General features: G+C 44.4%; 1 protein-coding gene and 1 long non-coding RNA gene across 2 annotated transcripts; both read left to right on the forward strand.

Moving 5' to 3' along the window:
* Window positions 1-39272: 39272 nt before the first annotated feature.
* On the forward strand, window positions 39273-40421 carry LOC109734588 (prohibitin-3, mitochondrial). Its single transcript, XM_020293798.4, has one exon. The coding sequence runs from the start codon at window positions 39347-39349 to the stop codon at window positions 40193-40195; it is 849 nt and encodes a 282-aa protein (XP_020149387.1). The 5' UTR covers window positions 39273-39346; the 3' UTR covers window positions 40196-40421.
* A 785-nt stretch (window positions 40422-41206) lies between these two features.
* On the forward strand, window positions 41207-44069 carry LOC141025618 (uncharacterized). Its single transcript, XR_012187719.1, has 3 exons — window positions 41207-42151; window positions 42891-43055; window positions 43439-44069. It is a non-coding gene; the product is annotated as an uncharacterized lncRNA (long non-coding RNA).
* Window positions 44070-72089: the final 28020 nt, after the last annotated feature.

Genomic DNA, 72089 nt, shown 5'->3' on the forward strand with positions numbered 1-72089 from the left:
CAGGCTGATCCATATAGATCTCCTCTTCCAACTCTCCATTGAGAAAAGCTGTCTTTACATCCATTTGATGAATGATAAGACCATAAGAGGCAGCCAAGGAAAGTAACACTCGAATGGTGGTCATTCTAGCAACGGGTGAATAGGTGTCAAAGTAATCTTCGCCTTCTTTCTGAGTGTAGCCCTTGGCCACTAGCCGCGCCTTGTACTTATCAATAGTACCATCAGGCTTCAGCTTCTTTTTGAACACCCACTTACAGCCCACAGGTTTACAACCATATGGTCTATCAGTTAGTTCCCAAGTTCCATTAGAAAGAATTGAGTCCATCTCATTATGAACAGCTTCTTTCCAATCATCTACATCCGGAGATGCATATGCTTCTGCAATCGTCTTGGGTGTGTCGTCCACAAGGTATACAATGAAATCATCACCAAAGGATTTTGCAATCCTTTGTCTCTTGTTCCTTCTAGGAACTTCATTGTTATCCTTCTCAAGGACTTCCTCATGTGATTGTTCGAAATATTCATCAGTTGTACTAGATTCAGGAATTATCTCAGAAGAAAATCTAGCAATGCTATGCATATCTTTCATAGGAAATATGTTCTCAAAAAATGTTGCATCACGAGATTCCATTATAGTATCAACATCCATATCAGGTACTTCAGATTTTACCACTAAAAACCTATAAGCAATGCTCCGTTGAGCATACCCTAGAAAGACACAATCCACTGTCTTTGGTCCAAGTTTGCGTTTCTTAGGAATAGGAATATTGACCTTTGCCAAACATCCCCAAGTGCGCAAATAAGAAAGTGATGGTTTTCTCCCAACCCACTCCTCATAAGGGGTTTTCTCTTTATTATTGTTGGGAACTCTATTCAGGACATGACATGAAGTCAATAGAGCCTCCCCCCACCATGCCTTAGATAAACCAGCAGTGTCTAACATGGCATTCACCAAGTCAGTCAATGTGCGGTTTTTCCTCTCGGCCACTCCATTTGATTGAGGTGAATAGGGAGGCGTCCTCTCATGAATAATACCATGTTCCTCACAAAATTCATCAAAAACTTTTGGAAAATACTCTCCACCACGATCGGACCTAAGACGCTTGATCTTTCTCTCTAGTTGATTTTCAACTTCAGCTTTATAGATTTTAAAGTAGTCTAATGCTTCATCTTTAGTTTGCAACAAATAAACATAGCAAAATCTAGTCGCATCATCAATCAAAGTCATGAAATATCTCTTTCCACCTTTTGTCAACACACCATTCATCTCACAAAGATCAGAATGTATGAGTTCTAGAGGTGCCAAGTTTCTCTCCTCGGCAGCCTTATGAGGCTTTCGAGGTTGCTTAGATTGCACACAACTATGGCACTTAGAACCTTTGGCAACTGTGAAGTTCGGAATTAAACTCATGCTGGATAGCCGAGACATTAAACCAAAATTAATATGACATAAACGAGAGTGCCAAATACTTGCATCATCATTGACACTAGCACAAATTTGGTTTATTGACTTATTGCAAAAATCTGAAAGAGAAAAGCGGAACAAGCCTCCGCACTCATAGCCTTTTCCTATAAATTGTCCAAATCTTGACACGATTACTTTATTGGACTCTAAAACTACCTTAAATCCATCTCGACATAGAAGGGAGCCGCTAACTAGATTCTTGTTCATAGTAGGGACATGCTGCACGTTCCTTAGTTGCACGATCTTTCCTGAAGTAAACTTCAGATCCACCGTGCCAATGCCACGAACAGAAGCATGTGACCCATTCCCCATTAGGACGGAAGAATCCCTTGCGACCTGATAAGAAGTAAACAGGGAGATGTCAGCACACACATGAACGTTAGCACCCGAATCAATCCACCACGAAGATGATTGAAATACTGAAAACACAATAGGTAAATTACCATACCCATCAGTATTGCTAGCGGTCACCATGTTGACAGTCTTGGAGCTTGTTTTCCCTCTGCGGTCTGCACGTTCAGGGCATTCCTTGGAAAAGTGTCCAGGCTTCCCACAGGCGTAGCACTCTAGCTCAGCCTTGTTGAACTTCTTCTTCTTGAAGGTAGTAGTCTTGGTAGGCTTGTTGAAAACAGGTTTGTTCTTCCCTTTGTTCTTGTTCTGTGGGTACCTCTGCACCATGTTAGCAGTAGGCTGAACCTCACCTCCTTTTTCAGTGGTATCTTTAGCCCGAGCTTTTTCTTCAACATCAAGAGATGCAATCAGATTTTCAACTGATATCTCCTGTCTCTTATGCTTCAGAGTTGTGGCGAAATTCCTCCATGAAGGAGGCAACTTTGCAATCATGCACCCAGCCACGAATTTGTCGGGTAGAACACATTTAAGGAGTTCAAGTTTCTTCACAATGCACTGTATCTCATGAGCTTGTTCAACCACAGAACGGTTATTCACCATCTTGTAGTCATGAAAACTCTCCATGATGTACAGTTCACTGCCTGCATCTGTTGCACCAAATTTTGCATTCAGTGCATCCCACAGAATTTTTCCGTCGTTTATGTGCATGTACACATCACACAGACGGTCAGCAAGAACACTCAGAATGCATCCCACAAACATAGTATTGGCTTCCTGGAATTTTCTCCGATCTTCGTCGGTTATTCCCTCTGGAGCACCAACACTAGCGTGGAAAACTTTCAGAGCAGTAAGCCAGAGCGTGGTCTTCACCTGCCACCTCTTAAAGTGCACACCGGTAAACTTATCCGGCCTCAGTGCATCAGCAAATCCAACCATAGTTAACTCAGGAAATTGCCTATAATTAGGTTTTTGGATTGTTGGAATATTAGGCAAGTTCATGATTAATTCCAGTAAATAATTCATGACTAGAAGAGATACTAGCATGCAATAATCTAGCAAACTAGAAGAACAGCAAGACATGCATAACAGCAGCAAACACGTAACAATAGCTGTAGAAACAGACATGAACAGAGGATGTTGGACGTACTGATCGTTAGCTATTATGGGTGCGACAGTGTTGATGACGATGTTGGCGACGATCTGCTGCTGACGGCGATGAATACGACGATGAGTAGCACCGCCCGACTTGGACGGAAGACGACCCGTGATGACGAATTTGAGCAGTCGCGCACAGCGCTTCCCAAAAACCTAATTCGTCCTCTCCCGGTGCAGGATCGCAAAGACGGACGGTTCCGGAGACCTGCTCTCCCACGCGCCGATGCACGCCGGCATTTGGGATGGAGCAGACTACGATGGCGGCGCAAGTTGTGAGATGAGGCAAAACCCTAGGTGTTTTTCGGTGTGTCTCTGGCCGCAGCCGGTAGCTGTATATATATTAGGACCAGAGGCGGTATTGTGTCGCGACCACAATCCCAAACCGACTCGGTTTCTAATTCGTATACTTACCGGACAAGAAATCAAAAACTTGTCTGCCAAGACATAAAAATAAAACGGCAAAAGGAAGCTGCGCTCCTGCAAGGAGACGGACCGGATTTCGGCGGACCATTCACGCGCATGTCGCATGTACGCGCCGCCTCGCCTCGCCACGCCACGCCAGGCGAGGCGAGGCGAGCGAGCGCGCGCGTGTGGTTTTCCCTTTCTCTTCTCACACACCACTTAGAGTGGTGGAGAGAACCCACTATATAAAGAGGTCCAACTCTTCTTCAACTTCCAAGGTGGGACTAAACTTAGCACCACCACTTGCCATTTTACACATGGGCTTTGAGATTTCAGAAATTGCTATGGGCCTAGCCCATTAATTCTAACACTCTGCTTCTATGTCGCCCGGCTGGACGCATCCATGAAATTTGTTCAACAAGTAAAGCCGAGTATTGCAAGAGTGTGCTTTTGTGCTTGCAGTTTTATGTCGGCCCGGCCGTACACATCCTTGAAATTTGTTCAACAAGTAAAGCCGAGTATTGCAAGAGGTGTGCTTTTGTGCTTAAATTTTTCATACTATTTAACCCCGGGATAGTACTGTCACCATCCCGGGCCGTTCAACAACACAGCGCCAAGTCGTTCGACCCCGCAACTCTACCACCATTTGCATCTCCAACTTTCATCATGAGGCTCTGGAGGTTTAGATTTTTCAGTGTATGTTTTATATGCTTTTCAGTTCACCTACTTAACAATTGCAAGCCCAATTTCCTCCTTGTTTCCATGTTCCTCCTGTAGCACAACAGGATCAAAAGAAGCATATGTTCTTTTCTATTCTTGCAAATGAAGCTCAACTTCTGTTCTGTTTGAACTTACTTGGCATAAAAAAAGTATTTGTTCTACTGTAAAAAACATAAATGAAATGTCTTGGTGCATGATCAAAGGTGCATCTAGAAGCATCCCCATGTCAATTGCAAAAGGTTTCTAGGATGTGACATCCATACTTTTGGTTATGAACTAATGATGTATTAGTGCATAAACTGTAGAGCACATATGTTGTTTCTTCCCAAGCTACTCTAGATTAGAACAAGGCAAAAGTACTTAGTTTCTCAATAGTCTGGTCCTCCTCACCAGAAGTTATGCAGTGCACATCTTTTTAAAACCAACGTTTTAAAAGTTTCTTTTTGAACTTCTACCAGTTAATATACATGAACTTGATTATCTTTTTAACATGTACTTATATCAGCTTCATTAGATTTTGTGTTTGTGCTTGTAACACAATCAGTTCAGCTCTCGATAGACCACATGTTCAAGTTTACTAGTAGTCATAAATGCTGGTAGCAGTACTAGTATTTACAAATTTGTAACGTAAGAACTAAGCTTGCATCTTGTTACTTCTATGGAGGCACTAACCTCGTATTTTTCTTGGACCAACCACTGACCTGAGAATTAGACATGGTGCTCAGTGTATTCTCTCAATCTTGGTTGTTCTTGCAGTGCTTATAAGCTTGACATCTTTGATGAATCCAGCCCGAACTGAAGCTTCTCGGCGAGCTGGGCGCTGGGCTAACCACAAGGCAATGCTGTCGTGGAGGGTGCTCAATGGCCGCCGAGCGCGGCGCGAGCCTTTTCGACCCCATTTCCTGAGCACCCGCGTGCCGGCGACCCCAAGCTCCTCGTTCAGCCGTTTCCTCCCTCACAACACCCAAGTTCAACAACCACACCCTCCACCGTCCATGGTTCGCCGCTGCTCCCGCGCAACTTGCCGCTACAGGATCCCCTGCAAAAGATAGCCCCATGGCGTGGTGGTGGTCGAGTACTACATCTCTGCAAGCTCAGAGTCGGGAAACAGATAAGTTCAACAAAATTTAAATAAACTATCAAAAAACATGAGTTTTTGTACATTTTAGAACATTGGACAAGGACCAAGCACATATCTTCTTTGTTCCTAGCTATGGCGCATTCGCAAAATAAAAATCAAACAGTATTCAACATTGTCTTTCGGTTAAACAAAGTTATCCTTGTACACTACATAACGACATTGTTATTTTGTGGATTGTGTGTGCAGTGGTGCTGGACCCCACCTGTTTCACTTGTGGATGACTTTTGTCAATCGATCCATCATCCTCGCTTCAAAGGTACATATCCACTAGCTTATCCAAATTACTAGGAATTGCTTCCAGGATTGTATCTGCTTTTTGACAGTTTTAATAAGAAGACCTCCTAATTCAACAGTTGGGCGAGAGTTCACGCAAATGTCACAAATATTAAGGACAACTTAAACTGTATATATGCGTGGTACAGCCAGGTAGGTTGCCTCTCTGCAATGTCATCTAAAGCGTACACCTAGTGTGTCTCGGTCTGTTTGTTGTAATATAATCACATTGATGTTCTCCGAAATCTTAACACATGTACTGGCAGTTGCATGTGCTTGTCTAGTTTAATGTATATCATGAGATACCTGCAGCTTGTTTGCAAAGTTTGAGTAGGCAATTGAATTTTTTATTTAGTGCCGCAATATCGTCTTCCATGTAACTCAACATGCAAAGTTACTTATGGCATCTAATTACAAAGCAAAACGCGTTATGTCTTTTAGGGTGACCGTATAGACAATTGTGGTATAAGCGCATTTAATCCATGGAAAGACATTATTATACCAGGGAATGTGAATGGTTTAAGAATTCATGTCTATAACCTTTTATTTCGTTCTTACCACTCTCCGCCTTCATTTTTCAATAACCGAGCTTATTTGACAGCATGCTAATGGAACATGGCAAACACCATGAGCAATCTGCTATCAGTAAGAAGTTGATTTGGTAGATTGTACAAATGAGCCGGCAAAAAAGTTTGCCTCAAATGTCATTAAGTGTATATCCTTTGAGAATCCTGTAAAGCACCAAATCCCTCCCTGTTTTGCTGTCAGTGTTGTCTAATTTCTTATCTCTGTGACTGTTAGAGAACAATGTAGTGTTTCCTGTCAACTACTACTGGTTTGGCCAGTTTCAAGTTTTGACCTGGTTGAACTTTTGATAGAGCATCGGCTCGTTGTTAGTTCTAGTGCGCTCAAGCATAAGGAGGGATTGACCTGTTATCGATGGATCACTATTGATAACTTAACTTATTATGTTAGTTCTAGTGCGGCGCTAGCGAAGGTACAAATGTACTGAATGTTCACACCTTTAATTCTTATCATTTTGTGAACAGACATCAATTCAGTATGAAAAAGGAACATAATAAGTTAACTTTGCAAGTGCATCAGTTCACCTTGAACAAATTACAGAAGTGCACCATCAAGTTTTCCATTTAGTTCGCTTATAAAAAAACACAAAGTTGGTTGTGTAAAGAAAACAGGAGAACCAATGTCAGCCTAGAAGTTCAGTAGGTAACTCCACACAAGTGCACTTGTTAGAAAATTTTGGGTTTCCTATATTTTAGACTGCAGAAATTTTGAGTTTGCTCTGTTTGCATTACTTAACGTGTATGTATGATGTATTAAATTCCAGTGCGAAATTCGTTAAGTTCAGTACAATTTGTACTATAAAAATACAGAACAGCAAGGGCTCAGAAACCAATTTTCCAGTACGGACGAGGCGATTTGGTGCTCGGGCTCAGATGAGCCCGAAATATGAGCTTTCCGCTGGTGCATTGGGATCGTAGAAAGTCTGACACGCGTGACAGCATTGCAGTAGGGAAAATTTAGTATACGTGATCTATACGCCCTCCTACAGTGCGCTCTTGTGGGCCTTTTCCGTAGCTCGCGGTGTCCATCTGTTAGGAGTGGTCCGTGGGCCATGGAACAGAACGCCAGAGAAATAGGTCCAGATCGTCTCGGCAAACCTGAGCTATCCCCAGCTAGCACGGACGGCAGTGGACGGCGGCCGACAAATAGTGAGGTACCTCATGCATATGGCGTGTGCGACGGCCGCTCCTTATGCCAACAGTGAGGGAGTCCTGGACTAAGGCGTCCTCGGGTGTCCGACCTGTTAGCCATGGGCCGGACTGATGGGCTGTGAAGATGCGAAGGCCGAAGACTGCACCCGTGTCCGGATAGGACTCTCCTTTGCGTGGAAGGCAAGCTTGGCGACCAAATATGTAGATTCCCTTCTTTGTAACCGACCTTGTGTAACCCTAGATCCTCCCGGTGTCTATATAAACCGGAGGACTTAGTCCGGAGAAGATAGATTCATTACCATAGTCATACAAGCTAGACCTCTAGGGTTTAGCCATTACGATCTCGTGGTAGATCAACTCTTGTAATACTCATATTCATCAAGATCAATCAAGCAGGAAGTAGGGTATTACCTCCATAGAGAGGGTCCGAACCTAGGTAAACATTGTGTCCCCTGTCTCCTGTTACCATCGACATTAGACCACAGTTCGGGACCCCTACCCGAGATCCGCCGGTTTTGACACCGACATTGTTGCTTTCATTGAGAGTTCCACTGTGCCGTCGACGACAGCATCGATGACTCGCCTCGTCCTTAAAGACAATATCACCGCCGGAGGAGGACTGGCCCCAGGCCAAACCCTCCGGCTGGGCGGCTTTACCATGATCGCTCGTTCGGCCGTTAAGCCAACGATGACCTCTCGGGCCATCGAAAATCCCCTTCGTATCGACTCCAAACACTCCAAGCAGATGGATCCAGCGGAGTTCTCGTCTTTAAACGAGCTCCTTGATCGCATCGCCGCCCTGGGAATCGCCACAGATTACGATCGGATCGGGCTTAAACCCGACCAAAGAGAAATTAAGTCTCCATCGGTCACCCACTAGATAGCGGTAGTTGAGGAGCAAGACGGCGACTCTTCCCCCATACTGAAGACGGAATATGTTCGGATCGCCGACCCTGCAGGGCCGGATACCCACCAGCGAAAGGATGTGACCGGCCTTCCGAACATAGAATCGGACGGCGGGCACAAACAATCAGAAGATACTCCGGAGCCCAGACTGTTAAGTCTGGAAAATCTTCAGACTCCGGATCATCGATTGGGTCAAGGTCCGGATCCAATTCCACCCACCCACCCAGACATAAGCACTCTTATGAGCATACAACAGCAGCCTCAGGAACCGGTCCACCACTTCTAGGCCAGATTCCTCCTTGTCAAGGACAAGGTTAAAGATTGCCGCGACGAGGACGCGATATCAGCGTTCTACAACAATTGCACGGACGAAGGAATCCTCAACGCCATCAATCGCCGCTGCATACTACACTTCGCTGACTTGGCAACTACCATACAGAAGTACAACACAATGGAAAGCGCCTGGAAAGCTCAGGCAGCTTGCTAGGAGCCGTCGGTCCCAACTCAGCCTCTTGTCCAGGCGAAAAGGGCGCATCCCAGTGACATGCCCAGTCCAATAGCCAAGAAATATAAACCCATTACGCGGCACGGAACCGTTCTGGAGGGATGGCTTGATGGCCCATGCAAAATACACACAACACCGGATACCATATCAACCCACAGCCTTAGAGCATGTTGGATACTCCGGCAGGTAGCCAAGAGCGGCTAGGACATCCTTACCAAAAAACGCCCCAGAGCAACACCCTCCAGAAGACAACTACCCCAGAGTATTGACGGTCTTCGAGACATTCGCTTCAAACAATAAGCGCAAAAGGGCACTCCGCGACCTCGCCGAAGTCTGTCAAATCGCCGCGATAAACCCTTGGAACGACACGGCCATAACCTTTAATGCCGGTGACGAACCAAAATACAGGACAGTCCGAGCGCCAGCCGCATTAGTCCTCAGTCCCATCGTGGACGGCTTTTGACTCACCAAGGTCCTCATGGACGGCGGCAGCGGACTAAGCCTCATCTATGAGGATACACTCCACAAAATGGAAATAGACAGGAGCCGCATCGAGCAAAGCAGCATGACCTTCCGAGGAATCATTCCCAGTCGGGAGGCGCGGTGTGGGAAAAATCACACTTGACGTGGTATTCGGCACGCCGGAGAATTATCGGTCCGAAGAAATAACCTTCCAAGTGGCTCCTTTCAGCAGTGGATATCACGCCCTGTTGGGGCGAGATGCTTTTACACGCTTCCAAGCTATACCTCATTTTACACGCTTCCAAGCTATACCTCATTACGGGTACATGAAGCTCAAAATGCCCGGACCCAACGGCATAATCACTCTTGTCAGTGATCCGGACATAGCACTCCGCGCTGAAAACAAAACCACATCCCTGGCCCTTGAGGCATTATCTGAAGCCCTCGCGGCCGAAGAATTAACCGCACTGCGCTCCACGGTGGATAGGGACGATGTGATCTTAGACAAACGACCCAAATCCACCTCCCTCAAACTGGCAGAAGAAATAGTCAAATTTCAGGTCCACCCAACGGACCCCAAGAAGACAACATCTATTGGAGCACAACTAGACCCAACGGCCGACGCCGCGCTACGGGATTTCCTTTGCGAAAACTGGGATATATTCGCCTGGCACCCTTTTTATATGCTTGGAATCCCACGCAAGCTGGCCGAACATAGCCTCAATATATTAAAGGGATACAAACCAGTCAAACAAGCACTGCGGCGCTTTTCTGAACCCAAACGCCAAGCTATGGGGGAGGAGCTAGCCAAGCTAATTGAGGTCGGATTCATTAGAGAAATAAAACATCCGGACTAGCTGGCAAACCTGGCGATGGTACCAAAGAAGGACAAATCCTGGCGCCTGTGCGTCGATTTTAAAGACCTCAATAAGGCTTGACCTAAGGATCCCTTCCCCCTCCCCCGCATTGATCAAATCATTGATGTTACCGCAGGACACGACTCATTGTGTTTCCTTGATGCATATTCCGGATACTATCAAATCAAAATGAAGGAGTCCGATCAAGCTGCAACAGCATTCATTACCCCATATGGGCCATTCTGCTTCAACACCATGCCCTTCGGGCTCAAGAACGCCGGCGCCACATACCAACGCATGATTCAAACATGCCTGGAGAAGCAGACCGGCAAGACAGTTGAAGCTTATGTGGACGACGTCGTCATCAAAACTAGGCACATCGAAACACTAATAGACGATTTACGTCTCACATTCAACAACCTCCGCGCGTACGACATTAAGCTCAATCCGAAAAAGTGCGTTTTTGGCGTCCCCGCTGGAAAACTGCTGGGCTTCATCGTTTCCAATAGAGGAATTGAAGCAAATCTAGCCAAAATCCGAGCTCTGTCACAATTGGCTACGCCAACAGACCTTAAACAAGTCCAAAAACTCGCGGGTTGCGTGGCAGCTCTAAGCCGCTTTATCTCCAGATTGGGAGAAAAGGCATTGCCACTCTATCGCCTTCTACGGCGAACCGATCACTTCGAGTGGACGGACGCGGCAACAGCCGGACTGGAAGAAATAAAAACCCTTCTAGCGAGCAACCCAATCCTGGCCGCGCCAAATGTCGGCGAACCCATGTTACTATACATATCCGCAACACATCAGGTGGTGAGCGCCGTGCTCGTCGTTGAACGAGAACAGGACGGATACAAATTCGTGCTTCAGAAGCCAGTATACTACGTATCCACTGTCCTTACACCATGCAAATCCCGGTACCTCCATTATCAAAAGATAGCATACGCGGTCTTCATGGCATCCCGAAAGTTACGACACTACTTCCAGGAGTGTTCGATCACGGTGGCTTCTGAAGTACCATTCAACGACATAATAAACAACCGCCATGCCACGGGTCGAATTGCCAAATGGGCCATTGAGCTCCTTCCATTTGATATTACATACAAACCACGTCGAGCTATTAAATACCAAGTACTGGCTGACTTCATCGCCGAATGGACAGAGGCCGAACTCCCTAAAGAGTATGTCACATATTCCAATTGGGTTATGTATTTTGATGGCTCCAAAATGCTGGCAGGACTAGGAGCGGGCGTCGTTTTAACGTCTCCTGCTGGAGACGTCGTTCAGTACGTACTCCAAATACTATACACAGACTCCAACAACGCAGGCGAATACGAGGCCTTATTGCATGGTCTCCGGATGGCTGTCTCCATGGGCATACAACGCCTAGAAGTGCGCGGGGACTCAAACCTTGCAATATGTCAAATAAACAGAGATTTCAATGCCAAAGACCCAAAGATAGCGGCTTATCGTAATGCCGTCCTAAAAATGTCGGCTCGGTTCGAGGGGTTCGAGTTCCATCATGTGGCCCATGAAAGTAATCAAGCGACGGACGTTCTCGCTCATATTGGCGCCAAGCGCGACCCCGTCCCACCTAATATATTTCTGGAAAAGCTTTTTAAGCCATCCGTGGTGTGGCAAGGGGAAAGCGGCAACACTAGTCCGGATCCGAGCACAACCCCAGATGTCGAACACACAGATATCATCGGCGGCTCAGCCACCGAAATAACACCATCGGCCCATCTCATTATGGCAGTCACTGCCCCATGGACCGAACCTTTCCTGGCCTACCTTAATAGGAAAGAACTTCCTGAGGATCAGAATGAGGCCCGCCGCATTGTCCGGCGTTCGAAGGCCTACAAGGTTCACGACGGAGAGCTCTATAAGAAAAGCGCTACCAGAGTCCTTCAAAGGTGTATCTCCGAGGAGGAGGGGCGGCAGCTCCTGGCTGAGATTCATGCCGGTCTCGGCGGGCACCACGCCGCAGCTTGGGTCCTTGTTAGCAAGGCCTTCCGTACAGGATTCTATTGGCCGACGGCCCGAGCAGATGCACAGGACCTTGTCCAACGTTGCGTCGGATGCCAACTCTTCGCCAACCAAAGCCACATGCCCCCCACTGCCCTACAAACAATCCCCATCACTTGGCCTTTTGCGGTCTGGGGAATGGATATGGTTGGACCCCTTAAAGGAGGAAGCCATAAGAAAAAATATCTGCTGGTCATGGTGGATAAATTCACTAAGTGGATAGAGGCCAAATCAGTTAAAACGGCCGAGTCTAGGCCGGTGATAGACTTCATATCCGGTGTCGTACACCGTTATGGTGTTCCGCACAGTATCATCACCGATAACGGCTCCAACTTCATAGCCGACGAAGTGAAAACCTGGTGCGCTAATCTGGGAATTAAGCTCGATTACGCCTCTGTCTATCATCCACAGACAAATGGTCAAGTCAAAAGAGCCAATGGTCTTATTATGAGCAGCATTAAGCCTAGACTAGTACGGTCTTTGAAAGAATCAGACAAGCATTGGGTTGAGGAGCTCGACTCCGTACTCTGGGGGCTGCGGACCACGCCCAATGGCACTACTTGATACACACCTTTCTTCATGGTGTACGGCGCAGAGGCAGTGCTACCCTGCGATATTATTCATGACTCACCTCGAGTGCGCATGTACGAAGAGAGAGGCCGAGCTCGATCGGCAGGACAACCTAGATGCCCTGGAGGAGGAGCGCGATGTCGCAAAAGCCTGTTCCACATTTTATCAACAACAGGCTCGCAGGTATCAAAGCAGAGAAGTGCGGGCCAAAACATATAACATCGGCGAACTCGTTTATGCCTGCCGGAGAAGAAAAGGGACAAACTCAAGCCCAAGTGGGAGGGTCTCTTCATCATCGACGAAGTTCTCACCAGAGGGGCGTACCGCTTGCGTGATGCGTCCGACAATCGGCTAGAGCCGAACCCTTGGAACGCGGCCAGACTCCGAAGATTCTATGCCTAGCGCCGAACTCTTTGTTCGTTTCCTTTCCCCTATTGCTTCCGTCGTTTTTTCTCTCTTTTCGTTTTTTCTCTTTAGCCTTAAAAGCTTTCGTGCGGTTAGACCGTGCACCCCCGACGCAGATCTTCAAGTATGTACGTCTATTATACCTGGGGGCTTCTTGGACAGAAGCTTGCTATTATTATTTTCCGAGCATCAAGCTCATCACATATGCGTTTTCTCCCATATGTACCTTTTCTTCGCCATTATATGCATCGATATGACTTAAGTTTTGGCCAAGCTGGGTTGCCTGGCTCCTGTGCTTATGCCCTACGTTCCCGTTAGTTCGGTTAGGGCATAAAGGGAGCACATCTACGATTGTTACTGCCGGGTCATCTGGATGTGTACCTCAGACTGGGTGAACCCGAAAGCTAGCGTTCTTAAGGGAATATTCGGTCGGTGAACTAAAGGTGTTTTTGCATTCGTTCCATCGTGAACCCCCGGAAGACTATACACATTGTGATTTCTTCATCACAGTCCGGACATGCACATCGATGCATGCACACCCAGGGAAAGGAACCATTAACGGAACTATTCTCTCCGGAAGATTTTTCTTATAATTTTAATGTAATATAACATAACTAGCTGGATACAACTTGTCTGTTTAAGCAACTATGACCTTTACGCCTGGTGTTCACGCATACCCCGGTTTATTTTGCCGCTCAGGTATTCGGAAAACACTCCGCACCTTCGGGTCGAGAGGTCGAAGCGAAAAGGTCGGCCATGACAATCGTTTTACAATCCAGCTAGAAGGAAAGTACATAGTCACTTAAGACTTAAAAACTTCCTCCTCTATACCGTCCAACAGGCGGTCTAACTTGCAATCGTGTTGGGAATATCTAGCAGCCACCTCTACTTGGTCATATATTAAACTAACGGGAATTTCTTCCCCATTTGACCCTAGCGGTCTGACCCGGGCCATGTGATTTGGATCCAGCTTGGTATACCATGTTTTCACCATGGCCCAGGCCTCTCGCGCACCCTCTCGGCAGGCCGATATCTTCCATAGTCGGATACGCCGCCGCGCTCCCTTGAACAGCTCTACAAGCTTCTCCATACTCCCTGGAGGGGAGGTGGATGGCCATAAGGCCTTGGCTACACTCTGCATTGCCTGCCGAGCTTGCTCGTGCAACTGCGACAGCCCTTGCAGAAGATCACTTGATGATCCGGACACCTCCTCTTCGGGACGGCCCGTCAACATACCTGCAATCATAGCTATATCAGCTACTTCTACCTCCAAACTGTTATAAGGTAAATTCGGTCACATACTGAATATGCCGCCTCGCAGCTTCTTGTTCTCCCACGGAGTCGGCTAGCTGGGCTCGCACATCTTTCAGTTCTTCGCCCAGTTTGGTGTTCGAATCCTGGAGTTTGTTTTTCTCCTTTCCGACTCCGGTCAGAACGCGCTCGCCTGCGGCATGTTGTCTCTTCGCCTCTTTTTCGCTCGTTTGAGCGGCCTTCAGTTCCTCTTCCAGTTGGTCCGATGACCCTGTTATAAGACAAGCAACAGTTTCAACACAGCTGGCGTATCATTTTTTGTTTCTCAATGGAGGGAAATATTACCAGTGGACGCCTTCTTGAACTTTTCCAGTTTGGTGGTAGCAGCAGTTAGCTGTGTCCGGCACTGCTCCAGCTCTTGGGCTAGCAGGTCGTTCTTCTCCGTAAGAACCTGGTTATACAACGATCCTTAAAACATTTGTCCCAACTGCTTCAAGTCTCGGGGGCTACTGGCACATGGTTATCAAATTCGGACAAGGTAAACTTACCTACACATCTTTCAAATGCTGCTCGGTGGCTCTGTTAAGCCCATCTTGAGCAGCCCGGATGTATGCATCAGCCGAGCTGAAGGCACCGAACGACTCTTTTGAGAAGCGGGGATTTCGTAAAACAGCCCTCCGGCGCCGGTGATTCTTGGCGCTCTCCACTTCCGAATTGGTGACGGACATATTTTCCGAACCCTCGGCAGAAGGACAGTTCGGCGCCACTCCCATATCGGGCCCCGTCTCTTCTGCTGGGACCGAATCTTGGCTATTAGGAGTACGACTAGCCGGGTCCTTGGACATAGTCCGTCGAACCTTTTTCCTGATACAAAATAAACATAGGAGTCACAGTTGGACGCGACTGCTAAAAAGATCATAGTTGCGAACCCATACCTCTTCAAGGAAGGCCCGACCGTATCTCTGTTTGCCTTCCTCTTCGAAGGCCTGCCCGGCGCGGGAGCCGCTCACTTTGGAGATGCCCCTGGGGCAGCACGACGCGTCGAACGCCTCCCCTTCTGAGCACAGGATGGTGCAGTGGGTGAGGAAGAATGAGAAAAACCCTCTTGGACAAAGTGTCTCCTGATTACTTACATGAGAAGCGGGGAGAAGACCGGGATAGTCGGCGATGATGGCCACCTCTGTGCCCTCATAGCTCATTTGGTAAAACGTCCCATTCTCAAGCACCACAAATATATCCGGATCCTCTTCGAATCCGGGGTCAAGGTCCTGATTGTGGCCCTCGGGCTGCGGGGCGGGGCTGTGAAGCCCCTCGGAAATCTTTTGCCAGTGCTGTTATAAATGGACGGGTTAATATTCATTGAACGAAGCTCAGGGAGTGGAATGAGTAGAGCAGAAGAGTTGGGGGCTTACCCAGCTAGGAGGACTGTACATGGAATATCCTTCTCTGTGCGTGATGCGCAGAAACTCCTCTTCCTCACCCTTGAACAGTTCAGCCAATATTTTGGCTAGGGCGGCAGGGGTGTCCGGACCTTTCCTGCCGCGGCGGGAGGCGTCATCTTCCCCATTGTAGTTCCACATGGGAAGTCCTTTGTATTGGGGTGGCCGGACCCCCCGCACTATGGAGGTCGCCATCACTTCGACTATCGTATATCCGGACTGGGCAAGCGTCCTGATCTTGCTCAGGAGTTGGCGAACTTCCGCACTATCTTCCTCCTCGAGGCTCCGAGGGCGCCAGCTGTGGCGTTTCGTCATAGGAACACTTGTAAACTCAGGGAGACCCCTCTGGACTGGATCTGGAAGTACGACGTCCTCAATGTAAAACCATTCAGAGGTCCACTCTTCGGAAGCTTTCTTCGGTGTGCCGGATAGGTACGCTCTCAGCAATGCGCCATATTTCGGCCCCGCCCACTTCAAATATCGATCCCTCGTGGTTGCACGGGACAAGACAAAATAACCTTCTCCACAGATCAAAATGGGCCTCACAACCCAGGAATAATTCGCATAAAGCGACATAACCCGCAATGTTCAGGATGGAGGCTGGGGTAAAACTGTGCAGCTGGAGGCCATAGTACTCCAGAAGCCCTCGGATGAATGGGTGAATTGGAAATCCCACGCCCCTTAGCAGATAGGGGACGAAGCACACTCGTTCCCCCGCAGATGGATTGGGGAAATCCTCCGCCTGGGTTTTGCCGTTGAAGGAAGCCAACCCTGCTCGAACAGGGACCAGATCCGCAGGGGGGAGAAATCCCTGCGTTTGCAACTTCGCCAATTGACTGTGAGACACAGAGCGCCTCTCCCACTCGCCTTTCTCTGGGTCGGAACGGGAGGAGGAGCTGGGAACGCTAGCCATATTGGAATGGTCTTTCCTGGCAATCTCTGAGGATTTTCTCCGCGTGGTGTCGAATGGATCTGAGACCCAATCTCTTTAAATGGATGCTCTTTCTTGCATGGCCGGGGTGTTATTTGCAAAAAATACCCTGACCTTCCGCATTCGTTCGACACGTGGAAGCCGAAGTCATCGATGCACAGAAGCCTAGGGGTGCGGCATTGAATCAAAAGTCGAATACATTACTTGGAAGTCGTCGGAGGAGGAACCCGCCTTGCAATGCCGAAGACAATCTGCGCGCCGAACACCTCGTCATTGAAGCCTGGTTCAGGGGCTACTGAGGGAGTCCTGGACTAAGGCGTCCTCGGGCGTCCGGCCTGTTAGCCATGGGCCGGACTGATGGGCTGTGAAGATGCGAAGGCCGAAGACTGCACCCGTGTCCGGATGGGACTCTCCTTGGCGTGGAAGGCAAGCTTGGTGACCAAATATGTAGATTCCCTTCTTTGTAACCAACCTTGTGTAACCCTAGATCCTCCCGGTGTCTATATAAACCGGAGGACTTAGTTCGGAGAAGATAGATTCATTACCATAGTCATACAAGCTAGACCTCTAGGGTTTAGCCATTACGATCTCGTGGTAGATCAACTCTTGTAATACTCATATTCCTCAAGATCAATTAAGCAGGAAGTAGGGTATTAACTCCATAGAGAGGGTCCGAATCTGGGTAAACATTGTGTCCCCTGTCTCCTGTTATCATCGGCCTTAGACGCATAGTTCGGGACCCCCTACCCGAGATCCGCTGGTTTTGACACCGACAAACGGTGTGGCGATGGAAGCTGACGGGCTGGAATTCCTCCTAGATCCAGTAGACCGGTGAGTTCCCCTAAGCCAGCACTGCTCCCTTATATTCTAATTTCTCTACAAACTTGTTCCCTTGCGATCCACGGAATCCACCCCTGCCCCCGCCGCTGGTGACTCATTTCCTGCCTGGCAGGTTTCCACTTAGGGAGGAGTTTGCGTACAGTTTGGAACACCCAAATCCCGGTGCCTTTAGCACTGCTGGTGCACCCCGAGGTCGAACTCCGGGCCTAGCTGTGGGGGACTGCAGCCCTGGGATATCCGTATGTGAGGTCCGGCGAAGGAAGAATGCTTCACCGACATGGTCTGCACAGTCCACTGGGAAGGTGAATCCGGAAGTAGGGTGGATGAAGAGGTAATGCAGGCACAGTTCTTCTCAGTTCAATGTGGCAATAATTTTTGCTAGCGAACTAAAGATGCTCACAAGGCAGTGACGCATTTGATGTTCAGCACTGATCCAGTGTGTTGGCGTACTGTGCTAAATGTTTTAGATTAGGTGATTTCTGTAGAATTTGATTGCTCACGCACTGTTCGAATTAAACCATAGGTGTGGCCAAATTCAGGTTGAGGCTGGAGAGTGCACCGCCTGATAGGAACCTGAAACAATCTAACCGCAAATTTCTAGAAGAGCCTACTAACACTGGTGAAATCAGAACATGGTCTATGTTTTGACCCATTCGCTGAGGTGTATGACTTTTACAAGTTGTATTCGTGGGAGGTTGACTTTGGGGGTATGGCAAGAGTTGACTGAACGCTGAGAGGACCAAATCATTGCAGGAGATCGTGTGCGACTGTTCAGTGAGACATAATGTTTTGATGCTAATTTTCGTTTTGACAAACAGTGTTATAAGCAGAGGAGTACCATTGATTACTTATTTTGTGTTCTCAGTTACTCTTGTGAACACAAGTTCAGCGTCCTTCAGTTCTAGTTTTTTCGAACTGAGAAGATTATACCTCATGTTCTTCACGGCCGCAGAGATTTGGAAATCTTGGTTTTTCTTCTTGCTCTTCAGTTTCTTTGCTAATCCGGCGTGTATGCCTACGTAAATGCAATCTGGGTAGCGCACCAGCTGCTCGACGCAATTCTACTGTAAAATTCAGTACCATTTGGAGTCGTGCAGTTGAGTTTGGATCATACCAAAGGCAAATCATATATTTCCCTTTCCCTTGTTATTTAGTAGCACTAACTGTTGTTATTTAGTAGCACTAACTGTTGGGCATATGGCATTGACAGGCTTTAGTGTTAGCATATTCATTGTTAACTTCTTGCGTGATAATTCCTTTTCCCAGAAATGTTAATTGGGGATGATGTGCACTATATTAGCCAGTGCTGCTTATCAAGGCAGCTGAGCTGGATGTCTTCTGCAAACTCCCATGTTGATCACTTCCAGGCCACACTTGAAAATGTATTGCTCACAAGTCACTTGACCGTCATATTTGCCTTTCATTGTAACTCCATGAATTAACTAGTGATCAATTGTTTTGTTGTTATTCAGGAAGCATATCTTAAGTGAAAAGAGGCATGGACAAGCTCCATATATTGTTAGTCTGACAAAACAACTTAGAAGGAATACTGAAATAATAGCTTTTGAGGTATCACAACCATTCATTCCGATATGATAGCTTCTGAGTTATTTGGATGAGCTTTGGTGACCTTACCAGTGCAGACCTTCCAGCCAGATTTGGAACCATGTGTCGGTGCTTGTGCTGCTGATTTTGTTTATTTCACTACAAAAGTTGAAGCTTTTACTCTCCATGTATAATCTTTGTGACTGATGTTATGTATGCACTGTATAGTATTGTAGAAGGAGAAGTTTAAAGAAAGCTTTTATAACATGCTGCAGGAACATCACCTTGTGCATTGCAAGAAGCTTGACCCATTGTATTTTTTATGATGTTGATATGTGCGTGTTTTTATGAACTGTATTGTTTTATGAACTGAATGTCACTGTTTGTCTGTTTGGCATGTGTGTTTGTAACATTGTTCACAATGTGTGTCCTATATGTTTGTTGTATCCCTCATGATGTGGTCTGCTTTGTGCACATGGTGGTTCTTAGATGGGCACATCGTCAGTTATTCGTTCAGCTGTTTGCCACAGATGTTCAATTTGTTGAACGTGACATATCTTGTATTGCTATTCTTATCTTCTCTAGCCTTGTATAGCTGACTTCTAGAAATATGGTAGGATTAGTTTTCTTGTCACGCAAGACATCCTGTGTATATATTGTAACCTACTCCATGGAATACAATGAGTTGCATCCTACACCTTTCTACATGGTATCAGTTTACCCTACGATCCTCATCGCTTCCGCCCTGCGCCGCCGCTACCGCCGCATCTCCCTGTAGCCGCCGCCGCGCCACCTCAACCCTAGGCTGCCGCCGCATCTCCCGCAGCCGCAGCCACCGCAACTCACCCAACCCTGCCGCTGCCGCTTCTCTCCCGTAGCAGCCGCCGCACCCCTCCCGAACCCTAAACCCGCCGCTGCCTCTCCTCGCAGCCGCCACCCTCCCTTCCCCTCCCAGACCCTAAACCCGCCGCTGCCTCTCCTCGCAACCGCCACCCTTCCTTCCCCTCCCATGCAGCCGCTGCCATCTTCTCCCTCCACCACCTCCCAAAACCCTAACCGCACCACGCTCCTCCCCCACCATGTCTCGCTCCAAGGCCGACCCCTCTGACGCCGGCTCCTTTGTCGGTGCCATGTTCACCTCTGATCGTCTCAATGAGCTCCACATCAAGGATCATGTGCCCGTCATCCTCGACCTCGACTCGCCGTCCTACAACGCATGGCGCACCTACTTCGCGCTTTTGTTCCGCTCCTACCGTCTCATCGAGCACGTTGATGGGAGCGTCAACTTCCGCGACATGAAGGACGACGACGAGTGGCTTGCCGTGGATGCTTGCATTGTCAAGTGGCTCTTCCTCATCATCTCTCCAGGCCTCTTCAACATGGTGAACTCCTGTGACCCCTCGGCTTACGCCATGTGGACACGGTTGTGCGATCTCTTCCTCGACAATCAGCTCCAACGCCGTGTCTTCCTCCAAGGTGAATTCTTCACTGTGCAGCAAAACGATCTTTCGATTGATGAGTATTGCACGCGGCTGAAGGTTCTCGCCGACGAGCTGCGTGACGTCGGCATGAACATCGACGACTCCGTCTTCCTCACCAACCTCCTTCGGGGCCTCCACCCCGACCTCGGCCAGTCCGCCGCCAACCTCTCCCTCATCACGCCGACGTACGCGAAGGCAGTCACGTACCTTCGTATGGAGGAGAAGCGCCTCCGCCACTCCGCCCGGCAGGCCACCCACGCTGCTCTTCACGTTGGCCTCGTCGCCGGCCACGGTGCTTCCCCAACTCTGTCGGGGCCGCACGCGTCTGCTCCTGCCCCGCCACCCGCGCCTGCGCCCTCCGGCGGCCGCAAGCAGAAGGGTCGCGGGGGCCGAGGCCGCAACTCCAACACGACGTCGCGCCCTCCCGCGCCCGCGGCGGCTGCTCCTCCTCCGCCTTGGCTCTCGGGGTATAACCCATGGACGGGTGTCGTGCATGCCTACTCTATGCCCGTTCCCCGCCCACCGGCTCCGGGTATTCTCGGACCACGGCCGACTCCTCCTCAAGTGCTGCTGACCATGCCGGTTCCTGCCGCGTACGGCACCGCTGCGGCCTATGGTGGCCCATTGGCCTACGGTGGTCCCTCGGCGTACGGCGGCCCTCCGGGCTATGGCGCATATGGCGGTGCTCCTCCTGTCTATGACCTGGCGCTCCTCTCCGCTCTCCATGCTGCACCCTCGCCGAGCACCTACAACGGAGGCGGCGATTGGTACATGGACACCGGTGCTGCTGCTCACATGGCCTCTAACCCCGGTATCTTATCTCGTGCCTCTCCCTATCCCTTCTCCTCGCGCATCATGGTTGGTGATGGGAGCTCTCTTCCCATCACTCATCATGGTTCATCCTCCCTTCCGTTACCCTCTTCTTCTTTAACTCTCAATAATGTGCTCGTTTCACCATCCTTAATTAAAAACCTCTGTTCTGTTCGTACTCTTTACTCGTGAAAATCATGTCACTATTGAGTTTGAAGCTCTCGGTTTTTCTGTTAAGGAGGCTCACTCCCGGAGGGTTCTGCACCGATGTGACTCTCCCGGTGATCTCTACCCATGCGGTGCTTCACGCGGCGGCCCGGTTGCACTTCATGCCGATGTTTCACTTTGGCACGCTCATCTCGGTCATCCCGGCACTGACGCTCTCCATAAAATTTTGAGCACTTTTCCCTTTTCATGTAATGAATCAACGACTCACACTTGTCATGCTCGCCGCATAGTAAAACACGATCGTCTACCATTTTCTTCATCTTCATCAATTGCTACTTTTCCCTTTGATGTTATTCATTGTGATGTTTGGACATCTCCAGTGCCTAGAAATTCGGGTTTATCATATTACCTTGTGATTTTAGATGATTTTTCTCACTTCACTTGGACTTTTCCATTATGCCGAAAATCCGACGTCGCCTCCACTCTCCACTCCTTTATGCCTACGTGAACACCCAATTTCATCGCACCATTGCTCATCTTCAAACCGATAACGGAAAAGAATTTGATAACCTCGCCATTCAACATCTTCTTTCCACTCATGGCACCATATTTCTCTTAACCTGTCCATACACATCACAACAAAACGGACGTGCCGAACGTGTTCTCCGCACCCTCAATGAGAGTGTCCATGCTTTGCTCTTTCATGCACACATGTCGCCTCGCTTTTGGCCCGATGCTCTCGCCACCGCCACTCTCCTTCTCAACATCCGTCCTTGCAAACCATGCTGGAACTATACCCCTCATCATCTTTTGTTCGGGTCTCCTCCATCCTATGACGATCTTCACGTCTTTGGTTGCTTGTGTTATCCCAATATCACCGCTACCGTGCCACACAAACTTGCACCACGCTCTCTCGCTTGTGTCTTTCTTGGCTCTCAACACAACACCAAAGGCTTTCGCTGCTTTGACCTGGTCTCTCGTCGTGTGCTCGTCTCGCGCCATGTTTACTTTGATGAAGCTGTTTTTCCCTTTCAGCAGGTTTCGCCGACGGCAGCCCCGTCCTCGGCCACTCCCACCCGGCGGCCTCGGGGAGCCCTTGCTCTTCCCTCACCGCGCCCGCCTCCTCCTTCGGCGGGCCCTTCGGGTTTCTCGGCAGAGCCTCTCTCGCCGGCTCAGGAGGAGCCAGCCTCGCCTCGGTAGGTGTCAGCACCAGCATCTGCTGGCCTCGCCTCGTCGGCTGGGTCATCGGCCGCGACTCCGCCCATGCAAGTTGCGGCCTCGCCCGCCGAGGCGTCCTCGCCGCCACCCGCGGCTTCGCCCACAACTCTGTCGCCGTCGTCGTTGCTGCCACCCGCGGCCTCGCCCGCGGCTCTGTCACCGTCGACGGTGCTGCCACCCGTGGCCTCACCCGCGGCTTCGTCGCCCTCGTCATCCGCGGCTTCGGCTGCGGTCATGCCGTCGTCATCGGTGGTCTCGTCTCCGGCCTCGACCACCGCCTCGTCACCCGCGGCTGTCACCGCGGCCCCGTCTTCACCCGAGGCTGCGGCTCCTCCTCGACGTCGGGCTTGGCCCCCGCCTCCGCCGCCTCATTATTCTATGGTGACACGCGCCAAGGACGGGATCCGGCAACCGAACCCTCGTTATCATAACCTAAGTGTCACGGTCATCTCTCCCGTACCGCACTCGGTGCGCTCTGCGTTGAGTGATCCGCATTGGCTTGCAGCCATGCGCTCTGAGTATGATGCCCTCGTCGCCAACCGGACTTGGACGTTGGTCCGTCGTCCCCCTGTAGCTAACATCATCACCGGCAAGTGGGAATTTCGGCATAAGTTTCTTCCGGATGGCTCTTTGGACAGGTACAAGGCCCGAGGGTTGTTCGCAGCTTTGCACAATGTGCTGGAGATGACTTCTCGGAGACCTTCTCTCCGGTTGTCAAACCCGCCACGATTCGTGTTGTTCTTCAGCTCGCTGCATCTCGTCATTGGCCTGTTCATCAGCTCGACATCAACAACGCTTTTCTTTATGGTCATCTCCAGGAGTGTGTTCTCTGTCAGTAGCCTACTGGTTTTGTTGATCCCACTCGTCCTGATGATGTCTGCTTGCTCTCACGGTCTCTATATGGTCTGAAACAGGCGCCATGTGCTTGGTATCAACGCATTGCAGCATTCCTCACTGCTCTTGGGTTTCGCAGCACCACCTCGGACACGTCGCTATTTGTGCTTCATCGAGCTGATCATGTCGCCATGCTTCTCTTGTATGTTGACGATATTGTCATCACCGCCTCTCGCGCGGATCTACTTCGCGACATCATCGGTCGTCTTGGTTCTGAGTTTCGGCTGAAGGACTTGGGCGCATTGCACTTCTTCCTCGGCATTAATGTGCGACGTGATGCCTCCGGATTCTTTCTTCATCAAGGACAGTATGCTCTTGATCTGCTGGATCGTGTTGGTATGACCGACTGCAAGCCTGCTGCCACTCCTGCCGAGGCCAAGCCGAAGCTTTCTACTACTGCCGGGCAACCTGCCACTGATGCTGCTCTCTACCGCAGTATTGTTGGTGCTCTTCAGTACCTCACGCTCACCAGACCAGACATTCAGTTTGCGGTGCAGCAAGTTTGCTTGGATATGCACTCGCCCCGTGATGTTCGCTGGTCTCTGGTCAAGCACATTCTTCGGTATATTCGTGGCACACCGACCTTCGGACTTTGTCTTCGCGCCTCCGCCTCCACCGAGCTGCTTGCTTACACTAATGCGGATTGGGCCGGTTGTCCTGACACTCGACGCTCCACGTCCGGATATTGTGTCTTCTTCGGTGACTCTCTCATCTCTTAGTCCTCCAAGCGGCAGCCCACCGTCTCCCGCTCGAGTGCTGAGGCCGAGTACCGTGTCGTCGCCAATGTTGTTGCCGAGACATGTTGGCTCCGTTAGCTACTTGGTGAACTTCGGGTTCCAATCCCGAAAGCTACGGTGGTTTTTTGTGATAATGTTTCGGCCACCTACCTCGCGGCCAACCCAGTGCAGCACAAGCGCACCAAGCATATTGAACTTGATGTTCACTTCGTCCGTGAGAAGGTACAGTTGGGTCAGCTTCGTGTTCTTCATGTACCGACCACCCAGCAGTTTGCCAACATTATGACCAAGGGGCTTCCAACCGCTGCATTCCAGGAGTTTCGTTCCAGTCTTTGCATCGCCGACACCGACGCTTCGACTGGGGGGGGGGGGTGTTGAACGTGACATATCTTGTATTGCTATTCCTATCTTCTGTAGCCTTGTATAGCTGACTTCTAGACATATGGTAGGATTAGTTTCCTTGTCACACAAGACATCATGTGTATATATTGTAACCTACTCCATGGAATACAATGAGTTGCATCCTACACCTTTCTACACAATTGAGTGCTGGTGTTTTCAGTTAGGAATGCTTCAGTGTGGGAGTCTGAGGATTCAGTGTGGCTGTTGTGCAGAGCACTTGGGTTCAAACTGAAGTTGTTCACACTGAATTTAGTATGCAACCAGGTTGGTGTATCCACGTGATTGTGGGATTGATTCAAACAGCACACATATGCTCCAATGAATTGAAATTTTGTCAACCGATCAGGGGGGTAGCACCTGCTGCTGTTGGGTGGCAGCGAGACTGGTTTGGACTCAGGGGAAAAGGTTGAGAATGAGGAGGATGGGTTAGGGGTTTCCTTATCCACTTGGGGCTAGGTGGCCGTTATCTCAGGCTGAAGGAAGCAGAACAGGCCAGCTCAGAAACTATCTAGACCGTCCAGGAACCTGATGTGCCGGCATGTACGAGACTTGGGGAAGACAGTTAATGCGTGGGGGCCGGTTTGAATACGAGCTAGATACATCTGACACATACGTGAAGTAATATGAGAACTACAGAGATCCCAATGTGGTCATGTGGTGAGGATTGCAGGTCCAGCTGAGCTCGGGCTCAGAAACCAATTTTCCAGTACAGCAAGCAATTCTTTTGAGTGTTTTTACACAACCAATGATGTTGGTATTTCATTTCCAAGGATGCAGTACTCTGGTATAGCAATTCAGTAACTAGAAAGAAGATACATCAGTACAAAGTAGCAGTACTGATCATTACGACTTACACGATACTAGTACGATCAGTACTATATAGAGCCAAGCTTCACTATGGATATTACTGACCATATGAATTTATTAGAATAATTTAATGTTTTGTAGCTCACCTCTAATTTGTTTCTCTCTACTGCTCTTTTCTCTCACTATTTTGTTTCTCTCTGTACTGCAGCACAAGGGAGGTTTGGACGGACACTGATCACTAGCCCACAATGACGCCGCCGATCACTTGCACGAAGGACACTAGCAGGTTGAGGATGAAGTACATGACGCAGACAATGAGGACGACCAAAACATGGAATCCATACACATATCACCAATTGCAAATTCAAATTTTCTGTCTATGATGATTTGATTGCTACTTCTTAAAGAAAGTGTACATAACAGTTATATGTTTATGCAAGAAAGGAAAATTTGTTTGAATTAACAACATTGATCAGTACGAATCAAAAACAATGATCGGTTCGATAGTGCTCTCTCCTGCCTATTTTGGTTGATGCCACGAATAGTGAAAAAATTGTATGGGAATGTTTAATTATTACTAGCATGTAATTTCAAAAAATAAAACACGGTCGGTTTGTCTATGAAATTTGAGTAAGTCTGTCTATGGACCCGACAAAAATATGCTCAAAGAAAAAACTCAACACATTTATTCGGGTAAAAGTTTTTTTTTTTTTGCGGGAAAAAAAGGAATTCTCATTACTCAAGGAGGCTTCTCAGCGAGAGCCAGGTTTATAACAAAGTCCATCCCGGCAGTAAGCCAGACTGCTGTGCGCAGAGTGCTACGGCCATAGGCGGCCAGCTCATGACTAATCATGTTCTGCAGACGGCTACAAAGAGTAAAAGAGATCTCCCTAGCATCGCTTCCAGCCAACCTACGAATCTCCTTTATAAGTGCACGATGTGACGATCTATCCATCTCGCGTGCTGTAATCATCGACACCGCCTCCGTGCTATCCAACTCAACCAGAATAGGTAGGTTAGATCGGTGCAAGGCCAGCTCCAAGCCTTCTCTGCACGCTTCTAACTCCGCCTCTAAAGCGTTGTCACATGTACGTAGCTCCCTACATGCGCTGTAGATGATCTCGCCTCTGTCATCACGCAGGATCATACCTCCTCCCGCCGCACCTGTGGCCGCTATGTAGCTCCCATCCGTGTTCAACTTAACCCAGCCCGGCTGGGGCGGTACCCATTGTGCGCGCACCTTGGGCGCCGTACTTTCTGGAGCGCGTGGTGGTGAAGGCAGGACCACCATCTTCCCTTTCTCTAGGTTACCATCAGGATGTTGCTTTATGCACATGAGTGAGTTGATGTATCCGTGCAAAAAGCGTCGAGAGGCTTCGGCAGTGGGCGGCGCCTTGTCGTGTGTGATCTCATTCCGGACATGCCATACTCTCCACATGGTCATGAGCACCACCAGTCTCGCCGTCTCATCCAAGGGGTCCAGCAGTGAAAAGATCCACTCTGGGCCAGTGTTGACGATGGCCTCCACCTTGGGGATGTTCCAGTCCAAGGCCATAACTCGCCAGAGCTCTCTTGCCAGGGGACACCTGCAAAGCGCATGGAATCCATCCTCGCGTTCAACACCACACAAGGGGCAAATGTCAGTAAGCTCGAGGTGTCGCGAGGCTTTATTGGCCCAAGTAGCAAGTGAGTTGGTGACGACTCTCCAAGCGAACACGCGTACCTTAGGGGGAGCAGGGCACCCCCATATGATCTTCCAGATGGCGCGACGACCATCCGGTGCCCTGCTCGTGGCGGAAGCCGAAGGACGCTCGCGCTCGTCCATGGCCAGGCGGTAGGCGGACCGAACGGTGAAGATACCGTTCCTCTCCGGTGCCCATGCAATAATATCCTCGGTGACGCGGGTCGACGTACGGATACTGGTGATGACGTCGACATCCGCAGGGAGGAAGTAGCGACGGAGCAGATCCATGCGCCAGGACCCCTCGCCATCCAGGAGCTCCGCCACCCTCCTTAGGCGGCACGTACCCTGCAGGGATATGGGTTGGCGTGATGGCTCCCTAGGCAACCACCGGTCTCGCCAAATGCGGATGTCCTGCCCGCCCCCGACGCGCCATATGATGCCCTTTTTCAAGAGCTCGAGGCCGTGCTGAATCGCCTGCCAAGTCGGAGATGCATTCCCCGAGAATACTGTATCTTCGAGGCGCCCGTCGTGATAGTACCGTGCCTTGAGAACCTGCGCACACAAGCTGGTGGGATTAGTTAGCAAACGCCAAGCCTGTCTCGCTAGGAGCGCCTGGTTGAAGAGGCGGAAATCTCTGAATCCCAAACCACCCTTGCTTTTCTGAGCTTGTATCCTTGGCCATGCTATCCAATGTGTTTTCCGCTTGCCTTCCGATGCCCCCCACCAAAAATTCCGGACCATTCTGTTCAGATCATCGCAGACAGACATAGGTAACTTGAAAACGCTCATAATATACATAGGGATGGCCTGAGCTACTGCCTTGATCATAGTCTCCTTGCCAGCCAGAGAGAGGGTGTCGCCCCACGCAATAATCCTTTTCAACAACCGGGACTGCAGATTCTGAAATTTACCTCGAGACATGCAACCCTCGGGCGTTGGAAGGCCTAGGTACTTTTCCTCAAAAGTAACAGTACCAATATGGAGAATATCTCTCACCACGTCTTGCATCATGGCTGGACACGAAGTGCCAAACAGGGCACTACATTTAGACGGATTAATATATTGTCCAGTGGCCTTTGCATATGTATTTAGCACTTGTTGGACCTTTTTAGCTTGGTCCGCCTCTGCCTTGAAGAAGAGCAACGTATCATCTGCGAATAATAAGTGAGACACTCCCGGCGCTCTTCGGCATATTTTTAGCGGGGTATAATCTCCTCTTTGCTCTCCATCTTTCAACAACGCAGATAGACCATCAGCCACAAACAGGAACAAAAACGGGGACAAAGGATCACCTTGCCGTAGCCCGCGCGACGGTGCAAATGATTCCAAGAGGGTTCCATTGAATTTCACTGTATATCTCACCGAGGTGACACAAGCCATAATCCAGTCCACCCACCGGCGAGCGAAGCCCATCTTTTTCATCATTCGCTCCAAGAAGATCCAGTCCACCCTGTCATAAGCTTTTGATAAATCCAGCTTATATGCGCAGAAGCTCTTGCTAGGGTCTTTCTCCTGCTGAATAAAGTGGAAACACTCAAAGGCAATTAGTGCATTATCTGTAATCATCCTGCCAGGGACAAAGGCACTTTGTTGAGGAGAGATAATATTATCCAAAATAGGTCTCAGTCGATTCACCAAACACTTTGACACCACCTTATATATGACATTGCATAGGCTTATTGGACGAAACTCAGTTAGCCTCTCTGGGTTATCCACCTTCGGGATGAGAACAATGGAAGTGTCATTCACCCCCTCAGGCATGATCCCTGTACGAAAAAATTCCCGCACTCCTGCCATAACCTGTTCTCTCATAACTGACCAGTTCCTCTGGAAGAAGCGGGCTGGGAATCCATCCGGCCCTGGCGCCTTGAGTGGTCCAATCTGGAAGAGAGCATCAGCTATTTCCTTATCTGAAAAATCTGTGCACAGGCCATCATTCATACTGTCAGTCACACGAGTCTGTATCAAATCTATAACTGGATCCGCACATAGAGAAGAATCAGCAGTAAAAAGCTTAGAAAAGTAGGCCGTGGCCATAGCCGCCATGGAACCATGGTCCCTGTACGTGACCCCTGCCTCATCAATGAGTGCCTTAATGCGATTTTTCCGCGCACGCCACATTCCTGCCCGAGGTAATTATGAACACATGGTTTTCACACAGGAAAACAGTAGTATCGCATTTCTGACAGTAATTAAGGCACAATCATGAATACATCAATACGAGTACTCTGGTTTTCACACAGGAAAACAGTAGTATCCGTCTTGCCGTATTCACAATTACTCTTAAATGGTTGCGAAGTAGAGAAAACGTTCAACATGACTAAGTTTCGCATTTCTGATAGCTATCCAACGGTATAGTATTTGCCCCATTTCAACAAACTTTTAAAAAAATCGCCTTCGAAATCAAATTTGACCGTATTTGAATTCGAGTTTAAACCGTAAGGAATTAGAAAAATACTATATACGAAAAAGTTGCGCATTTTCCATAGTTTTCCAACGCCGTACCATTTGCGTCAACCCGACAAACCGTCTGTAAAAAAACGCGAAAATATGTGTCGCCCAGAATTTCACCATTTTCCCAATTACATTTAAATCGTATAGAATTTTAAAAAACATTAGATATATGGAAGAAGCGGATTTTGATCATATTTCCAACGCCATCTTATTTGCTCAATTCCAACAAACTGTTTGGAAATTAAGTCCAAAATACGATTCGCGTTTTCGGTTTAAAAAAACAGGTTTTTCAAAACTGCTCTTAAACCATAATTTTTTTTGCAAAAATAAATTATATGATTGTAATGTAGATGTCAAGATCTTTTCAACGATATATTACACGCCCTGTTTCAACAAAAAAATTGCAAAAAGATTGAACTAAAGAAGGCGATTTTCAACAGAAAATGAAAGCATCAGTTGAACCGCTCGAATTCATCAGTTTAAGTAGGGTAACAGAATAATATTCTCTTACGCGAAACATAATAGCCCAGATGTATATATATATATATATATATATATATATATATATATATATATATATATATATATATATCATATATCATATATATATAGTGTTACTATTCATCATCCAGGGTGCAGAATAAGTTATTCTTCATCCGAGGTAATTTTACGATCATATAATAATTAAATTACGTTTGGAATTCAAATATTTACAATCCTATTGATTCACTACGTAAAATTTGGCATAAAAAATATAGGTCATAAGGCAAGAAAATTTGCAGTTTATGTGTATTTTACACTATGTTTTTACGTTTGTAATTTTACATAACATGAAATATTTTTTACGACGATTATATATATTATTACGGTCTTTTTTTATGTCGGAAATAAGACAAAACTTACGGAACATAAAATTACGGTGCATTGATGGTAAAATAGAGGGGGTGAAGAATAACTATTCCTCATCCAGGATGGCGAATAGTCAATCCATATATATATATATATATATATATATATATATATATATATATATATACTATTCATCACCCAGGTTGCAGAATAAGTTATGCTTCGTCCGAGATAATCTTACGATCGCTTCATAAATAAATTACATTTGGAATACAAATAGTTACATTCATATTGATTCACTACGTAAAATTTAGTATAAGAAAACAAAAAAATAGGTTATAAGACCAGAAATATCGCATTTTATGTATGCTTTTACGTTCGTAACTTTACGTAACATAAAATATTTTTTACGGCAAGTATATATTTTCTTACGCTCTCTTTTTACGTATGAAATAAGACAAAATTTACGAAACGTAAAAATACGGTACATTGATGTCAAAATAGAGAGGGGATGAAGAATAACTATTCCTCACCCAGGGTGACGAATAGCGCGACAAAAAAAATATAGGTCAAAAATTGTATTTTCCGTACATTTTACAATATGTTTTTACATTTGTAATTTTACGTAACATAAAATATTTTATACGACGATTATAGGTTTTCTTACGTTCTCTTTTTATGTCTAAAATAAGACAAAATTTACGAAACATAAAATTACGGTGCATAGATGTTAAAATAGAGGTGGGTGAAGAATAACTATTCCTCACCCCGGGTGACGAATAGTCAAACCCTATATATATATAACAAAAAATAGTACAATAAGAGGCAATATAGGCACTTCGCCGTCTGCCACCGACGGCAAAGGGCTCTTTGTCGTCTGCCGTTGACGGCAAAGGTGACACGTGGCAGCTACCTGTGCGACCTGGGAGCACTGGGTATGAGCAATTTTGTTACTTTGTCGTCGGTGGCAGACGGTAAAGGCGGCTGGTTCTTTGCCATCTGCTAGCAGACGACAAAGAAAAAGAGCGGCAGACGGCAAAGACCGGGCAGGAGTAACGTTAACCACTGGTCTGCTGACGTCAGTAAGTAGACGGCAAAGGGGAGGCCATGTTTGCCGTCAGCCAGCTCACGGCAAAGTCTACCGTTAGCCACCTAACATGGCTAACGTCTATTCTTTGCCGTCCAGTCTATTTGCCATCTGTTTGGCTAGGAAAGCTGATGACAAACGTCTTTGTCGTACGCTGTGTGAAAACAGACGACAAAGAAGCTCATTACCATAACTTTCAGTGCCAGAAAAGTTTGCCATCTATGGCAGACGGCAAAGACCTTTGCCGTCCGCTTTCTGGTCCTTTACCATCTACCATGGCAGACGACAAATCAGTTGATTCTTGTAGTAGAAGCGTGTGATGTGAAAATGGGTCTCGGGTTCCCACCGCACTATTTATAGATGGGAGTGCAAAAGTCGAGGCATCGTGGCGCTTTTTTAGGGATACCCCCCCAGATCTCGCGATAAGATTTTTTTTTGACCTAGGTCAAACCCTAGCAGTTTATGTGATATTTTCCATAATGTGGTTATTTAGCTGATAGCCATTGTATCCCGGTGACTGGAGACCACGTGGTGGTGGGTCTCACTGTCGGGAGTAGCGCCGGAGTGGGTGACGAAGATTGATGAGGCGACAGAGGCCGGGCCTTCTTCAGTTACAAGTCACACATGTTGTGGCTGTCAAGATCTATGGTGCACATAATCCACCTCATGCAGTTGTTCGCCAACGTCTGGCTGAACCAGTTCAAGCAGTATTCTCGGCCATGACGTGGTGCCTCCCTGGACTCGCAACTTGCCGAGTGCACCGCGCTGCAATACCCAGAAGTGCATCCGCGCCGGCGGCAAGCACAACGACCCCGATGACATGTGAGCCGCCGGGGCGAGGAGCCTACCTCCGCACCACTGCCTAAGGTGAGGGGCTCCCCAGAACTGCTGCTCCATTACGCTCCTCTCTTGAGGTATTTGTTCTCCGGCCTGAGAATTATTGTTCGGCTCCTGCACATAGTTCTCTGTTTGTTCCATTGACAGTCAGCTTATATTGATGGTCACTTTTAAAACTTGGACTGTGAGCATTCCAAAACATCACACGAAAGATGGGTATAATAACCACAAATGGATAAACAGTAAAGTTTGATTTGATGCTATAACGCTTGACCTCGCCGCTGGACAACATCTTGCCGGACCTCCCACCGTAGACCTCGATCTTCTCTGCCGATGTAGGGGCACCGTCCCATATGTCCCCACCCAAGAGGGCTCTAACCCTCTCGACAACAATGCACAATGCAGTTGTAGGCGCAGACGCCAGATTCGCTCAGCCGCGGAAGCCGCTGTCCCATACCGAAGATGTGCAGGCATGTTTTGGATTATGATTGTGTAAAGGCATATGGCAAACAATTGTGGTCTGCAATGTGGACATTCATGCTATTGCAGAATTTTTCGAAAAGGAAAGCTTTAGGCCGAAAGTCTTCCATTAACATTCTGCATGTGCTGCTATAGATTGGTCCTTGCAGCTGATGAAGGCAACAACCATTGGAGGCACAAAATTGTGGAGCTTAAGATTCCCCACCCTTATTTCTGAAGGAAAGCTAAAGTTTGGGGTGCTAATCTTCGAGGATTTACTCAATGGTGAACATTTTTCTTTTGTTTCTCTTGTTCTAATCTCTACCTCAAGATGCAATACTTCTTATTGTACTGCTTGGATTGATCTCCCGCTGTAATCATTACTATTATTTAATATAATAACAATCATATATTTTACATGCAGGAGGGTTTATTTAACACTAACAAGCCTTTTAAGTTGTTATATGGTAATATGGTGATAGGTTGGAATGTTTGATCACCGAGGAATGTAGATTACTATCACAGGATATTTTTCCTCTTGATGGTGCTTCCACTGAACGTTATGCACCCATGTACAACCATATATCTAAGTTTGCATGTTCATTCAGAAGATTATATTGACTATTCAATTCATGGTTCGACCTTTGAATATAGAGTTCCGGCTCAGTAGTTTGGATCTTGATAGACATCTAGACCTGTAGCTGCGTTTTATTTTCTTATCCATTTTAGAAACTTACACGCCAACTTGGTGGATTAAACCGGTGTTCTAATTAAATGATAAATTGAGTATAAAGATATTCTTTTACTGTTATATGACAAAATGAATGAATATGTGATTGCTATCCAGATTAGTTAGGCCATCTTGCAAATAACTATGGGATACATTACTGATATTTTCTTGGGATGGTCAAATAGACATGCATTCTTTGCTAGGTTAAGTTTTGTTATCCTTTGTACTTATTTTCTCAATCTTTGTAGTGAAATAGTACAAGATGAGGAACTGGCTGAACTTAGAGTTTCAGTTAAGTGCACAGTTAAAGAAAAATTGTAACAACTCGGATGCAGCTCAGAGGTCAAATATCATGATGCAGAGTAGGCACTAAACCTAATGTATCTACTTGATTTTGTTATTGCAGATTAACTGTTTATCTTATCTGTACACAGCTGATTAGGAAGTATAGTAGTACCTGTGCGTTTAATAGTTGTTAGATTGTTTTTGTGCATAGTTGAACCGTGTATTGAGACGGGAAGCCAAGTTGTATAATTTGCGGATTCCATTTGTCAGACTGGTGGCATTCCTTAATTTTTGATCCCTGGTTATGATTTGGTTCTGATTATATTGTCCCATGGAAAGAGCATTAGAATACGACAAGCAAATAGGCCTTTCGACATTCATGGTGTATATTTTGTTTCACCGAGCCGTGTTGCTTATGATTTTGAATTCAAACGGATCTGCGGCTTCTGTTCACTAAAGAAATAAATGCATGGATAGACAAGGTATGCTCTAAGCCGTTTTTCCTTAGATGAAAGGAAGGGTTAGTAGTTCTTGTAACTGTCTTTTCTTTTCTTGGTATTCAAACAAGAACAAATCACTGTTGATGTTTAAACTCTCTAGAATCTCATAAATTCTGTTATTCCTCTTAAACTTCTGATACAAAATTGGAGTTGTAAATTATTTATTCTGGCACAACCAATTGCTGCTTCTTCTGCCTAGCTTGCTTTCGATGAAGTATTCCTGGTCAATAGACTGCACTTGCTTATTCCAAGCACATACAAGCCTAAGGATGTCTTGTAAGAAAAGCTTTAACGAAATCACTTTGGTTTGTAAATGTCCTTGAGGATTGAATTAATAGAAACTAGCAATTCTTCTGCCTAAACTGATTCTTGCAAATTTTCTTGCCGAACTACTACATGGTAGTTTTAAAGTAAATACCATTTTTGTTATTTGCTATGTGGTTGCAGCACAATATACCCTTAATAATATTTCTTTTGGATGTCTACACCAGAGCAACCAATTAAGAAAAACCTAGGATCGGTTAGAGACACAAGTTTTGCATATTTCACAAAAGCAAAACATAATTTCTTTGTTGCCTCTTCTATCGTGAACTTCTGTTGGCTATGACTAAAGAGTGTGCACTTTATTCAGTCCTTTTCCACCAACCAAGTTTCCAAGGAAACACATGAAAACCTTATTACAAGTTTATAACTAAGAATACAATGTTTTTGCTCTCAATTGCTTTTGGAGAATTGACTCCATTATGTCTTGCCATGGATAAAATAGTTATGCTGAACCATGATGTCGTCATACGAACAACGTAGTTTTGAGAGCTAGGTAATGTATACTTCCTAGATGTTCAGTCATTTTTTGTAACTTACCTATAGACCTCAGTAGTTTACTTGTTTGTAACTTTGCTCACATACTTCAATAGTTTAGTGTGAGAAACTAAAGAGGTATGTAGAGAAGTATTGGGTTAGTGCTTCCGATGACATTTGAAATAAGTAAATAAACACACGAGGTTTGAATTTTATTTTTACTTTTCCAAAGTATGTGGTCCATGCTGATGGGCTCAGAGATAATATGATTGATGCTACATTCTTTCTTTGTCCATAGATATAGGTTTGTACACATTGCTGGTCCTGTTATTTTGTTTGAATCTGACTGTTCTGCGTAATCGGTCTCTTTGTCCATAGATCCGGGCGCCACGGTCGAGTGGGTGGAGGAGCATGTAGGGGTTGCTTGGTTGTGGAGGAGGGGAAGGGAGTACAGGATGGCGCCGTTTTGGATGGTAGGAGGATGAATCACGGGCGGATGGAGGTCTAGGGAGCACGGGGCGGCAGCTTCGCCCTTGCCACCGTACGGGAAGGGGGACGGAGCCGGAGCTCTCCATGTGGCTTCTTGAGTGTGGCTGGAGCACGGGCGTCACGACGGGGGATCTGGTGGAGCACGTCCAGGCGTCGATACGAGGGAGCTGGGGCGGGGCGTTGCAAGCCGTTTGTGGGCGCTAAATGAGAAGAGGAGGATCAACGCTGGGTGGTGAGGTAGAAAGGAAGGAGTGGTGATGTGTATAGAAGAGAAGGGACACTGGGCGATGAGATATCTCTATGGGGATTGGGTGCTGTTGCTACAGCTTTTTTTTGTGAATGAGATGTGGTTGTACCGAGATGGCCTGAGCAGGGGAGTAGAAGCTCGCTGATGATTACAAATCTTCTAGACAAGATTATATATCTGCTGGCATTTGAATAAAATAAACATGCATGGACTATCAAAAGTTTGATTCATCATCTTGAGTTCTGGACAAAAGCACAACTTTGTTTAAATGGAAACTACATGGCCCAACTTTGTTTTATATCAAATAAATGGAAATACATTTGCACAATGATCGGTTGCTACTACAAAGAATGTGTTAATTAATGGGCAGTGGAACGGGATTAGGCCTCACAATTTACAAACAACTCAGATAATTGAAGTAACGAAAGTATGTGTCACACTTGGATATGTGGTTGAAAAGAAAACGAATCACTGAAATGCTTCTGCCTCCCAAAGGAGTGTTTCATGGTTTCCATTGAAGGGAAATGTTTCGAAATACTAGGGTTTTATCACCGACTATTGTAACTATTGTGTGTATAAAAATGAAAGATGTGCCTCTCATTATGGCCCATATTTGCACGCGGGTAAACGTTTAACTATTGTGTGTAAAAAATGAGTGATACATCTCTCATTACCTCCCATATTTGCTAGCAGGCTAATGTTTCTAGAGGTGCTATTTTGTAAAACACATGAGGAAAAGATATATGTTTGACATGTTTAGTATCGATCCACTAGAACATTTATACTCTGGTGGAACGTTAAAGAATTGTTTCGCCCGGTTTGAACGGTGAGTATTCTCCGGTACACATTTTAAGACCTTCGACATCAAGTACTCCTACTAACAACATACATTGCTTATGCAGGATGAGTATGAGTTGAAAAAGAAGTTTTTATTATACTTGCTCAAATATCATGCGAATAAAGCTAAAGACAACATTCGTAATATTGTGCGAGAATTTCTGAAGCGCATCAAGTAGAGCTTACTTTGTAATGGATATTTAGTTGGATCATCACTCTATATATATGCATCGTCAATTTGCCTTTCTTTCATCAATTTACATTGTAAGTGAAGTGGGCTTCAATTATTACCTGATTGTGCCCGTGTTATCTTGTCTCTACATGTAAAATTTAACATGCATTATGTTAATATAACTAGCAAAATATTTCAAAAGCCTGTGACGACGCATGGGCAATCTACTTCACTTGGTAGTGTTAAATTAACTTAGTTAGGACCAGGCTGGTACCTTTACATTATTTTCAGGTTGAAGCAGTTGGATTCACACACTGTTGAGGATAATTGTTGTTAAGAAATAAATATGACACATACTGTTTGTATTCTGATTTGTTTTGCAGGTTTAGGTATGTATTAGTACATTGATGATATCAACCCTCAAATTTATAATACTAGCCTTGGTTTTATCATACAACGTAATTAATGAGTTCCGTTGCTTATATGAGAATGAGTAATCACATGCTTCTTTTTACTCTACCATACACATGAAGAACTACAGAGAGGTAAAGAGAGAGATGCTAGCTCATACTTTAGACCGAAGCTGAGTGTAATTTTCATTGTTGTGGCACACTATTTACTGTTGACCCGTATTATCTCTTGCCAGTAAAACAAGTTGCAACACATAGACCACAGGGTTTTCTACTGGTGTGTTGATGGCACAGTTCTTTCCTTTCGATTCTGTAACACAGTTTTGTTTGCAATTTCATTGAAAACATTAAAAAATGCCCGTGGCAACGCATGGTCATTCTACTAGTACTAGTAGTAACTAGTTATGTTACCACTTTCATCTCTTTCTTCATTTATTGCATGCCACATCATCTATTTAACCTAGATATGTGTGATGTTACTATCTATGTTACTCCCACTGTGGGTAGTCTGAGAGGAAGCACGCCTCGCACGAGGGACCCAACGCGCGGCGCTCGCAAGTCCAGTTCTCAGCTGTGCGTCGGCCACACGAACCCAACAACGAGGGAACGCAACACAACTGACCAACGGCCCCGCCCCTCGACACGGCCCCAGCATCAGTGGCCTTTGTAAAACTAAAGTACTAAACGAATGGCACTGGACGACGGATCCGGCTTGCCTGCTCCCTCCCCATGCTCCCATCATCCTACAACTGTCTTTTTTCCTTTTTCCTGTCTAATCTAATCATCTCCCCCTGATTTTAAGGGGATAGAGCCGGGCCTTATTTTGTTTCAATCAAATCAAGCCACGTACGCGGGAGCACGAATGGGCGCACGCGCGGGGAGCACGCAAGTCTCGTCCCTGGACGACCAGGAAGAAAAAACGCAAGTGCACCGAACAACCCGGAGAAAAAACGAGTGAGTGGACGCGACAGTGCGTGGAGGTCAGCCTCGGCACTGCTCGTGCAGGAACCCAACAACTCTCTCCCGTAACCGGAGCGACATGGATTGCACGCAGCCCACCGGCCGACGTGTAGGGCCAGCAGCAAACTGGCCCACCCATCATTGTCTAGTAGGAAGATGCGGGTGTGCAGGCGTCGGCTCACCCTGTTTCTCGCATGCATTACATCGCCCCCACGCCTGTCTGCCGGTAAGCGCTCACCAAAAACATCCACACAAACACTAACGTAGAGAAAAAACAACAGAAAGTCGCTTACACGTAGGACCAACTGCCATTCTGGCCTACTCGTCATTGCATGGACGGGTAGCATCGGGCATGGCTGTGTCGTTCCAGCAGGCTGCCGAGCCAGGAGGAGCCAAGGACGCGCGATGCTACACACGCACGCGGCGCCCAAGGAGAGCTCGCCCGCGACCAAAAAAGCAATGGCCCAGCCAATAGCGCAAGAGGCTGAGCCCATGGGTCATCACCCCCAATGAACTCACTACACGGTGAAAACGACAATATAGATTTGCAGCGACGATCCAATGTTAGGCAGCGAAACAAAGACCGGGTTGAGTAAGATCTAACGGACGAAAACGATGCAAATCGGGGGAGCACCAAGGAGGCGAGTTGCCCCGCCACCTTATAGGTTTAAATTAATATTATTATGTCCTTGCTTGCTACTAATCAATCTTATGAGGCACCACTTACATCTTAGGGAGAGAGAAGAAAGAGTGCATCCTTATGGAGCCTCTTTTATTAGAGTATTTTACCCGATCATGCTCAATTTTAAAAACGTATCGAGACAATATGAAATTACGAATGTTACAAAAAAGCAGATTAGAAATAATAAGGTGGATGGGCTTGGTAGGCTCGCCCACCCACTCGCACAACAGGCCAATCAGGCCCATCCACTTGCACGGCCCGCACTATGCTTCTTCTTCTCTATCAAGAAATGGTACAGCGTTAAAGCCACCAGATCCCACGGCGCAGAACTACCCAAACCCCAACCAAAATCCACCCCCAAACTAGGTCATCCATGTCTGGCGGCGGGCAAGCAGCGGTCTCGTTCCTGACGAAGGTCGCAAAGGTGGCTGCCGGGTTGGGCTTGACGGCATCTGCCGTCTCCACGTCCCTCTACACGGTGGACGGCGGCCAACGGGCGGTCATCTTCGACCGCTTCCAGGGCGTTCTCCCGGCGGTCGTCTCGGAGGGCACCCACTTCCTCGTCCCCTGGCTCCAGAAGCCCTTCCTCTTCGACATCCGCACGCGCCCGCACAGCTTCTCCTCCACCTCCGGAACCAAGGATCTGCAGATGGTCAGCCTCACGCTCCGCGTCCTCGCCCGCCCCGATGTGGAACGCCTTCCTGAAATCTTCACCAACCTCGGCCTCGACTACGACGACAAGGTGCTCCCCTCCATCGGCAACGAGGTGCTCAAGGCGGTCGTCGCCCAGTTCAACGCAGACCAGCTCCTCACCGACCGTCCCCACGTCTCTGCCCTCGTCCGTGAAGCCCTCGTCCGCCGCGCCGGCGAGTTCAACATCGTGCTCGATGACGTCGCCATCACCCACCTCGCCTACGGGCACGACTTCGCCCAGGCCGTTGAGAAGAAGCAGGTCGCGCAGCAGGAGGCTGAGCGCTCCAGGTTCCTCGTTGCGCGTGCAGAGCAGGAGAGGCGTGCTGCTATCGTTCGCGCGGAGGGAGAGAGCGAGTCCGCACGGCTCATCTCAGATGCCACCGCTCTTGTAGGCAATGGCCTGATCGAGCTCAGGAGGATCGAGGCTGCCAAGGAGATAGCTGGGGTGATTGCGCGCTCACCCAATGTTTCCTACATCCCTTCTGGCAACAACGGCCAGATGCTGCTTGGGCTCAGCACTGCCCGGTGAATGAATTGCCACTTATCTTCCAGTTGGTCACAGTACTTTAGTCACTTGAGATGCCCAATTATCCTTCACTTGATTACAATACTTGAATAACTTCAGATGCTTCGACATAGTAGTATTTTACGATTTTATCGTAGAATGGAGACTTCTATTATGGAGGAGTCATTGAACAAATGTTGTATTTTGGTTGCCAACCTATGCTATATTAGGGTCCCTATATTAGTGCTTATGATGCGTTCTTTTTATTATTGCAGGGATATGGTCCTCTATGGTTATTGCTCAGAAGCAACTTGGTTTTTGAATTATTGGTTTCATTTGTTGTTTTTTCTGATTAAAGTTCTACGATTGTTTTGTTGATCATATTTGTTATTGCATAGTTTGGTCTGGGTAGCCGTGCAACGCGCAGCAAAATATTGCACTCTGTTTTGTAAATAGGGTGAGCATGCATGAGCTGCATTTGTCAACACTACATCTGCTTGTAGTTAATCTTTTGTTGATTTTTTTGGTTTTACTACTAGTGAAGTATACTAACTAGCTATTTGACCGTGGGTTGCAACGGAAACATAAATATTAGTTATCCGACGTATACTTTACCCTCACCGTATTCTAGATTTTGATAGCATGTTATTTAGTTGAGGTTTTGATAAGATTTTGATCCGATTTGGGTATGGACAGGGGAAAACAAAAAGTTATGATTGAGTCAAGATTTCGGTAACAGCTGATTTTAATTGTTTTGATTGAGTTAATGCATGACATGGTTTTTGAGAAGTATCGATTTTGTTTTAATTATTTTAAGTTACTCTATTTATGTTGGTTTTTATTTTGTGCGGTATTTGTTGAGATCATCAAAACAAACCCAAAAGAAAATCAAAGTGGAGGGGGAGGCGTGTGGGAGGAAACAACCGGGAAGGAGATGAAGAGGACACTACCAACTCCCTTTTAATGGTAGAGATTATGTACAACAAAGGGTAGCTTGGCCAGGAGTTCTTTTATTTGAGTCTTTGTTAGTTCCATTATGTCCTTGTGCTCCAATTTTGTAAAAATAAAAGAGGTATGATGGCAATATTGGTACTTTCGCATCACCTATCCCTGGCCCTCTATTTGGGCTTTTCCTTTCCATGCCCCCTAGAGTTTGTAGTTTTTTTAGTCTCAACCACAAAAACCAAGTTACATACTAGTAACTTGTAACCCTTCTGTTCTACAGTATATTAAATTATCATTAATTTAGTATAACTTTGTTCCGTGAGGGAGACCCCGTGTCATCATATTTGTTCTCTGTGTGGAAGGATTTACATCTCTTTTGAATCTGTATGGGGGTGCACCATAAGCGATCAATTGCAGTCTTTGACCTCGGCAAATGTGGCACTGAGATTTTTAATCTATGTAGTTGCGTTCTCTCTGTCTTCTGAAACCGACGAGTAGTCTATTAAAGTATTAATAGGAGCCGACACATATAACCTGCTAATCTTCTCCGGTGATTCTATTATTCTTTCCATTAATTCACTTGTTTACTGTTTGCATCTCTCCCACTCCCCAAATCATCCCTTGCCTTCTACAAATCTGCACATACAAATTCACCTATTTGTTGCCCTAATGGTTGTCGCTGCATCCGACCTCGCAGAGCCCCCGCCATCGCTGGACTGAGCTGCGGCGACCCTGCAACTGATGGATTCGGTGACGAGGGGGCTGCGCCAGCACCATCTGCAACCTTCAGCGCCCTCCTCCCGTACCATATTATGCCACCAATGGATTCCATGGCGAGGAGCTGTGCCAGCACCACGCGCAACCTAGCTCCCCCGCCTTTAGATGCCTCAATCGCAATGATCGGATTAGATAGTGAGGAGCTACAATGCCCTACCACGGTTGGATTCGATGGCGAGGTTCTGCGCAACCCCTTTTGCAACCGGCTCCGCTGCCCTTGCTCTTCCAAATTTTGCCTAGATGGAGCCCAATGAAAAGGTGAAGAAAAGATGAGAATTTTTTGTGCCGCATTACTGATTTCATCCAAAAATTGTTGAGAGTTGATGAATTGTAACATCTGGCATTTGATAAGGTGAGAGGTTCTATAAAAATAAAATCGAACAGGTTGTGTTAAAATTTTCTGCCATGAGACTTTGGACATTGCCATGGTGATTGTAGTCTATTAGAAACAAACAAGTAATTGTGCTTGCTTAATGCTTAGTTCATTACAACGATGACCTGCACAACGTGTAGTACTTTTGACTTTGGTATCCCTTCATTGTTGTTTCAGTGGATGTTAGAAGGAAATAACAGCAATAGCAAAACAAATGCCTAGGATAATATAGCTGAAGGACCAAGAATCCAACATAGTACACATGTATACATTCTATGCTTGATGTTTTTATGGCAAAAATACAAGGTCTGATTAATTTTTCTATACATCATGAATCAGATTCAGTATGATATGCACAATTATAGTTCATTAAGGTACAAAGGAAATTATGGTTGTTCAGTAAACTTATTTACTTTCATGAAGGCCTATAGAAATTTACTAGCTTTTTTATCCATGTTGTGAGTAGCCTTGAATTTGTCGTCCAAGCTTTATTCAATCACATGAATCAGAATGTATTCTTCTACTGTAGTTGATACAATATATCATATTTATTTTAAGTTTCTTTCTCACAACATATGCACGAGGGCCTTAGTATCTTACCATGAGTTCTGCACCTTGATGTAGAAATCCATGAAGGGTGATTCATGCACATCTGAACAACTATGTGCTCCATAAATCAGCTAATCATCTATATTCTGAAGATGCATCTGTATTTTCCTTCCAGTTTTCCACCGTGGATGGTTAAACATTGAGATATTAATATCGTGAGATATAATATAATTATGTAAGGTTTGTACATGGTTAATTTTCAAAATTCTAATTCTTTTTAATTAGCTTCAACATGCATGTACATACTATTCTGAACTCTTACTGGCTTCTGTTATTAGAGAATGAATGTAACATATTTTGGTAAGCATGTTTCCCATTCTCTAAAATTTCATAAAGTACATCTTAGTTTGACTCTTTACAGAGAGACATATATGTTGTTTCAGAAGGGAGAGAGGTTTAGATGTTCCCTCTTCAACATGTTAGTTGCACGTTGTATAGGGTCATAGAGTATTAATATCCATATTCACTTCATGTTGTATTTGTTTTACATCATTTAGATTATGTTGTAATCTTAAAGTGCACATAATTTATCACTTCATATTTATTTGTTTTGTACCGTGCAGATTATGTATGTGTCCTTCTCAAGTCATTTTATGTGCTAATTCCACTACACAGTCCGGCAGAGATCATTCTCAAACATAGACACATTGCGACGTTGGCGCAGTGTAAAGTCTGCCTAGACGCGGATGAGGATACGGTTCATGCATTGATCAAATGCACACATGCAAAAATATTTTGGAGGGAGGCTAAGGAATGGCTACATATTAAGCTTCCGGAGCTCTTACAGATACATGGTCAAGAGATATTCTATGTGACCCAAGGTTTGATGACACAGATCATGCAAAAAATATTATGGTCATGTGGGTTATCTGGATATCCAGGAACAATACTACCCATGACAAGGAAAATTTGGACCCGATGCAGTCAATGAAAATGAAGGATGCCTATCGCTACTGGAGTTACCGGGGGAGCATGCTAAAATATTGCCAGGTCACATTACGTGACTTTAGTTCGTTATTATTTTTGCTTTGCATAATCATATAGAGTTGACATGACATTTGTGGCAATGCCACCATTCATCATTATGCACATGTTACGCTAGATCATTGCATACCCTGGTACACTGCCAGAGGCATTCCATTTGTAGTCATCAATTTTTTAAGTTATGAATAAATAAAAGTGTGAGGTCATTTATAGTGTGCCTCTACCTGTGTGGAATAAAAAAAGAGAGGCCAAAAAGAGCCCAAGAAAAAGGGGCCAAAAAGATCCCACCAAAAAAAAGAAAAAGAGAGAGGGGCACACTACTATCCTCCTCACTTGTGCTTTAGAGTAGCACCATGTACTTGATATAAAGAGTTTTTGTATATTTCGTTTTCATACTAGTGGGATATTTTACATTATAGAACTTGACTTGCATATTCCGATGATGAGCTTCCTCAAATGCTCGAGGTATTGAGCAAACAAGTTGGATGCATACCCACTTAGTTCATATGGAGAGTTTTCATACACTTATAGCTCAGCTGCATCTGTTGCCTGGCAATCCCTACTACTCGCACTAATATCAACTGTAAGGTCTCTCAGTTACCTAACAGCCAACTGAATTGGTGTGAGACTTTTTTTAGCCTTTTGTCTTCGTATTGATTAAACCTTCATCATCATTCTATTTGCCATCTAAGTGCGAAGACCAAGGCATGTGGCTGGGCATTAAGAAAAGTGCTGAGTATTTGAAAAGGTGGAATCATGGATTGGGTTATCTGACCAACTCTCTGGGTTGTGTTATGATAAGATGCTTGAATATAATAAAACCTTGAGTGATTGGAACCATGAATGTAATACATACGAGTACTAATTGGTATTACATGAAAACATTGAACCATGAAAAACAAGAATGATTTTATTTTCACATTTTGATGTTAATTCCTTATTATCAATTATATATTTGCCTTGATCACTTTCATTATGAGTTCACAACACATTACATCATTTGATCAAGATAATGTTGCACATCAAAAGTTATCCTTGTTTTATAATCTACCTACTCGAGGACGAGTAGGGATTAAGCTTGGGGATGCTGATACCTGTCAAATGTCTCTATAATTTTTGATTGTTTCATGCTGTTCAATTTTGTATACTTTTATAGCATTATATATTATTTTTTCTGGACTAAACTATTAATTTAGTGCCGAGTGTGAGTTGCTATTTTTTTTTGCATGTTTTTGACTTTATAGAAAATCAATATCTATGGAGGTTAAAAAACGCTAAGGATTTAATGCGATTTTTCAGGGCACGAAGGTTCCAGAAAGCACCAGAGGGAAACGAGAGGTGCCACAGGGCCACCACACGCCGTGGCGGCGCGGCCAGGGCATAGGACGCGCCCCATGGCTGTGTGGGCCCCATAGGCATCACCTTACGTCCATTTTTCCATGTGTAAATTCCATATTTCACGAAACCCTTTGCAAGATTTTCTTTGAGTTTTTCTATCGCCGCAAGTTTTTGTTCCGAGGAGATCGAATCCAGAGGCATGTTTTGGCACTCTATCGGTGGGGGAATCCACCACGGGAGGCTTCTTCATCAACCTTGCTGCCTTCATGACCATGTGTGAGTAGAGTCCCCTTAGGACCTTAAGGTCCATAGTAGTAGCTACATGGTGTTGGAAATATTCCCAAGAGGCAATAATATTGTATTATTATATTGCCATGTTCACAATTAAGAGTTTATATTATATGCTATAACTGATATAATCCTTGAATATGCAATTCAGTGGAAAACTCATATGCATGTGTGGAATGATATACAGAAAAAATAAGCTTCCTAATCTTGCCTCTAAGACTAGCTCCAGTGTTGTTGGTGATCATATTTTCCGAATCTTAGGATATCTTAAGAGTAACGGTAGTCCTAAAACAACATTGAGAGTACGATGTTAGAAGAACGATCATATTGAATTGACCCAAAGTTGTTTGTTATACTTTGAGATTATATCGTCAGAAGTCAATTGTTATAACATGGAGTGTTAACGTGTGATTTAGTTCCTTAGACCATGAGAGTATCGTAGTCACTGATGACACAACTAGAATATGAGTATACCCATCATAGGCATTTCCTGACGCATACTAATATTACCAATTCTTTGACAGTCATCACATGATAAGACAAACTTACGTGGATCCTTGAAGAGAGTAGGCCAATAAAAACCAGATTGTAATACCTTAGGTTCTGTCTCCAGGATGGTGTCCTCCATATGCCTCGGAGTGACACTTCCGTAGGATTTGTTCTCAGGTACACAACGTCTAATAATACCATCTACTCATTCTTTATAAAGGTGTGGGTCATCCCAAAAGTAGTGTCTCAAATCAAAGAACAACTTTTTCTTTTGTTGGTATGTAAAACTAGGTGGTATATATTTAGCAACAATATAATTAGCATAGTCTACATACCAAGGAGTATTACGAGAGGAATTTATAACAACTAGTTGTTCATTAGGAAAACTATCATCAATAGGTAGTGGGTCATCAAGAACATTTTCCAACCTAGAGAAGTTATCATCTACGGGATTCTCGGCTCCCTTTCTATAAATAATATGCAAGTCAAATTCTTGAAGCAGAAGAACCCACCTAATTAACCTAGGTTTAGCATCTTTTTTCATAAGGTATTTAATAGCAGCATGATCGGTGTGAACAATTACTTTGGAATCAACAATGCAAGATCTGAATTTATCACAAGCAAACAGAACTGCTAAAAATTCTTTCTCAATAGTAGCATAATTTCTTTGAGCACTGTCCAGAGTTTTACTAGCATAATGGATAACATTTAATTTCTTATCAACTCCTTATCCTATAACAACACCAACAACTTAATAACTAGCATCACACATAATTTCAAAAGGTAAGTTCCAATCACGTGGTTGAACAATAGGTGCAGAAGTTAAGGCTTTCTTAAGTGTTTCAAAGGCTTCTACACAATCATCATAAAAAACAAATGGAATATCTTTTTTCAAAAGATTGGTAAGAGGCCTAGAAATTTTAGAGAAGTCTTTATTTAACCTCCTATAGAAACCAGCATGACCAAGGAAACTTCTTATACCATTAATATCTTTAGGACATGCATTTTCTCAATTGCATCAACGTTAGCTTTATCTACTTCAATACCTCGTTCAGAAATTTTATGCCCCAAGTCAATACCTTCATTCATCATAAAGTGGCACTTCTTCCAATTCAAGACAAGATTAGTTTGTTCACATCTCTGCAAAACTCGATCAAGGTTGCTTAAGCAATCATCAAAAGAAGTTCCGTAAATTGAAAAATCATCCATGAAAACCTCAACAATCTTTTCACAAAAACCAGAGAGTATAGCAGTCATACATCTTTGAAAAGTAGCAGTGAATTACATAAACCAAAATTCATACATCTATAAGCATAAGTTCCAAAAGGACAAGTAAAGGTAGTTTACTCTTGATCTACTAATGATACATGTATTTGAGAGAAACCAAAATATGCATCAAGAAAGCAAAAGTGTGCATGTTTGGACATTCTTTCTAACATTTGATCAATAAAAGACAAGGGGTAATGATATTTTTGAAGGAAATATGCCCTAGAGGCAATAATAAAGTCATTATTTATTTCCTTATATCATGATAAATGTTTATTATTCATGCTAGAATTGTATTAACCGGAAACATGATACATGTGTGAATACATAGACAAACAGAGTGTCACTAGTATGCCTCTACTTGACTAGCTCGTTAATCAAAGATGGTTATGTTTCCTAGCCATAGACAAAGAGTTGTCATTTGATTAACGGGATCACATCATTAGGAGAATGATGTGATTGACTTGACCCATTCCGTTAGCTTAGCACTTGATCGTTTAAGTATGTTGCTATTGCTTTCTTCATGACTTATACATGTTCCTATGACTATGAGATTATGCAACTCCCGTTTACCGGAGGAACACTTTGTGTGCTACCAAACATCACAACATAATGGGTGATTATAAAGGTGCTCTACAGGTGTCTCCGAAGGTACTTGTTGGGTTGGCGTATTTCGAGATTAGGATTTGTCACTCCGATTGTCGGAGAGGTATCTCTAGGCCCACTCGGTAATGCACATCACTTAAGCCTTGCAAGCATTGCAACTAATGAGTTAGTTGCGGGATGATGTATTACAGAACGAGTAAAGAGACTTGCCGGTAAGAGATTGAACTAGGTATTGAGATACCGACGATCGAATTTCGGGCAAGTAACATACCGATGACAAAGGGAACAACATATGTTGTTATGCGGTTTGACCGATAAAGATCTTCGTAGAATATTTGGGAGCCAATATGAGCAACCAGGTTCCGCTATTGGTTATTGACCGGAGACATGTCTCGGTCATGTCTACATAGTTCTCGAACCCGTAGGGTCCGCACGCTTAAAATTCGATGACGGTTATATTATGAGTTTATGTGTTTTGATGTACCGAAGGTAGTTCGGAGTCCCGGATGTGATCACGGACATGACGAGGAGTCTCAAAATGGTCGAGACATGAAGATTGATATATTGGACGACTATATTCGGACACCGGAATGGTTCCGGGGGTTATCGGATATAACCGGAGTATCGGGGGGTTACCGGAACCCCCCGGAGGCTATTGGGCCTCATGGGCCCAAGTGGTGGAAGAGGAGAGGCGGCCAAGGGGCAGGCGCGCGCCCCTCCCCCGTCAAGTCCGAATTGGACAAGGATGGGGGGGGGGGCGGCGCCCCCCTTTCCTTTCCCCCTCTCCTCTCCTACTCCAACATGGAGGGGGGGGGGAGTCCTACTCTCGATGGGAGTAGGACTCCTCGTTGGGCGCGCCAAGGGTGGCCAGCCCCCTCCCCCTCCTCCACTCCTTTATATACGGGGAGGGAGGCAACCCCTAGAGACACAACAATTGATCCCTTGGATCTCTTAGCCGTGTGCGGTGCCCCCCTCCACCATAATCCACCTCGATCATATCGTAGCGGTGCTTAGGCGAAGCCCTGCGTCGGTAGAACATCATCATCGTCACCACGCCGTCGTGCTAACGGAACTCTCCCTCAAAGCTCGGCTAGATCGGAGTTCGAGGGACGTCATCGAGTTGAACGTGTGCTGAATTCGGAGGTGCCGTGCGTTCGGTACTTGATCGGTCGGATCGTGAAGACGTACGACTACATCAACCGCGTTGTGCTAACGCTTCCTCTTTCGGTCTACGAGGGTACGTGGACACACTCTCCCCTCTCGTTGCTATGCATCACCATGATCTTGCGTGTGCGTAGGAAAATTTTGAAATTACTACGTTTCCCAACAGTGGCATCCGAGCCTGGTTTTATGTGTTGATGTTATATGCACGAGTAGAACACAAGTGAGTTGTGGGCGATACAAGTCATACTGCTTACTAGCATGTCACACTTTGGTTCGGCGGTATTGTTGGATGAAGCGGCCCGGACCGACATTACGCGTACGCTTACGCGAGACTGGTTCTACCGACGTGCTTTGCACACAGGTGGCTGGTGGGTGTCAGTTTCTCCAACTTTAGTTGAACTGAGTGTGGCTACGCCCGGTCCTTGAGAAGGTTAAAACAACACTAACTTGACGAACTATCGTTGTGGTTTTGATGCGTAGGTAAGAACGGTTCTTGCTCAGCCCGTAGTAGCCACGTAAAACTTGCAACAACAAAGTAGAGGATGTCTAACTTGTTTTTGCAGGGCATGTTGTGATGTGATATGGTCAAGGCATGATGCTATATTTTATTGTATGAGATGATCATGTTTTGTAACCGAGTTAGCCATATGGTTGTCGCTTTATTGTATGCAATGCAATCGCCCTGTAATTGCTTTACTTTATCACTAAGCGGTAGCGATAGTCGTAGAAGCAATAGTTGGCGAGACGACAACAATGCTACGATGGAGATCAAGGTGTCGCGCCGGTGACGATGGTGATCATGATGGTGCTTCGGAGATGGAGATCACAAGCACAAGATGATGATGGCCATATCATATCACTTATATTGATTGCATGTGATGTTTATCTTTTATGCATCTTATCTTGCTTTGATTGACGGTAGCATTATAAGATGATCTCTCACTAAATTTCAAGATAAAAGTGTTCTCCCTGAGTATGTACCGTTGCCAAAGTTCGTCGTGCCCAGACACCACGTGATGATCGGGTGTGATAAGCTCTACGTCCATCTACAACGGGTGCAAGCCAGTTTTGCACATGCAGAATACTCAGGTTAAACTTGACGAGCCTAGCATATGCAGATATGGCCTCGGAACACTGAGACCGAAAGGTCGAGTGTGAATCATATAGTAGATATGATCAACATAGTGATGTTCACCATTGAAAACTACTCCATTTCACGTGATGATCGGTTATGGTTTAGTTGATTTGGATCACGTGATCACTTAGATGATTAGAGGGATGTCTATCTAAGTGGGAGTTCTTAACTAATATGATTAATTGAACTTAAATTTATCATGAACTTAGTACCTGATAGTATTTTGCATCTCTATGTTTGTTGTAGATAGATGGCTCGTGCTGTTGTTCTGTTGAATTTTAATGTGTTCCTTGAGAAAGCAAAGTTGAAAGATGAAGGTAGCAATTACACGAACTGGGTCCATAACTTGAGGATTATCCTCATTGCTGCACAGAAGAATTACGTCATGGAAGCACCGCTAGGTGCCAAACCTGCTGCAGGAGCAACACCAGATGTTATGAACGTCTGGCAGAGCAAAGCTGATGCCTACTCGATAGTTCAGTGTGCCATGCTTTACGGCTTAGAACAGTGACTTCAACGACGTTTTGAACGTCATGGAGCATATGAGATGTTCCAGGAGTTGAAGTTAATATTACAAGCAAATGCCCGGATTGAGAGATATGAAGTCTCCAATAAGTTCTACAGATGCAAGATGGAGGAGAATAGTTCTGTCAGTGAGCATATACTCAGAATGTCTGGGTATAACAATCACTTGATTCAACTGGGAGTTAATCTTCCGGATGATAGCTTCATTGACAGAATTCTTCAATCACTGCCACCAAGCTACAAGAGCTTCGTGATGAACTATAACATGCAAGGGATGGATAAGACGATTCCCGAGCTCTTCGCAATGCTAAAGGCTGCGGAGGTAGAAATCAAGAAAGAGCATCAAGTGTTGATGGTCAATAAGACCACCAGCTTCAAGAAAAAGGGCAAAGGGAAGAAGAAGGGGAACTTCAAGAAGAATGGCAAACAAGTTGCTGCTCAGGAGAAGAAACCCAAGTCTGGACCTAAGCCTGAGACTGAGTGCTTCTACTGCAAGCAGACTGGTCACTGGAAGCGGAACTGCCCCAAGTATTTGGCGGATACGAAGGATGGCAAGGTGAACAAAGGTATATGTGATATACATGTTATTGATGTGTACCTTACCAGAGCTCGGAGTAGCACCTGGGTATTTGATACTGGTTCTGTTGCTAATATTTGCAACTCGAAACAGGGACTACAGATTAAGCGGACACTGGCTAAGGACGAGGTGACGATGCGGGTGGGAAACGGTTCCAAAGTCGATGTGATCGCCGTCGGCACACTACCTCTACATCTACCTTCAGGATTAGTATTAGACCTAAATAATTGTTATTTGGTGCCAGCGTTAAGCATGAACATTATATCTGGATCTTGTTTGATGCGAGACGGTTATTCATTTAAATCAGAGAATAATGGTTGTTCTATTTATATGAGTAATATCTTTTATGGTCATGCACCCTTGAAGAGTGGTCTATTTTTGATGAATCTCGATAGTAGTGATACACATATTCATAATGTTGAAGCCAAAAGATGCAGAGTTGATAATGATAGTGCAACTTATTTGTGGCACTGCCGTTTGGGTCATATTGGTGTAAAGCGCATGAAGAAACTCCATACTGATGGACTTTTGGAATCACTTGAGTATGAATCACTTGGTACTTGCGAACCATGCCTCATGGGCAAGATGACTAAAACGCCTTTCTCCGGAACTATGGAGCAAGCAACTGATTTGTTGGAGATCATACATACTGATGTATGTGGTCCAATGAATGTTGAGGCTCGCGGCGGGTATCGTTATTTTCTCACCTTCACAGATGATTTAAGCAGATCTGGGTATATCTACTTAATGAAACATAAGTCTGAAACATTTGAAAAGTTCAAAGAATTTCAGAGTGAAGTTGAAAATCATCATAACAAGAAAATAAAGTTTCTGCGATCTGATCGTGGAGGAGAATATTTGAGTTACGAGTTTGGTCTACATTTGAAACAATGCGGAATAGTTTCGCAACTCACGCCACCCGGAACACCACAGCGTAATGGTGTGTCCGAACGTCGTAATCGTACTTTACTAGATATGGTGCGATCTATGATGTCTCTTACTGATTTACCGCTATGGTTTTGGGGTTATGCTTTAGAGACGACCGCATTCACATTAAATAGGGCACCATCAAAATCCGTTGAGACAACGCCTTATGAACTGTGGTTTGGCAAGAAACCAAAGTTGTCGTTTCTTAAAGTTTGGGGCTGCGATGCTTATGTGAAAAAGCTTCAACCTGATAAGCTCGAACCCAAATCGGAAAAATGTGTCTTCATAGGATACCCAAAGGAAACTGTTGGGTACACCTTCTATCACAGATCCGAAGGCAAGACATTCGTTGCTAAGAATGGATCCTTTCTAGAGAAGGAGTTTCTCTCGAAAGAAGTGAGTGGGAGGAAAGTAGAACTTGATGAGGTAACAGTACCTACTCCCTTATTGGAAAATAGTTCATCACAGAAACCGGTTCCTGTGACGTCTACACCAATTAGTGAGGAAGTTAATGATGATGATCATGAAACTTCAGATCAAGTTGTTACTGAACCTCGTAGGTCAACCAGAGTGGTACGGTAATCCTATTCTGGAGGTTATGTTACTAGACCATGACGAACCTACGAACTATGAAGAAGCGATGGTGAGCCCAGATTCCGCAAAATGGCTTGAGGCCATGAAATCTGAGATGGGATCCATGTATGAGAACAAAGTATGGACTTTGGTTGACTTGCCCGATGATCAGCAAGCCATCGAGAATAAATGGATCTTCAAGAAGAAGACTGACACTAACGGTAATATTATTGTCTATAAAGCTCAACTTGTTGCAAAAGGTTTTCGACAAGTTCAAGGGATTGACTACGATGAGACCTTCTCACCCGTAGCGATGCTTAAGTCTGTCCGAATCATGTTAGCAATTTCCGCATTTTATGATTATGAAATTTGGCAAATGGATGTCAAAACTGCATTCCTGAATGGATTTCTAGAAGAAGAGTTGTATATGATGCAACCGGAAGGTTTTGTCGATCCAAAGGGAACTAACAAAGTGTGCAAGCTCCAGCGATCCATTTATGGACTGGTGCAAGCCTCTCAGAGTTGGAATAAACGTTTTGATAGTGTGATCAAAGCATATGGTTTTATACAGACTTTTGGAGAAACCTGTATTTACAAGAAAGTGAGTGGGAGCTCTGTAGCATTTCTGATATTATATGTGGATGACATATTGTTGATTTGAAATGATATAGAATTTCTGGATAGCATAAAAGGATATTTGAATAAGAGTTTTTCAATGAAGGACCTCGGTGAAGCTGCTTATATATTGGGCATCAAGATCTATAGAGATAGATCAAGACGCTTAATTGGACTTTCACAAAGCACATACCTTGACAAAGTTTTGAAGAAGTTCAAAATGGATCAAGTAAAGAAAGGGTTCTTGCCTGTGTTACAAGGTGTGAAGTTGAGTAAGACTCAATGCCCGACCACTGCAGAAGATAGAGAGAAAATGAAAGATGTTCCCTATGCTTCAGCCATAGGCTCTATCATGTATGCAATGGTGTGTACCAGACCTGATGTGTGCCTTGCTATTAGTTTAGCAGGGAGGTACCAAAGTAATCCAGGAGTGGATCACTAGACAGTGGTCAAGAACATCCTGAAATACCTGAAAAGGACTAAGGATATGTTTCTCATTTATGGAGGTGACAAAGAGCTCGTCATAAATGGTTACGTCGATGCAAGCTTTGACACTGATCCGGACGATTCTAAATCGCAAACCGGATACGTGTTTTTATTGAACGGTGGAGCTGTCAGTTGGTGCAGTTCTAAACAAAGCGTCGTAGCGGGATCTACATGTGAAGCGGAGTACATAGCTGCTTCGGAAGCAGCAAGTGAAGGAGTCTGATGAAGGAGTTCATATCCGATCTAGGTGTCATACCTAGTGCATCGGGTCCAATGAAAATCTTTTGTGACAATACTGGTGCAATTGCTTTGGCAAAGGAATCCAGATTTCACAAGAGAACCAAGCACATCAAGAGGCGCTTCAACTCCATCCAGGATCAAGTCCAGATGGGAGACATAGAGATTTGCAAGATACATACGGATCTGAATGTTGCAGACCCGTTGACTAAGCCTCTTCCACGAGCAAAACATGATCAACACCAATGCTCCATGGGTGTTAGAATCATTACTGTGTAATCTAGATTATTGACTCTAGTGCAAGTGGGAGACTGAAGGAAATATGCCCTAGAGGCAATAATAAAGTTATTATTTATTTCCTTATATCATGATAAATGTTTATTATTCATGCTAGAATTGTATTAACCGAAAACATGATACATGTGTGAATACATAGACAAACAGAGTGTCACTAGTATGCCTCTACTTGACTAGCTCGTTAATCAAAGATGGTTATGTTTCCTAGCCATAGACAAAGAGTTGTCATTTGATTAACGGGATCACATCATTAGGAGAATGATGTGATTGACTTGACCCATTCCGTTAGCTTAGCACTTGATCGTTTAAGTATGTTGCTATTGTTTTCTTCATGACTTATACATGTTCATATGACTATGAGATTATGCAACTCCCGTTTACCGAAGGAACACTTTGTGTGCTACCAAACGTCACAACGTAACTGGGTGATTATAAAGGTGCTCTACAGGTGTCTCCGAAGGTACTTGTTGGGTTGACGTATTTCGAGATTAGGATTTGTCACTCCGATTGTCGGAGAGGTATCTCTGGGCCCACTCGGTAATGCACATCACTTAAGCCTTGCAAGCATTGCAACTAATGAGTTAGTTGCGGGATGATGTATTACGTAACGAGTAAAGAGACTTGCCGGTAACGAGATTGAACTAGGTATTGAGATACCGACGATCGAATCTCGGGCAAGTAACATACCGATGACAAAGGGAACAACGTATGTTGTTATGCAGTTTGACCGATAAAGATCTTCATAGAATATGTGGGAGCCAATATGAGCATCCAAGTTCCGCTATTGGTTATTGACCAGAGACATGTCTTGGTCATGTCTACATAGTTCTCGAACCCGTAGGGTCCGCACGCTTAAAGTTCGATGACGGCCATATTATGAGTTTATGTGTTTTGATGTAACGAAGGTAGTTCGGAGTCCCGGATGTGATCACGGACATGACGAGGAGTCTCGAAATGGTCGAGACATGAAGATTGATATATTGGACGACTATATTCGGACACCGGAATGGTTCCGGGGGTTATCGGATATATACCGGAGTACCGGGGGGTTACCGGAACCCCCCCGGAGGCTATTGGGCCTCATGGGCCCAAGTGGTGGAAGAGGAGAGGCGGCCAAGGGGCAGCCGCGCGCCCCTCGCCCCTAAAGTCCGAATTGGACAAGGATGGGGGGGGGGGGCGGCCCCCCCTTTCCTTTCCCCTCTCTCTCTCCTTCCCTCTCCTCTCCTACTCCAACATGGAAGGGGGGGAGTCCTACTCCCGGTGGGAGTAGGACTCCTCATGGGGCGCGCCAAGGGTGGCCGGACCCCTCCCCCTCCTCCACTCCTTTATATACGGGGAGGGAGGCACCCCTAGAGACACAACAATTGATCCCTTGGATCTCTTAGCCGTGTGCGGTGCCCCCTCCACCATAATCCACGTCGGTCATATCGTAGCGGTGCTTAGGCGAAGCCCTGCGTCGGTAGAACATTATCATCGACACCACGCCATCATGCTGTTAGAACTCTTCCTCAAAGCTCGGCTGGATCAGAGTTCGAGTGACGTCATCGAGTTGAACGTGTGCTGAACTCGGAGGTGCCGTGCGTTCGGTACTTGATCGGTCGGATCGTGAAGACGTACGACTACATCAACAGCGTTGTGCTAACGCTTCCGCTTTCGGTCTACGAGGGTACGTGGACACACTCTCCCCTCTCGTTGCTATGCATCACCATGATCTTGCGTGTGTGTAGGAAAATTTTGAAATTACTACGTTCCCCAACAATTTTTTAGTAGCTTTGTTTAATTTTTTAAAATCAGTTACCATCCTATAACCAGTTACAATTCTTTGTGGGATAAGCTCATTTTTATCATTAGGAACAACGGTAATGCCTCCTTTCTTAGGGACACAATGATCAAGACCTACCCATGTACTACCAGCTATGGGATAGATTATACCTGCTTCTAGAAGCTTTAATATTTCAGTTCTTACCACCTCCTTCATCTTAGGATTTAATCGTTGTTGATGTTCAACAACGGGTTTAGCATCAGGCTCCATATTAATCTTGTGCTGACATAGAGTGGGACTAATGCCCTTAAGATCATCAAGAGTATATCCAATAGCAGCACGGTGCTTCCTTAGAGTTTTTGGTAATCTCTTTTCTTCATGCTCTGAAAGGTTAGCACTAATAATAACATGATATATCTTCTTTTCATCAAGATAAGCATATTTCAATATATCAGGCAATTGTTTTAATCAAACACATGATCACCTTTAGGTGGAGGAGGACCTCCAAGAGTTTCAACAGGCAAATTATGTTTCAGGATAGGTGGTTGATCAAAAGAACATCTTATCTATTTCATTTCTTTCATTCATATGCATATCATTTTCATGGTCTAGCAAATTTTATTCTAACGGATCAGTAGGAGGCATGGCAATAGAAGCAAGACCAATAATTTCGTCCTTACTTGGCAACCCCCCCTTGATGTACTCCTTTTTTCATAGAGTTGTAACTAGGTGAGTAGCTCTCCCCATCCCCTGTATCTCTTTCTGGTTACTCTTGGTAACCTTTGTACATATTGTATAATCTTGGAATAAAATTGAAATGGCTGTGGGGAGTTTCTCTATAGTGCCCAGTCAAAAAAATCTTTATCACGAGGTTGTAAGGAAACTTAGAAAAATTAAAGTCATGAGATATATCACCAAAGTTAATACTGACAGTTTCTTTAGCACAATCAATCTTAGCATTAACGGTGTTCAAGAAAGGTGTACCAAATATAATGGGACAAAAGTCATATTGTGGAGAACCAAGAACTAGGAAATCAGTAGGGTATTTTATTTTTTTCACACAAGACTTCAACATCTCTAACGACCCCAAGTGCTGAAATAGTAACTCTATTCGCATGCTTAATAGTAACATCAATATCTTCTATTTCAGCAGGTGCAATATCATTCATAATTTCTTGATATAAGGCAAACAAAATAGCACTCACACTAGCACCCAAAATCACATAAGCCATGATAACAATGATCTCCTCTCTTAACTGAGACAACATGTATGCCAACAACATGCTTATTCTTATCTTTTGTATCAGGTTTGGCAATTCTAGTAGCTTCATCACAGAAATAAACAACATGCCCATCAATATTATCGACCAAGAGATCTTTAACCATAGAAACATTAGGTTCAAATTTAACTTGTTAAGAGGGTCTAGGTGCTCTAATATTATTTTTGTTAACCATGGTTGAAACTTTAGCATGTTCCTTTACCCTACCAGGAAAAGGTGGTTTCTCAATATAAGTAGTAGGCACAACTGGATCAACATTGTAAATGATATATAGTTTCATCTTTAACTATAATGGGTTCCTCAATGTTTTCTTTAACAGGGGGTTGATATTTAAACCACTTCTCCTTAGGGAGATCAACATGAGTAGCAAATGATTCACCAAAAAAGCTAATATCTCATAGTCAAGTCCATATTTAGTGCTAAATTTATGAAAAGCATCTGTATCCATAAAAGATTTAACACAATCAAACTTAAGCATTATACCTGACTCTTTACCTTTGTCGAGTTCCCAATCTTCAGAGTTGCATTTAATTGTTTCCAGAAGATCCCATCTGAATTCAATAGTTTTCTTCATAAAGGAACCAGTTGAAGAAGAATCGAGCATGGTTTGATCATTCACTACTGCAGGATGCTGCTAACGCGACACTACAATCAGAGACCCTTCGACGAAACTGTGTGCAATGCATTAATCGCAAATGGTGATGTAATAAAACCGTCAAAGAAGATACAAAATGTTTGCGATGGCGTAGCCAACAAACACGTTTCAGATTATAGTTGCGTGTGCAATGCATGGCATATAGTTCACTCGAATGAATTGTTTGCGACGAGCTTAACAACAGAAACGGGTAGCCAGATGAAGGTGTGTGCGATATATGACATACAATTCACCTCGATGAACTATTTGTGATGAGCAAAGACAATAGAAATGGTCAGCCAGATCAAGGTGTGTGCGATATATGACATGCAGTTCACTCGGAGGAACTATTTTTGATTAGGAAACACAACAGAAATAGTCAGCTAGATCAAGGTGTCTGCGATGGAGGGTATACAGTTCATTCCAATGAACTATTTGCGTTCAGCCAAGAGAACATAAACGGTTCAAATTAAAAAGATATGTGTGATACACGGCAAACAGGTCCGTAATCAGAAATGTGTGTGAAGACCGATAAGAACGCAGACGATTGCTGCTAATAAGCCGTGTGTGTCATGGGCAAACACTTGCTGGTATACAATTGTCAGCAATTGATGAAATCGACACCGACTGGTTCCCTAGTATGGTCTGTGTGCGATGTCATTACACACAGATCAACAACATATATGTACTTATAACTTATAAGGACTTGATTCCATAAACAATTGAACATCCAATTACATAGGTGGCTAGTACACACCCGACCTTTGCACACACCAAAGTATGTTCCAAAATGCCTAGAAAACTCAAATGATGTATAAAAATGCAAAACGAACCCTGAATAATTTCATATTTTTAGGACGACGCTCCTATAGTTGCATGTTGCTGTAAAATAAATCAAGGCAAGAAGAGACAACATATGTCATTTCACACACATAGGTGACAAGTTCCCTTTCGGAACCATGAGGCCTTTTGAGAGAAGCTTCGGTTTATAAGAAGTTTATACCAAAACTTGTCCCAAATTGGACAATTTTTTTACCACAACATGTTGGTGCCATGTCATAATACCATGCCAAGTTTCATGATTTTCAGGCGAGTTTTGGATTTACAGTAATTTTAAAACCACGTTTCTCAATGTTTACTGTCGAGTCGACACCGCCTTGGATAGGCTTTTTCCTCGTGGGTCCCAAATGTCAGAATCCAAATATGTCACTACCATGCAACTTTTCTTATTAAGAATTACACCCCATTTGGTGTGCTAGACAAAAATAAGTTTGTGGGTGCTGCAGGCGCTAAGAACTTGCGGGTTCTGTAATGAACGATGATCTTAGGGATCCGGTGAGAGTGATGTTCTTTCCCTATGTTGTGATTTCTCATAATATTTATGTCTTAATTATGAAAGAAAATATGGGTCAAAGACGAGTTGAAAAGGGCAACAACATCTAACTCCAGCTTATAAACGGTCCAAAAGCACGAGGATTAATTGTTCACCAGGTTTAGAAAAAACCCAGATTAAGTAGGGCAATAACATCTAACTATACCAAAGTTTTGGGCAGCTACAATCAAATGGATCGGTCCGATCCATAAAATCAGAGATCCCGGGCCAGAAATTCTACTGGTACATGAGGACAAGTTGTTGTACATAGAAGTCGAGCATGTTCAGAAGCCCTTTTGTCCACCTGAAGCTTATTTTTATGTCGTTCAACACTTGCAGCCGTGAGAAAATTTTCGTTACAAAACTTAATCCTCACGGACAATAGTGCCCTCGCATTCAACATGAAGAATGTGACAAAGCTAGTGTTTGAAGGGTTGGATGCATATCCTTCTAGCGTTACTGTCGTCAAACGAATGTCATGAGATCTAAGAAAATCCAGGTGCTTCTTGAACCATTGATTGGTTATACCTTTTTCTCCTTGTGTTAGTGCCTAAATAGAGATGAAGATTGAAAACAGTTAATGTCTAAAAAAAGACTATGTTGAAAGAGCGAAAACTGACCAATTAATTATAGTACATTATATATGAGCTTTCAATGTGCGTGAAATCATCACCTTTATATACAAATTCTCCAGACATGGAAAGCATTGCGGCAAGCCAATAATCGTGTTCAGATCAAAACACCACATACTGATATGTAAGGTCTCGACGAATTCCACCACCACTGATTGGATGGACAAGCTCTTCATTGAGCATAGAACATAATATTAGTACCAAAGGTGTACTCCAAGATGATACTTAACTTATACGCACAAATGAAAAATGCAGATTACAAAAGTGTACGTGAATAATATACAATACCTCAATAGGTGTGGAGCTAAACACCATCTTGAACCATCTAAAAGGATCACGAATTGCACCCAAGGTCTCCATTTTAGGCGCAGAGACCACAATTATTTGCGAAGGTACTATAGTACAATCAAGGAGCAACCTTTGAAGTGAAGGGGCATCTTTGATGATGAGATCATGTCCAAAAAACAAATTCCCATGCTTACAAGGCGAGGCGACTTTATTTTGAGACAACGGATACAAATTTCTATTCCAAAAAACAAGGAGCAAGCGCTCTAGGGCAGGGCAGCATGAGTGGATGATGCTGTGCAATGCGGCCTCCGACAGATCAACCACCACAAGCGCAAGGTTTTTAGCAGTGGGAGTTGAAGCATTTGTGCCAGATTGTCTGCTAGATGGCACTGGGTGAAGGTGGCAGTGTGGAGAGAGGAGGAAAACCACGAGATGGACATGAGTGGTGAGGGCACAGATACATCGTTTCGTGGTATGTTACATACATAATCATGGTAGAACTCAAGCTGCTTGAGTTTTATGAATTGACGGGATGTCATCCAGGCATGCACCATGCGGGGTATGTCCAGCAGGTAGCATACCGGGATGCGAATGCGTTGAACGGAGCCCTGGTGGGAGGAGATGATGGTTCCGAGGAGTTCAGAATCAGCATCGACAAATAGCTGACGACAGTCAAGATTAAGAGGCACGAGGCGCCACTGAGTGCGCCACCGAGATGCGAGGACTTGTGTGCGACAGCCATCCTTGGTGGGGAGAAGGGAGATGATCTCCCCAAGGATGGCGTCAGGGAGATCGCTGATGCGGTACACTGGAGATTCTATGGGTTCCTCAGATCCAGGGGGGTCGTGGCTGCTTCTAGCCGCGCTGCCGGGTCCAAGATCTACAACTGGCGACGCTGCTGGCCGGAGCCTCATCTGTGTACATACCAATCTAAAAAAATGGTAGAAACATACATGCATGATTTGAATCTTCTCTAAATTCTTTTATGCATGATTTGATATCTTTGTAATTCTCTTTGAACTAACGGTTTGTTTGGCCAACTAGATTGGTTTTTCTTGCAATGGGAGAAGTGCCTAGCTTTGGGTTCAATCTTGCAGTGTCCTTTCCCAGTGACAGTAGGGGCAGCAAGGCACGTATTGTATTGTTGCCATCGAGGATAAAAAGATGGGGTTTTCATCATATTGCTTCAGTTAATTCCTCTACATCATGTCATCTTACTTAATGTGTTACTCTGTTCTTTATGAACTTAATACTCTGGATGCATGCTGGATAGTGGTTGATGTATGGAGTAATAGTAGTAGATGCAGAATCGTTTTGGTCTACTTGACACGGACGTGATGCCTATATTCATGATCATTGCCTTACATATCGTCATAACTTTGCGCTTTTCTATCAATTGCTCGGCAGTAATTTGTCCACCCACCGTACTATTTGGTATCATGAGAGAAGCCTCTAGTGAAACCTATGCCCCCGGGTCTATTTTCCATCATATAAGTTTCCGATCTACTATTTTGCAATCTTTTACTTTCCGATCTATAAACCAAAAATACCAAAAATATTTATTTTATCATTTATCTATCTCTATCAGATCTCACTTTTGCAAGTAACCATGAAGGGATTGACAACCCCTTTATCGCGTTGGGTGCAACTTGTTTGATTGTTTGTGCAGGTATTCGGTGATTTGTGCGTTGTCTCCTACTGGATTGATACCTTGGTTCTCAAACTAAGGGAAATACTTATATCTACTTTCCTGCATTACCCTTTCCTCTTCAAGGAAAAACCAACGCAAGCTCAAGAAGTAGCAGGAAGATTTTTGGCGCCGTTGCCGGGGAGATTTATGCCAAGTCAAGAGTCAAGACTCGTCTCCCGTTAACTTGCCAATTTCTAGCGCCATTGCTGGGGAGATCTATGCCAAGTCAAGACATACCAAGTACCCATCATAAACTCTCATCTCTTGCATTACATTATTCGCCATTCACCTCTCGTTTTCCTCTCCCCCACTTCTAAAACGATTTTTGAAAAGATTTTCCTTTTCTTCGCCCCTCTTCCGTTCGCCTTCTTCGTTTGCCTTTTGTTTGTCCATTTGCTAGATTGGTTTGTTGCCACCATGTCTGAATCGGGGGAAGTTATCGTTGAAAATCTTGAGGAAAAACTCGAATCTTGTTCTTTGGATCATGAAGCTGAAACTCCACCTAATTACAAAGCAAAAACTTTTCGTGTGGGGGATGGTAATATTATTGGGAAAGTGTTATTCAAGAATTCTTTGATTGTACGAGATCTATGCCTATTAATAAAAGATCTATCCTTCTCGATACAAACTGTTATGTGGATGCAATTGTTATGCTCGTTGAGAAACTAGAAAGAAAATTTGTGCACATACATCCTGCCTTACAAAAAGTGTTTTATGAGCTTCCAAATATTAATCATCCTTTGGCTAAAAAGATCGCCACTATCATCCTTATGCGAGAATTTGATTTTATAATACAAGAAGCTAGGGATATTTTTTCTTTCTATAAAAAAGATGTTGAACATCCTCTAATTGAAGATATCCTCCACGATAAAGAAACTATGCGTAGTTTGTAATCTAGGGATTATCAATCTTATAGCGAAAATCTTAGGAGGAGAGTTCCCTATTCAGAAATCTCGCAAGCTTTGTACCTGGAGACCTTCGAGGAATTTGATTGGATTACTAGGGGAATTTATGTAGGATTTAATAGGGATTGGTTGAATAAGATGATGAAGGAACCCGTTAGAAACGAGATACATATTATTTATGATGACATCTATGGTGATGATCTTGATTATGGGTTCATGAATGTCAAAATAACTAATCAAAGTCCTTTTCATGATTTGAGTTCATCTACTAGAAGGGAAATAAAGGAAATGATAAATTTGTTAAGACGAGTTTTGGAGGATTTAATGAGAAAGGAATTGCATACCGAAGATGGCAATACCTAGATCTATTCGTGTTTTATGCCTAGCTAAGGGCATTGAACAATAGTGCTTGTTGGGAGGCAACCCAATCCTCATACACTCCAGAGTACAGACGTTGGTGACCACTCTGGACCAGGGGTGCGGCCGCCTATTATGGCAAGTGGCTCGGGCGCGTCATTAATATAGACCAGTAGGAGTGAGGCGAGTGGCGGTCAAAGGCTGTCTCGCCTCCCGGTGAGCCTACGCGGCGGACATCTGGTATTCCTACCATCATTTCACACAACTACTCGCACGCCTCCCGGTGACACTGCGCAACGAAAATGCCTCCCGTCAATTGACACACCTGCACGCACGCCACTGATACGTCTCCAATGTATCTATAATTTTTGATTGTTCCATGCTATTATATTATCTGTTTTGGATGTTTAATGGGCTTTAATATGCTCTTTTATATTATTTTTGGGACTAACCCATTAACCGAAGGCATAGTGCAAATTGCTGTTTTTTTGCCTATTTCAGTGTTTCGTAGAAAAGGAATATCAAACGAAATTCAAACGGAACCACTTTTTCACCGCCGCAACCTTCTGTACCCGTGAGATCCCATCTTGGGGCCTTTTCCGGCGATCTTCCGGAGGGGGATTCGATCACGGAGGGCTTCTACATCAACACCATAGCCTCTCCGATGATGTGTGAGTAGTTTACCATAGACCTTCGGGTCCATAGTTATTAGCTAGATGGCTTCTTATCTCTCTTTTGTTCTCAATACAAAGTTCTCCTCGATGTTCTTGGAGATCTATTCAATGTAATACTTTTTGCGGTGTGTTTGTCGAGATCCGATGAATTGTGGGGTTATGATCAAGATTATCTATGAACAATATTTGGTTCCTCTCTGAATTCTTATATGCATGATTTAATATCTTTGCAAGTCTCTTCAAATTATCGGTTTAGTTAATGTTAATCTCTTATGAAGTTTTTGATAAAAGTGGGCTTGGAGAGGTCATGACTTTAGTTAATGTTAATCCCACTATTTTGGAAGAGTGTCAACTTTGCATACATGTGGATCGTGTTAAGAATATGTTTTGTGATAGCTATATTGTTGAATTTGCTTATGATTCTACATGTAATTATTATGAGAGAGGAAAATATAGTTGTAGAAATTTTCATGTTACTAAATTACCTCTTGTTATGTTCAGATTGCTATTGTTTCTTTCCGCTTCGTTGCATATGCTAGTTTTTGCTTGCCCTGATAATTTGTTTGCCTATAAGATGCCTATGCATAGGAAGTATGTTAGACTTAGATGTGTTTGTCACGTATTTTAAGATGCTCTCTTTGTGCTTCAAATCATGTCTTTCATGTGAGCGTCATCGAAATTATCAACGCCTAGCTAGGGGCGTTAAACGATAGCGCTTGTTGGGAGGCAGCCCAATTTTATTTTTGTTCCTTGCTTTTTGTTCCTGTTTAGTAATAAATAATTCATCTAGCTTCTGTTTAGATGTGGTTTTATGTTTTAACTAGTGTTTGTGCCAAGTAGAACCAATAGGATCTTCTTGGGTGATAGTTGTTTGATCTTGCTGAAAAGACAGAAACTTTGCGCTCACACAAATAATTGTTAAAATTCACCAGAATGTGATAAAATACCAATTAGTTTTGCAATAGATCAATATACAAATTATACAGGTTATCCTAGTTGTTCAGAATTTTTGGAGTTCCAGAAGTATTCGAACAAATCAGATTACTACAGACTGTTCTGTTTTTGACAGATTCTGTTTTTCGTGTGTTGTTTGCTTATTTTGATGAAACTATGGCTAGTATCGGGGGGGGGGTATGAAACATAGAGAAGTTGGAATACAGTAGGTTTAACACCAATATAAATAAAGAATGAGTTCATTACAGTACCTTAAAGTGGTGGTTTGTTTTCTTTCACTAATGGAGCTCATGAGATTTTCTGTTTAAGTTTTGTGTTGTGAAGTTTTCAAGTTTTTGGGTAAAGATTTGATGGATTTTGGAATAAGGAGTGGCAAGATACTAAGCTTGGGGATGCCTAAGGAAACCCAAGGTAAACTTCAAGTACAACCAAAAGCCTAAGCTTGGGATGCCCCGGAAGGCATCCCCTCCTTCGTCTTCGTCTATCGGTAACTTTACTTGAGGCTATATTTTTATTCACCACATGATATGTGTTTTGCTTGGAGCGTCTTGTATGATTTGAGTCTTTGCTTTTTAGTTTACCACAATCATACTTGCTGTACACACCTTTTGGAGAGACACACATGAATCGGAATTTATTAGAATACTTTATGTGCTTCACTTATATCTTTTGAGCTAGATAATTTTGCTCTAGTGCTTCACCTATACCCTTTTAGAGCACGGTGGTGGTTTTATTTTATAGAAATTATTGATCTCTCATGCTTCACTTATATTATTTTGAGAGTCTTTTAGAACAGCATGGTAATTTGCTTTGGCTATAAAATTAGTCCTAATATGATAGGCATCCAAGATGGGTATAATAAAAACTTCCATATAGAGTGCATTGAATACTATGAGAAGTTTGATACTTGATGATTTTTTTGAGATATGAAGATGGTAATATTAGAGTCTTGCTAGTTGAGTAATTATGGAATTGAGAAATACTTGTGTTGAGGTTTGCAAGTCCCGTAGCATGCACGTATGGTAAACATTGTGTAACAAATTTGAAGCATGAGGTGTTTCTTTGATTGTCCTCCTTATGAGTGGCGGTCGGGGACGAGCGATGGTCTTTTCCTACCAATCTATCCCCCTAGGAGCATGCACGTAGTGCTTGGTTTTGATGACTTGTAGATTTTTGCAATAAGTATATGAGTTCTTTATGAGTAATGTTGAGTCCATGGATTATACGCACTCTCACCCTTCCATCATTGCTAGCCTCTTCGGTACAGTGCATTGCCCTTTCTCACCTTGAGAGTTGGTGCAAACTTCGCCGGTGCATCCAAACCCTGTGATATGATACACTCTATCACACATAAGCCTCCTTATATCTTCCTCAAAACAACCACCATACCTACCTATTATGGCATTTCCATAGCCATTCCGAGATATATTGCCATGCAACTTTCCACCGTTCCGTTTATTATGACACACTTCATCATTGTCATATTGCCTTGCATGATCATGTAGTTGACATCGTATTTGTGGCAAGGCCACCATGCATAATTTTTCATACATGTCACTCTTGGTTCATTTCCCGGTGCACCGCCGGAGGCATTCATAGAGAGTGATATTTTGTTCTAGTATCGAGTTGTAATCCTTGAGTTGTAAATAAATAGAAGTGTGATGATCATCATTATTAGAGCATTGTCCCGTGTGAGGAAAAAAAAGAGAAAGGCCAAAAAAAGAGAAAGGCCAAACAAAAAAAAGAGAGAAAAAGAGAGAAGGGACAATGCTACTATCCTTTTTCCACACTTGTGCTTCAAAGTAGCACCATGATCTTCATGATAGAGAGTCTCTTATTTTGTCATTTTCATATACTAGTGGGAATTTTTCATTATAGAATTGGCTTGTATATTCCAACAATGGGCTTCCTCAAATGCCTAGGTCTTCGCGAGCAAGCAAGTTGGATGCACACCCACTTAGTTTCTTTTGTTGAGCTTTCGTACATTTATAGCTCTAGTGCATTCGTTGCATGGCAATCCCTAGTCCTCGCATTGACATCAATTAATGGGCATCTCCATAGCCCGTTGATTATCCACGTAGATGTGAGACTTTTTTTTGTCTTCTCCACACAACCTCCATCATCATATTCTATTCCACCCATAGTGTTATGTCCATGGCTCATGCTCATGTATTGCTTGAAAGTTGAAAAAGTTTGAGAATACTAAAGTATTCAACAATTGCTTGGCTTGTCATCGGGATTGTGCATGATGAGAGCATTTTGTGTGACGAAAATGAAGCATGGCCAAACTATATGATTTTGTAGGGATGAGCTTTCATTGGCTATTTTATTTTGAGAGGACATAATTGCTTGATTAGTATGCTTGAAGTATTATTATTTTTATGTCAATATTAAACTTTTGTCTTGAATCTTTCGGATCTGAACATTCATGCCACAATAAAGAAAATTACATTGAAGATTATGTTAGGTAGCATTCCACATCAAAAATTCTGTTTTTATCATTTACCTACTCGAGGACGAGCAGGAATTAAGCTTGGGGATGCTTGATACGTCTCCAACGTATCTATAATTTTTGATTGTTCCATGCTATTATATTATCTGTTTTGGATGTTTAATGGGCTTTAATATGCTATTTTATATTATTTTTGGGACTAACCTATTAACCGAAGGCCCAGTGCAAATTGCTGTTTTTTGCCTATTTCAGTGTTTCGCAGAAAAGGAATATCAAACGGAATCCAAACGGAATGAAACCTTCGCGAGGATCTTTCTTGGAACAAACGCAACCCAGGAGACTTGGAGTGGACGTCAAGGAAGAACCGAGGCGGCCACGAGGCAGGAGGGCGCGCCCCCCACCCTCGTGGGCCCCTCATAGCCCCACCGACCTACTTCTTTCGCCTATATATACTGTTATACCATGAAAACATACAGGGGAGCTACGAAACTACTTTTTCACCGCCGCAACCTTCTGTACTCATGAGGTCCCATCTTGGGGCCTTTTTCGGCGATCTGCCGGAAGGGGATTCGATCACGGAGGGCTTCTACATCAACACCATAGCCTCTCCGATGATGTGTGAGTAGTTTACCACAGACCTTCGGGTCCATAGTTATTAGCTAGATGGCTTCTTCTCTCTCTTTGGTTCTCAATACAAAGTTCTCCTCGATGTTCTTGGAGATCTATTCGATGTAATACTTTTTGCCATGTGTTTGTCGAGATCCGATGAATTGTGGGGTTATGATCAAGATTATCTATGAACAATATTTGGTTCTTCTCTGAATTCTTATATGCATGATTTAATATATTTGCAAGTCTCTTCAAATTATCGATTTAGTTTGGCCTACTAGATTGATCTTTCTTGCAATGGGAGAAGTGCTTAGCTTTGGGTTCAATCTTGCGGTGCTCGATCCCAGTGACAAAAAGGGAACCGACACGTATTGTATTGTTGCCATCGAGGATAAAAAGAAGGGGTTTATATCATATTGCTTGAGTTTATCCCTATACATCATGTCATCTTGCCTAATGCGTTACTCTGTTCTTATGAACTTAATACTCTAGATGCATGTTGGATAGTGGTCGATGTGTGGAGTAATAGTAGTAGATGGAGAATCGTTTCGGTCTACTTGACACGGACGTGATGCCTATGTTCATGATCATGCCTAGATATTCTCATAACTATGCGCTTTTCTATCAACTGCTCGGCAGTAATTTGTTCACCCACCGCAATATATGCTATCTTGAGAGAAGCCACTAGTGAAGCCTATGGCCCCCGGGTCTACTTTACATCATATAAGTTTCCGATCTACAATTCTAGTTTACTATTATTTGGCAATCTTTATTTCCCAATCTATACAACAAAAATACCAAAAATATTTATCTTATTATCTTTATCAGATCTCACTTTTGCAAGTGGCCGTGAAGGGATTGACAACCCCTTTATCGCGTTGGTTGCAAGGTTCTTGATTGTTTGTGCAGGTACTAGGCGATTTGCGTGTAGTCTCCTACTGGATTGATACCTTGGTTCTCAAATACCAAGGGAAATACTTACGCTACCTTGCTGCATCACCCTTTCCTCTTCAAGGGAAAACCAACGCATGCTCAAGAGGTAGCAGCCTCCCGGTCTGCCTGCGCGACGGACTGCTAGCATGCGTCCCGTCAACTCACACCTACTCGCACGCCACACGGGGCGCGTGGCGGCACATATTTTTGTTTTTTGTTTTTTTATGATTCATTCTGCCGCTTTACTGCTTAACCAAAGCATGGCACGGTCTAACGCACACGATCCGATAAATATTCCATATGAGTTATTGGTTGCCAGTTATTAACAACCTCCCATTTGTAAGTAGATTATATCAAAACTTGTCTCAAATTTGACGAAAAAATACAATATCACAGTCTACTGTTGTCCATAATGACACCACGATAATTTTCATGATTTTGAACTAAGTTTTGGATTTACTGAATTTTAAAAATCAACATTCTCAATGTTTTGAAATTTCTTTCACGGGGAAAGCATGCACCCAGGGACACACATATGATTTTGCAATTCATTTTGGTGCACATGTAGCTCAAATTTGAATTTTGCACATTAAATCCCTAGGAAATCAATCAATGTATAAAACGGGTCGAATGATCTCTATTTTTTAAACTTTAACACGACACTCCTTTGGTCACATGTTCACTGTAGAAAAAGTTTGACATGCCTCGGAGTGGAGGTGGTGGTGCGGGATGTGTGTCTCTGTGTGTGGGTTGGGGGGGTCCATCAGTACACTACTAGTCGCGAGCCTCCATGACGTGGGATTATTGATCATTTTGTGAGTCATGTATATATGCGACATCAAAGTCGTGAATTGGTTATTGAAAGCATTACACAGCCCTTTCATACATACATGTTCAGGACACATGCATGCATTGGTGGTCCTCTCGAACACTCCCTCGTGCGGTTAGTAGCGACGTGCCCATTCGTTAGCCCGCAAAGGTTTTCAGTTTCCACCTACAATGAGAGGCATCGGACCGAAGGTGGATTCATCTTTGGCATGTGTGTTACGATGTGGATCATGGTGAGATTCCATATCAAAGTTCGGGCACGTGCGTACACATGAGTCCCTCCCACCGGCTCGAAGTGAGGGGGCTACGCATCATGAACCACTATGTAGTGCGTTTCCGTTTTACGAAGCATGTGCCACGTCAAAGTGGTGCATTGGGTATTCGAACATCACACAACACACGGGCACATACACGCGGTGGTTGTCCTATGACACTCGCTCGCGTGTGACTCTCTCTATGGGCCCACGAGGTCGTCGTCGATCGGTTGAACGTACAGAGAGAGAGAGAGAGAGAGAGAGAGAGAGATTAATTTGACCAACAAGGATGGTTCTTTTTTGGTTTGTGTTACCTATATGCATGGTAGGAGTATGTAGTACATGTCAAAGAGGGGGCAACATGTATACTCTATATATATGTGTCATAACCTCGCTCCATGTGGGGACTTTCCGGTTCCTGAGGCAGGTGCCACATCAAAGTTGTGCATTGGTATTCAAACATCACACAATACCATGCAGGCGGTGGTTGCCCTAAAGGAACTGATGTCTACTACGCAACCTTCTTCTTCTAGACATTGTTGGGCCTCCAAGTGTAGAGTTTTGTAGGGAAATAGCAAATTTCCCTCAAGTGGATGACCTAAGGTTTATCAATCTGTGGGAGGCGTAGGATGAAGATGGTCTCTCTCAAACAACCCTGCAATCAAATAACAAAGAGTCTCTTGTGTCCCCAACACACCCAATACAATGGTAAATTGTATAGGTGCACTAGTTCGGCGAAGAGATGGTGATACAAGTGCAATATGGATGGTAGATATAGTTCTTTTGTAATCTGAAAATATAAAAACAGCAACATAACTAGTAGTAAAGTGAGCAAAAACGGTATTGCAATGCTTAGAAACAAGGCATAAGGTTCATACATTCACTAGTGCAAGTTCTCTCAACAATGATACATAATTAGATCATATAACAATCCGTCAACGTGCAAAAAAGAGTCACTCCAAAGTCACTAATAGCGGAGAACAAATGAAGAGATTATTGTAGGGCACGAAACCACCTCAAAGTTATTCTTTCTGATCGATCTACTGGACTATTCCTATAAGTGTCACAAACAACCCTAGAGTTCGTACTGAAATAACACCTTAAGACACACATCAACCAAAACCCTAATGTCACCTAGATACTCCAATGTCACCACAAGTATCCGCAGGTTTGATTATACAATATGCATCACACAATCTCAGATTCATCTATTCGAACCAACACAAAGAACTTCAAAGAGTGCCCCAAAGTTTCTACCGGAGAGTCAAGACAAAACGTGTGCCAACCGCTATGCATAAGTTCACAAGGTCACAGAACGTGCAAGTTGATCACCAAAGCATACATCAAGTAGATCACGTGAATATCCCATTGTCACCACAGATAAGCACATGCAAGACATACATCAAGTGTTCTCAAATCCTTAAACACTCTATCCGATAAGATAACTTCAAAGGGAAAACTCAATCCATTACAAGAAGGGAGAGGGGGAGAAACATCATAAGATGCAACTATAATAGCAAAGCTCACGGTACATCAGGATCGTACCAAATCAAGAACACGAGAGAGAGAGAGAGAGATCAAACACATAGCTATTGGTACATACCCTCAGCCCCGAGGGTGAACTACTCCCTCCTTATCATGGAGAGCGCCGGGATGATGAAGATGGCCACCGGTAATGATTTCCCCCTCCGGCAGGGTGCCAGAACAGGGTCCCGATTGGTTTTTGGTGGCTACAGAGGCTTCCGGCAGCGGAACTCCCGATCTAGGTTCTGTTCTAGAGGTTTTGGGATATATAAGAGGTGTTGGCGTCGAGAACAAGTCAGGGGAGTCCACGAAGGGCCCACAAGGTCGGAGGGCGCGCCCTAGGGGGTGGGGTCGCCCTCCACCCTTGTGGAGGCCTCGGGACTCCTCTGGTTCATCTCCGGTACTCAGTGGGCTTCTTTTGGTCCAAAGACAATCGTCAGAAAGTTTCAGGTCAATTGGAGTTCGTTTGATATTCCTTTTCTGCGAAACTCAAAAACAAGGAAAAATAGAAACTGGCACTGGGCTCTAGGTTAATAGGTTAGTCCCAAAAATCATATAA

This window comes from Aegilops tauschii, chromosome 6 (genome assembly GCF_002575655.3).
Source record: "Aegilops tauschii subsp. strangulata cultivar AL8/78 chromosome 6, Aet v6.0, whole genome shotgun sequence".
Lineage (NCBI taxonomy): Eukaryota > Viridiplantae > Streptophyta > Magnoliopsida > Poales > Poaceae > Aegilops > Aegilops tauschii.

Excerpts from the sequence above, each read along its gene's own strand:
- LOC109734588 (XM_020293798.4), top strand. The coding sequence starts at position 39,347 with ATGTCTGGCGGCGGGCAAGCAGCGGTCTCGTTCCTGACGAAGGTCGCA.